We start from the raw sequence: 72,089 nt of genomic DNA, 5'->3' as shown, positions 1-72,089 counted from the left end.
TTCAAACTGCAAATTAGCTCCAAGACACTTAAGTCCATCACTGCTGGGTGCAATCTTTTCCAGATTTTATTGGGCAGTATATTGCAAAAACTGGGCGTGTATAGCTTAACATGGCTTCTGCAAGATATATTTCATCATTTTTCTTGGCCCATTTCCATTTTGCCTGAGAAATGGGGGTGGGGTGGGGTGGGATGGTGAGGGAGGGCGAGTGACATACATTCAAAGATTGTTTCTGCTGATAAAGGAATGCTAAGATGATCAGAGTGTGGGCATGGTCTGAGGTTTTGATGGAGTAATATCAAATAACGGACAAGGCATATTATAGTAAGTGAACAAATTTAAATATAAATGTCTCCATCACAAAGAAAAAAATTAATAAGATAAATAAATGAATCTGATCTAGATGACAAGGAGTTTTTTGAATCTAGATATCTGTGAATGCAAAATGATCCAGACTTCTTCCTTGATTGTATTAGATGCCCATTTATACTAAATGAAATTATCACCAAGGATTTCCCTTCATAATTCAGATAATTAAGTATTTAGTATTGATATAAGAGCCATGGTGGCACAATGGCTAGAATGCAGTATTGCAGGCTAATTCTGCCAGGAGTTCGATTCTCACCAGCTCAAGGTTGATTCAGCCTTCCATCCTTTTGAGGTCAGTAAAATGAAGATCCAGATTGTTGGAGCAACATGCTGGCATTTGTAAATTGCTTAGAGAATGCTGTAAAGCACTGTGAACTGGTATATAAGTCTAAGTGCTATTGCTAAGTGCTATTGCTAAGCTATATACTACCTAGAGCCCACCTGAATTGCAATAGCAGATGAATTGTACAAATAAATACATTAGTAAATTAGCCAGCTAAACATTTTGGAAAAGGAAACCAAACTCAAAATCAAAACCAAAACCAAACCAAAAATTACTGCATATATGTCATCTCTCCTTTGACTGAACTATCGCAGACACCAGAGGCCAGCTTACAATGTACAGCCCATCCTAAATTAATGCAATTACATATTTGGTGGAAAATACTGCTTTTTCAGTATATGTTATATTGCAATGTAGGAGAATATATTTGGAGTGCAGTTTATTTCTGCTTTCTACATATTTGATAAGCATTTCTTTCACATTATTTAATAACATTTTTGAAGAGTGCCAGGACAACGACTAAATTCTGAAGTACTGTACTTGGTCTCTCCAATTTGATGAGACACTGTTAATACTGTATGATTTTGGAACTTCCAGCTGTGTATCTATTATCAGTGACGGTTTTTCTCCATGCGTCTTAATATATTATGTGAAAACAAGGGAAAAGTCTTTTCTATTAATACAGCCCAATTATTGAGTAAAATTCCCATAGAGGAGAGACTAGTGCCAACTTTGCAATCTTTTGGACATCCATTCAAATACCTTTTGGTTTCACAGACTTTTAAATTGAGTAATAAACTTATTTTTTTTTCTTTTCTTATGCTATTTTCTAATTTTTGTTAGATACTGTAAGATTGCCCTCATCATGTCTTTTCAAGAAGGAAGGAGAATTTTTAAATATGTAAAACAAATAAATGCAATTAATAATATACATAATACATCAGTATGTCTGGTGTTTTGGAGGTCAAGGTCCCTTAAGTGGAGTCCACTACTGTTGTTTTCCTTGTACTCACTTGATTTTTCCTTTCTCTCTGTCACTGAGAGATAGAAGGCAGTAGAACCCAGCTCCGTGTACCTTCGCTCATAATTGATACCATGCTGGGACATTTGAAGAAGTTCAGAGTGAGACTAGATTCAGTTATGCTTCAAGCATTGCCAACACCGTTACCAATACACACCTGATAGAAGAGAGGCCATCCCCCCCTCTCTCACACACACACACCTCTGTTTTGTGGGGTATCTCTCTCTCTCTCTCTCTCTCTCTCTCTCTCTCTCTCTCTCTGGCCTTATACTGGTGTTTGCATTTATATATTCATATTAAAAATAAATGATTTAGACTTTATAAGATTAAGCAGCGAGACTGCTTTTATTATACTTAGATTTCAGAAACAAGGGATCTGCCTAAACCCATGACATTTCCAATGTGAAAATATCCAAAGATGCTGTAGTTGCTGACATCAACTTTGGATATTCTTTTCTTGTTTCTATTTACATGTATTTTTTTTAAAATCTTAACTTTCCTTTAGAGCTTAAGATGGTAAACTTTTCTTCCATTCCATTCCCTTTTCTTCCATTCCCCACTCACCCCAAGTCTGTAAGGCAACTGGGATTGCAAGAGTGACTGGCTAAAAATCACTCAGAGAATTTCTATTGCTGAGAATGAATCTCTCTCTCTGGTCCTAGTTTAACACCTTAAGCACTGTAGTATAGGGAAAGTGGTCTTTCCCTCTCCCACAGGTGAAATCCAGCCGGTTCTCACTGGTTGGCCCAAACCGTTAGTAAATTGCTTTAAATTGGTTAAAAATAAAGTGCGAGAGAGGGTTTTTTCCTCTCTCTCTCCCTTCAGTTAATAGCTCCACTTAAAAGTTGCAGCTGGAATGCAGCCGATACACTCTGAATCAAGTCAATAAGCAACAGAAACTGACAGGATTAGGGCAGGGAAACCCATCAATCACCCATGTAGGGATGGGATTAACCTCTTCCCTTCAGGAAGAAGGACAAGATTACAAACATTTTCATTATAAAGAGTATTAAGTAACACTTCTGTGATCAGCTGATACTCCCTGGAGTTTCCCAAGACCTTTTATAGCTGCTGCAGTGTTGGCTACTTCTTGTTTCTTCCTGGGGGGAAAAGATACAGGAAGGGACAATGATGCAGCTTGATCATACAGGCCGTGAATTTAATGCATGTGTGATCCAGCCAGCTATATTGCTTCTGCTATGAAGCACCCAATTTAGAACATAGAGAATATAGGGTTAATGGCTTTTGGCAGCACTCCCAGGCTTTCAATTAGCCTGAGCAGCTGCTCTTAGTTTCCCTCTCAGCTGCTGCGTTTGCTTTGGGGTTGACCTTTTTTAAAACGGGGAATGGCTGTTTTAAGTTTTCTGCATCGTTTTAGTGGTTCCTGGCACTATCCTTTTGGGATGTGCTTCCCTCACTCTTTTTGAAAACCTTTAGTGATGGCAAGCTATTCCACTGGTTGATTGGTCTCACCCTTAGGAAATTTCTCCTTAGTTCTAGGTTGTTTCTCTCTTTGGTTAGTTCCCATCCATTGTTTCTTGTGCCTTTTGGTGCTTTGGAAAATAGATTGACTCCCTCATTTTTGTAAGAGCTCCTCAAATTTCCTGACAGAACAATTCATCAGTGGAATAACTACTTGCCTCCAGAAGTTGTAAATGCTCCAACACTGGATGTTTTTAAGAAGAGATTGGATAAGCATTTGTCTGAAGTGGTGTAGGGTTTCCTACCTAAGCAGGGGGTTGGACAAGAAGACCTCCAAGGTCCTTTCCAACTCTGTTATTTATTCTATTTTAAATATTGGAACAGTGCTATTTTATTGTGTTATTTTATTGTGAGTTGGACTATTGTGAGTTGGACTAAAAAACACCTTCTGCGCATGTCCAAAATGGCACTTCGTCGCTAGGTTGCTGAGCTTCAGGGTGATGTCCTGGTCTAGGGGGCTTCAGGGGGACCAGTCTGATCATCTATGGCCCCCTGCCCAGGAAAAGAAGTGTCCACGGAGCATTTTGAGAGCTTTCTCAGCTCTCCAGGACATCCAGGCTCTGAGGAGAATGGCATTTGGTAAAGATGGCAGGAGATGGCGCAAAACGGTGGGCTCAGCCTATGGGGCAGCTGTGGCTGTTTTCTGCTCTTACTGGCGGCTGGCGGGGCGATGGCGGCGACGTCTGATGATGGCGGCATTGAGGCACTCCCACGGAGTTTCCCATGCCCCTGGATGCCTCGGGAAAGATCTGTGGAGGCTAGGGGAGGCTGGGGATGACGGCGAGAGGGCCAGCGGTGGCGGTGTCAGTGGCGGCGATGGTGGCCACGACGGCAGTCGCGGGGACGGTGGTTGGAGCCAGGGTGGCTACCTAAAGACCTTGTAGACCCTGAACGAGATGGCATGGGATACTTGGCAGCAGTCTTTAAACTGGATTTTCCTGGATGGCTGAAGGGTGTTTGGCCCTTGGGGGAAGGGTTGCCCCCATGTGGACCTGGAGAGCTCCATGGTGAGCTGGAGGGGGCAGAGTTGGGGAGCATTGTCATCAGCTGGAAGTTCTGAGGGGCTTAAGGGGGGCTGGAAAATGACTATGGACACTTTGCTGCCTGTACTCTCCCCCCCTTCTTTTCTTTTGATCAAGTTTAGGCCTTATTAGGCCTTATTATGGTCATAGCTACCCCTGCCTATCCTGGCCTGCTGAGTTACTCCTACTTCCCCTATTTCCATCATGTCCTCTCTGAATTTCCACCGCTGCAAGACTCTTCCTGAACTAAATCCTGCCCATGAGCCAGAGGATTGGGCTTTATTGACTTCTCCTAACCCGTATGGGGAACGGGATCTGGGGACACAAGTCCGGAGGGAGTCGGTGTATGGCTGCCCTTCACTACCAGTTTCCATCAATCCTAGGATTATTTCAACTGGTCGGCCTTCGTGAGAGGACAGTTGGGCCAAAAAATTTCCGGGTGTCGAATGACATGTATCTCCCCTCCACTGTTGTGAGAGGGCAGTGGAGTCTGGTTGCTTGTGCCATGGATTGGAACTTTTCCCCTGTGGACTTATAACACCATGGTGGTCTTCCGACCACGGACTATTTTCACCCCTAATGATCGGATGTACTCGGTGTCTGAGCTCCTTGCCCTGCGAGACTCCCCCATCTCGCAGGTTTGGCCCTCCACTCTATCAAGGGCCTATCTTGATGACGGATTTTGGAATCCTGAGAGATGGCATGTTGCAAGGAGGGGGCTGTGGGGTTTTTTGGGGAAGTTTTTTAACAAGATTTTAAAGGGGGGTGGGTTGTGTGGGAGGGGGGTGGGTTGTGTGGGTATGGGGGTGGGTTGTGTGGGTATGGGGGAGAACCCACGGGGGAGGGTGCCTGGTCCGGCTGAGGAGCACAGCATGGGAGGTGTGGGACTTGGGGTCAAGGAGGGGGTTAGAGCTTGTGTTGTTGATGGACATTATATCAGTACTGTGGGTGGGTGGGGCAGACATGGTGGGAGCAGGGGGCCATATCATGTTGTGGGAATGCGCACTTGCTATCTTCGAGCAGTGGCGCACTCCGGCCTCCAATGCTCCTCTCGTTCCTCAGGTTGCACAGACCCTCAGGCCCTGGGCCTTCGGCTGATGCTATGCAACACCAGGTCTGTGGTAAATAAAGCCCCCCTCATTTGCAATCTTGTTCAGGAGGGGGGAGCGGATCTGGCGGGTATTACGGAGACCTGGTTGGGCCAGGAGGGGGGTCCCCCTCGTTGAAATGTGCCCACTCGGTTTTCACGCATTTCATCAGCCGAGGTCACAGGGGAGGGGCGGGGGGGGTGGCAGTTGTCATTAAAGAAGGTCTTGGTCCAAGGGAGGCCACTGTTCCTCAGATGGCCGGATGTGAGTCAGTCCTTGTGAAGTGGGGTCATGGGATGCAGATGGGCCTGCTGGTTACGTACTTGGCTTCCTGCCACATGGCGGTGGTCCTGCCTGACCTTCTCAATGTTACAGCCATGGTGGCGGTTGACACCCCCAAGCTTATGGTCATGGGGGATTTTACCCTGCCATCCATCGGTGAGGTGTCTGAGGTGGCTCGGGAGTTCATGGCTTCCATGACGGCCATGGACCTGACCCAGTTAGTTCATGGCCCTACTCACACGGGGGGAAACATGCTGGACTTGGTTTTTGTCTCTGGTCAGTGGCTGAGTGGTCTTGAGATATAGTGATCGAGCCCTTGTCACGGTCGGATCACTCCCTCCTTCGCTTTGACCTTCGAACCGCCACACCCACCGCAGGGAGGCGGAACCGATGAGGTGGTTCCGCCCCAGGTGCCTGATGGATCCGGATAGGTTCCAGACAGAGCTTGGGCCATTCCCTGAGGCTCTGGCTCACGGCTCGACTGAAGACCTAGTGGCCGCCTGGGATAGGGTGGCCACTGGAGCTTTGGACCGGGTCGTGCCTTTGCGGCCTCTGACCCGGTGCCAGTCTCACCTGGCTCCTTGGTTCACCAAAGAGCTGAGGGAGATGAAGTGCCAGAAAAGACACCTGGAGAGCAGTTGGAGGGCCAGTCGTTCTGAATCCAACCGAACACTGGTAAGGTCTCATATATTAAGTCCTACCTGGTGGCGATAAAAGCGGCAAAATGTAATTATTTTTCCACTCTTATTGCATCATCAGATAATCGCCCGGCCATCCTGTTTAGGGTGACCCACTCCCTGCTTCACCAGGGAGCGCGGGAGGATCCCTTGGAGGGTAGAGCCGAGGACTTTGTACAGTATCTGTATGACAAAATCGCTCAGAATTGGGAACACTTGGACTCTGACTGGGTAGATTCAGGAGGGATGATGGAGGCAGGTCTTCAGAATATTATCTGGGAAGAGTTTGATCCTGTGACTCCTGAAGACGACAGGATACTGGGCAGATTGAGTGTGGCCACATGTTTATTGGACCCGTGTCCCTCCTGGTTGGTGCTGGCCTCCCGGGAGGTTACACGAGGCTGGCTCCAGGGGATTATTAATGCTTCCTTGAGTGAGGGTGTCTTCCCCACCACCTTGAAGGAGGTGGTGGTGAGGCCTCTCCTCAAGAAGCCTTCCCTGGACCCGGCAGTGTTGGCTAATTATTGTCCAGTCTCCAACCTTCGCTTTGTTGCAAAGGTTGTTGAGAGTGTGGTAGCGCGACAGCTCCCTCAGTACCTGGATGAATCGGATTATCTAGATCTGTTCCAGTCGGGCTTCAGGCCTGGATACAGCACGGAAATGGCATTGGTCACATTAGTTGATGATCTCTGGAGGGCTCGGGACAGGGGTTGCTCCTCTGTCCTGGTCCTATTAGACCTCTCAGTGGCTTTTGATACCATCGACCATGGTATAATGCTGCACCGGTTGGAAGAGTTAGGGGTGGGGGACACCGTGTTGCGGTGGTTCTCCTCCTGTCTCTCCGACCGGTTGCAATCTGTGTTGACAGGGGAGCAGAGGTCGACCCCGAGGCCCCTTGTATGTGGGATGCCACAGGGGCCGGTCCTCTCGCTCCTTCTGTTCAACATTTATGTGAAGCCACTGGGTGAGATCATCCATGGTTTCGGGGTGAAGTAACATCAGTACACTGATGACACTCAGCTGTACATCTCCACCCTGGATCATCCCAATGATGCCCTTGAAGTGATGTCCCGGTGCCTGGAGGCTGTACGGATCTGGATGGGGAGAAACAGACTCAGGCTCAACCCATCCAAGAGCGAGTGGCTGTGGTTTCTGACGTCCCGATATAGTCAGTTGGTGCCATCACTGACTATTGGAGGCGAGTTGTTGGCCCCCATGGAGAGGGCTCGCAACTTGGATGTCCTCCTGGACTCACGACTGTCTTTAGAAGAGCATTTGACAGCTGTGGCCGGGAGGACTTTTTATCAGGTTCCCCTGATTCGCCAGTTGCGTCCCTTTCTGGATCGGGACTTGTTACGTACAGTCACTCATGCCCTCGTCACTTCCTACCTGGACTACTGTAATGCTTTCTACATGGGGCTCCCCTTGAGGAGCACCCGGAGGCTCCAGCTGGTCCAGAATGCAGCTGCGCAGGTGGTTACAGGAGCGACGTGGCGCTCCCATGTGACTCCCCTGCTGTGCGAGCTGCACTGGCTCCCAGTGGTCTTCCAGGTGCGCTTCAAGGTTTTGGTTACTACCTTTAGAGTGCTCCATTGCTTAGGACCAGGGTACCTATGAGACCGCCTTCTGCCACCAGTAACCTCTCACCGACCAGTACACTCCCATAGAGAGGGTCTTCTCAGGGTGCCGTTGGTCAAACAATGTCAACTGGCAGCCCCCAGGGGGAGAGCCTTCTCTGTGGGGGCACCTGCCATCTGGAACGAGCTCCCCCTGGAGATATGGAGGAACCCTGATTTGCGCACTTTCCACCGTGCCCTCAAAACATTCTTATTCCAGCAGGCTGGTCTGGCTAACCTCCCTTTTAATTGCTTTTAAATTTGTTTTATAAATTGGGGTGTTTTAAATTTGTTTTGGGCCAAAGTATTTAATGTATTTTTAAATGGTTTTTTAACGTTTGTACTATGTGTATTTTATCTTTTGGCTGTTCACCGCCCTGAGTCCTTCGGGAGTAGGGCGGTATATAAATTTAATAAATAAATAAATAAATAAGGAGAAATTTCCTAAGGGTGAGATCAATTAAGTTGGCCATCCCCACTCAGTCACATGACCCATTTCCTACAGAAAACACCAGGAGCCACAAAACCTGGATAGGTGTGGCTGGGGGGGGGGTGTTATGTGACTGGGTGGGAGTGACATTGAGTTGGCCATGCCCAGCCACTCACATGATCAGCCAGCCACGCCCAGCCACTCACATGACCACCAAGTCACGCCCACAGAACCAGTAGTAAAAAAAATTGAATTTAACCACTGCCCTGTCCCCTCCCCCCCTCCTCTCCCTCTTCATCTCCCTCTCCCTCCTATAGTTGGGAGTCTCTATTTATGGCTTACGACATTCAAATCATAATGCCACAATTTTAACCCATGATTTGCTATTGGGTTGCTGAACTTGCTCATTTAAAATCATGTCCAGATTCAGGCATTTGCTTCTGGTTTCTTGTCCTACAGCACTCAAGATGCTCACTGAGAAACACACAGAAGAGCTAGAATGGGAAATATGACATTTTAGTTTGAGGGATCTTTTTCAGTAGTTTCTCTCAAACTTTGTTCTCCAGACATAGGTCAATCAGTAATTTATCCCACAAGGTGCTGTTTCATACCCCATTTTTTCTATTTCCTAGCCTAACACATATGTGTTAATGAAGCTCATCTCTCAACCTCCTGCTATTTTCTTTTATTTCTTCCTCTGGCCTTACATTATAATTTTGTCCTTTCTTTCTCATCTTTACTTCTCCTTGGTGAATTTATTTGTAGTAGCATACAAAATTTCATTCTATTGATACATGCAAGGCAGTTGTGTAGTATGCCTAGTGGAAGAGGTTAGAAAAATAGTACCAACACTGTTTTGTTTCATCTTGTACAAATTTCAGGCAAACACATTTATTGTATTTAAACCTTTCATAATTTAAGCATTTTTACTCTATTTTTACATTATTAGTGAACTCATTTTCCAGATGCCAATTCTTATGTAATAAAAGTAGCACTATCTTTGCATATGAGAGACATACTAGTCAGCTTGGAAGTATAGTATAAATAACATACTTTTGGAGGGAACAATATTTTCCTCTAAATATCTCAGGTGGAGGGGAGGGGAACAGAAAAGTCATAGTTCATTTGCTTGAACAGGGAATAATGTTCCTACTCATATTCTTTTGTAACATATCCTACTTATCTGTATATCAACGGACTTCAGAAAAGTCAAGATGGCAGTCACAACTGTGTACTTAAAGCTTTGACCCTCTGTACATGCATATGATTTTCGCATCTCTGTATATAGCAATAGCACGTAGACTAGGGGTGAAATGCTACTGGTTCAGGCTGGTTCGCCCAAACCAGTAGTAAAAAATGCTATTGGTTCACCAAACCAGCAGTAAAAAAATGTAAAAAAAAAAAAAGTTCCGATGATCAGCTGAGTGACACACAATTGTTGGAAGGTTTTTTTTTTTTTTTTTTTTACTTTTTAAGCAGTTTTTTACTACCAGTTCTCTGGAACCGGTAGTTAAAAATGCTTTAAACAGAAAAAAAAGTTTTTTTAAAAAAAAGACGATCGTGTGTCACTCAGCTGATCGTCGGAACTTTTTTTCTTTTACTTTTTAAGCATTTTTTTACTACCGGTTAGGGCAAATAGGTAGTAAAAAATGCTTTAAAAAAGTGTTTTAAAAAAAGGCTTGGATGATCGCGGAGCACAGCTGTGATCGTCCGAGCCTTTTTTTTACTTTTTTAAAGCATTTTTTTACTACCTATTCACCCAAACCGGTATTGAAAAAATGCTTAAAAAGTAAAAACAAAGGTTCCCAAGATCACAGCTGTGCCATGCAATTGTCGGAAACTTTTTTTTTTTTTTTTTTACTTTTTAAAGCATTTTTTCAATACCAGTTTGGGCGAATAGGTAGTAAAAAATGCTTTAAAAAAGTTTTTAAAAAGGTTCCCAAGATCGCGCGCCACAGCTGATTCCCCCCCCCGCTGTTCTACTTACCTTCCCAAGCCTCCTTCTGGTGTGTGGTGTGCATGCGCGTGCAGCACGTGTTTGGTGCAAACTGCGCATACACATCACACGCTTGGTGCGCAGCGCACATGCACGGCCAGCAAACCGGTAGCAAACCGGTTCAGATTTCACCACTGACTTAGACGTATATATTGCTTCATCGTGCTTTACAGCCCTCTCTAAGCAGTTTACAGAATCAGCATATTGCCCCCAACTATCTGGATCCTCATTTTACCGACCTCGGAAGGATGGAAGGAGTCAACCCTGAGCCAGTCAGAATTGAATTCCTGGCAATGAACAGTGAGTTAGTATGCAATACTACATTCTAACCATTGCACAACCACAGCTCATACATAGATACATACGTATCTTCAGATACACAGAATTTCAATTATATATGCAGTTGATGCCTCATGAAATGTTTCTGTTTTTGCATACATTTTTCAAATATGCTTGGAAATTTTGCAATCCCGGCACAGTTTATTATTCTTTTTTTACTCAGTGATTGTTCTGCCCCAGCTACGGACCCCAAAGAACGCAGCACACACAAAGTCTGTACAAACCTTAGTTTACTAAATTAAATCAGTCTTTTTCAAACAAAGGCTATTAATTAACTTTCTTTCCAGAACTGATAAGAGAATTAAGATCAGGACACGAAGGAGAGTGAACAAAATTGTTCCCTGAAAATTGCCTCAGTCGTCATACTTCCTTAAATAGGCTAAAGGAATGGCCAATTAGCCCCAAGCCTTACTCTCGAGGAGACCTCCTCCTGAGGAACGACTCCTGCCTTTTGCCCATGCATCGAGAAGAGGCTCCTCCTCTTCTTCCTCTTCACTTATGGGAGCTTCTGGAGGTTCTGAAGGCCCTGGCTGAATCCCCGCCTCTGGCACCACATCTTCTCCAGCCTCCTCATTGTCCGACTCGAGTGCCAGCTGCACAGGCTGCTGGTGCAGCACCACACCAGCCTCCTTGCTGTCGGAATCAGCTACTAGCTGCACAGGCCGCTGACGGGCCATAACACTGATATGAATCTGAAGCTGCATGTAGTAATTGGAGCATTAAATCAGAAAAATCTCTGATCTTAATGATATGCAAGATAAATATTATCACAAACAAATAGCTCCTTCTGGGTTTCTTTCTTTTGAAATCACACAAGAATGGTGCAACAGGAAGAGAACAAATGTATATCAAAATATAAGACCAGGGGATATTTGCTATTTGTTCTAGCTACACCTTGTGTTAGCCCTCCCAGATAGACTAGACAGGAAACGTGACCAGATAAGTCAATTATACATCACTGTAAAGCAGGGGTCCCCAAACTTGCCAGCTTTAAGACTTGTGGACTTCAACTTCCAGAATTCTGCCAAGTTTGAAGACCTCTGCTGTGAAGCCACATTAACAGAATCTTGCTAGTCTGAAAGTAAAATTCTCCTGCCCTCCCCTTTACAACCCAAGAACCCACAGAGGGTCCCTTCTGAGCCACTCTACAACTTCAGGCTATGCCGTCTCTTGTCTGACGGTTCCCTAGGCAGCATCTCTTCACCCCATCTCCCAAGGTCATCCCCCAACACACACACACCATTAGACCTTGACAGGTAGAGAAATCAAGCAAGTAGTATTTTCTTCTTTACAGACCCATCCAACCCCAGAACATCTGTCTCTTTCCTCCAGATGCTTCATACATTTAGGGTTTGAGAAATACAAAGCGATAGTGGCTGAATATTAGAAATCAGATTTCCTGCACCCAACACATTTTTTTTTCTTATTGCAGTAAACGGGTTGGGAACTTGGTTCTTGTACCATAGATTTAAAAAAACCAACCCTATTCCTATATAAAAACCTATATGACTGTATGAATAGAAGTTGTAAAACATGTATTTCTCTTTTATCTGCTGTGACACCAATCCTGAGGCTTCTTTTGCAAACCTGCAGAGAATCATTCTCCCCACACCCTTTTTTTTTTCTTTTTCACTCCACCAGTGTTAGTAAGGCATTTTAATTATTGCATAGAACATTTTTCCTGTTCAATCTTCCAGACATTTTCAATAAATAGGAATATTTTATCCAACCTTGATGAATGCTTAACTTGCATGGTTTTTCATACAAATGCAAACTTCCTTTCTCCTGGCCTCTGGTGACTATGCATCTAATGCCGGAGTGGCATCATTCAGCTCTAGTTGCTATAGCATTTTCAAGAACCTCTCTCTTCTTGTCATAAATTATCTTTAAGTGACAAAAGCTGAGAGGAGGTCTGCAGCAAACTGTATCCAATAATGAATTTGTAAGCTGCGGCAGAGAACACTTATCTTACTTATACTCTTCTACCATTGATTGTCTAGTGACCCTTCTTTTGGATACAGATGAGCATAACCCTGAAAAATGTTTGTGTTGTCTTTCTCTCCCTGGCAGCCTGCTGGCTGCATGATCTAATAAATATTGGCAGGGCCAAATGAAATAATGTAGAAGAGCTTCCCTTCTTTAAAGTCCATAGACCAAGAGACTCTTGTTACTTGTTAATATCTCCATCAAACACTGAAGTGCTAACATATGTGATACGACCATGCAATCAAGTAAGGACCGATTTGTTGTCTAATTAAACTAACACAACAAGCTCTTTAGCACCTACAAGTGACAAGTTTAGAGCAGGCAAGTGGAAACTCTCAATTGAGTCCCTTTTTATGAGACTATCACGACAAATTCAATTCTGACTGAGTAGTGTTTGAATGTACTTGACTTCCACAATGTGCTGACATGCTTACAATAATTCATCACGTGCAACAATACCCCAATATTAGAGATTTTACACACACACACACACACACACACACACACACACACACACAGAGAGAGAGAGAGAGAGAGAGAGAGAGAGAGAGAGAGACAGAGACAGAGACAGAGACAGAGACAGAGACAGAGAGACAGAGACAGAGACAGAGACAGAGACAGAGACAGAGACAGAGACAGAGACAGAGACACACATATACTTATTATAAATGAAATGTCTTAACTTGTGTCTGCATTAGTTATCTATTGATGCTATAAGGAATCATCAATTACTTAGGATGTGTATGGATGTGTATGTGTAATAATGGTATAACTGAAAATAATAATTACTTTTCAGAGTTATCAACATCTATTTTTAATAGCAAATTTCAGAAATCAATAAATTCATTTTTTTAATGCTTGATATTTCTGTGAGTCTAATAACATAAAAAATTGTGCATTCCGTGAATAAGGAGACCATTCCGTATCTCTTTCTTTAAGTTCCTGATGTGAAATTTGAATTCAATTTATCTTAACATACACAGGATGCAGTTACTATTGTCATTATGACAATATGAGCCATGGTGGCGCAGTGGTTAGAGTGCAGTACTGCACTCTACTACTGCTGACTGCTAACTGCCTGCAATTTGGCAGTTCAAATCTCACCAGGCTCAAGGTTGACTCAGCCTTCCATCCTTCCAAGGTGGGTAAAATGAGGACCCAAATTCTTGGGGGCAATATGCTGACTCTGTAAACCACTTAAAAAGGGCTGTAAAGCACTGTAAAGCGGTATATAAGTCTAAGTGCTATTGTTAAATGCTATTATTTTAGTAGAAATTTTGTGAACAATTCAGTGAATTACTCTGTTCAATGTTCAGAAGGCTATATATGTGCTTATTATATACTGAGCTATAATACCAGGTGCTAAGACTTTTCTTAGAATGTGAGATTTCAGAAGAAGGTAGGTAAGTAACTGTTAAATTAAAAATTGCCTACAGGTAAAAAAGCACATCAGGTTGAAACTTCAGCTTCACATTCCCCACAACATGCTAGGGAGATTACCTGTAATGAATAAATAATAATCTTATTCTTTTTTACTAAAAATGTATAAAAATGAAAATATCAAATTGCTGACTTTTCCGATATACTTTATTAATTATTCCTAAAATGGATAAGCAATCTTTTGGTTGGAACTGTTTGCTCCATATACTGAGAGATTCTCATTTCAAATCTGTAATGTACAAGTAATTCTCTATAATCTAATAGAACCAATTGTTGGTTGAGCCAATGCAATGCAGTAGAATAGAAATAGATAAACCACAGTGAGCCAGAGAAACAAAACAGAATTTATACCCTTTGAAAGAAAAAAGTTTTGAGCCCATTCCTGTGTAGCTCGGCAGAACACAATTTATTGGCCATCTATATACGCATCTCAAGTCAGAGAGGCCATCATACCCTTTAGCATGTTCCTCAGCATTGACCTCATAAGGAAACGAAGTTGCAGTGTTGATGTCCAGAAGTAAGAGAAAAGTCCTTGAATTTAGAAAGTGCTTCCATTGCACAATTTCCTGCATCACAGGGCCCCCAGTTTGATTTGCGATTTGACTCAAATGAAACTTTGTTGAACTGAAGGATCCTTTCAAACCTATTGCATAGCTCTAAAAATAACCAGTCATATTTGTTTTGAAGATAAAACAACCATGGGGTAGAACCCCTCTACCTGGGGTCCCAAACTTTCTATTGTTTGATTAGGAACACAAGCAATGAAGTAGTAGGGAATGTGCTTTAATAAGCAGAAAGGTGGGAGTTATTAGATTGATATCGGTTCCATGTGACTAATGCAACCTTTGGAGCTTGGTTTTTGGGATTGATAATTTGACTGACTATCAATAGCGTTGATAAAAAAAGCCTGCCTCTGAATCCCTCTCTAAACACATTCCAGTTGGAATGGGACCTAGAGATAGTTGACTCTATGAGATTTGATTGGATGTGTAAATAAATGCCAGAGTGTGCAGTCTCTCAGAACTTCTAATATTGTGCCAATATTGTGATATTTGAAATGTTAATTAGACATAGTACAGTAAATAAAATATTGAATGCTGCAAGCACAGAACCTGTTCTACAACTGCATCTGTACTTTAATGTCATTGAATTCCAAGAGCTTGCTGATATTCTTCCTTCTCTGTTGAACGAACCATAACATTAATTTTGAATAATGACAGCAATTTATTTCCTGAATATACCATTATGCATAGTGTATTATTGGACATTCTTCCACAGGTTATTCAGTGAACAGACACTTAAATCCTTGCTACAGATATCCAACAGTTTGATCTGAATTTATGTAAGGAAAGAGTATCTCCTAAGAGATTTACTGTATATCATACAGTATCATACTTCATTTAGTATATTTTAAAATAGAAGAAATGAGATTTGGTTTTGGATTTCTGATGGACAATTCAAAACTCTGTAGTACTGTTTTCATATATTTGGCCACACAAACCCTGATGTACATAAAACAAATATTATGCAAAGATTGAAAAATATGGCAGGCTCAGTCTTGCATAAACAGCATACTTGTGCTTCCATAGAATATTGCAGGGGATATAATGGCTTGTACAATTATGATTTTTGTAGGTATAGACATGCTGTGGAATTTGAATATCTTTTCCAAGCCTGTCATGGTTGCTCTACCAAATGCCAGTCCATAGCATATTTCTTGACTGCATGTGCCTTTACTATTGATGATTGATTCAAAAAGGCAAGAAGCTACCTATCACTTTGATATCTTCACTGTCAACATCAAGTCTTCAAAGAGCCATATCCTCATTTTGACATTAAGATTAGACTAGAGATTAGATTAGATGATTAGAGTAGAATAAGATTAAGATTAGAGACAAACTGTTGGGCAAGATCCTGCTGTCTTCTTCTTACTCTCAGTCAGCATGAATGTGAAAATAAGGATATGGCTCACCGGGCCTTAGAAGAACCAAATCTTCATTTTCAATCCATGCTAACTAAGCAGATAAAGAGAACAGGATCAAGAATTTGTGTCTAATTTTAATATGTTCTTTTTAAAAATATGAACAGGTTATTAAGGCTGTACGTGCATACCTAGAAGATTAATATCTTCTAAGATATTAATGGAAGATATCAATATCAATGTAAGATATCAATATCTTCCATTGAATGTGCAGAAGTTAGGACTGGGTCATCCAGCATAGATTCATAGGTTTTATGCCTTCTGTTGAGAATAATTAAAGAGTAAATGAGTGGGGAGGGCAGTTTAGATCCAGTCACTAAATTTAATCAAACTATTGTGCTGAAACCAAACAGCATCTTTTTACTTGAAACAAGTAACATATTGTGTTTGTCATTCAAATATTTTGGGAATGGTGCTCCCAAAATTGTCATGACAGTTAGGGATTATATCAAATAATCCCCCAATTATTTGGGGGATTATAATGCAACTACATTTGGAGGATATTTAGATTAGGAAAGGCTTTCCAACATCATTAAGAGGGACTGTATTTTATATATACTATAGACATGTCTATGGAGATTCTCAATCATCCAGGTCATGGTTTTGAAAAGCACCATTGGGTGTACTGTAGATATGGTTAATTCTGATCCTTCAACCAAAACAATGGTCAGGGGTGTCTACAAAAAGTCAAGACAGTGGCCACAACCATCTGTTTAAAGCCACACCTCTTTTTTAGCATGTCACAATATGCATAAACAAAGACAGGACTTCCATTGCATGGTTCTGGCTGTCGTCTTAACTTTTTTGACCCCCTTATGAGGCAACAGTTTCCCCGTGACAAGAATTCTGCCAAAAAGGCAATCTGGGTAAAGAGTTCCTCATTGATTTTTAGGCAGAATTAAATACATGGATATGATTCTGGGCAGAGGGCCAAGGTCACACATAATATCATGTTTCCAGGGAGTGAAAATAATAGAAACTTCACTGTTTTACTTGAACACTAATTTCTGCCAAGGCTAAAAACAATGACTGGACAGAGCGTTCTGGATTTATATTTATTCATAGGTGGATTTTGATCTCTGCATACAGTTGAGGATCGTATAATTTACAGAAGTAAATAAACAAGTAAGTAAACTGGGGAAGACTTCTTCAATAATTCTGTACATTAGTACTTACTGTATACTCGGCTTTCTATATATCACTGAGACAAATTTTTAAATTTGGAGAAACTTGCTTTTGTGACTGTTTGGGCTCCTTATTAAAAAAAGGTTAACATTTCAGCTAGATATTATTTTAGTATTTACCCGCTGGTATTGTCTTCGATGTCATCTTGGCAAAGGGCTTCTAAACAACCGGCACTTTTAGCATTGCTGCCAAAGACCTCCTCTCACAATAAAGCATGCTGTGCTTTGGCAGGAAATCAATACAGTGAAAATCTGTTCTCATCATCCATACATTTACCATCACAATCAACAATCAAAGGCAAGACCTGGGTTCTTTATCCACAGGCTCCAGCCTCCCAATTTTCTGCTATGAAAGGCAGCATAAATTAGAACCCTTGGTTCCTGTTAGCTGGGCTTAATGGGTATGATTTATGAACCCATTAAATGAGGTTATGTAAATTGATCCTTAAGCAGAATGCTAGCACACAGGTGACAGGTGCAGTACAGTTGAATGAGGAGTCCACGAGGGTTCTGCACACATCAAATTTCAGAGATATTCACTTTTAAGAAGGAGAAATATGTTGACAACAAGGAAGTGATTTAAATATTGCCCTGGGCTTGTCGGCAATTATGCTTTTTATATGAATTGCAGAAAACCATATTAATACTCATCAGAAATAAATTAGTCGTTTGCCCATTAATGACAAGGGGTAAAGATAAGAATGCCTGCAATCCTTTGGGGGAAAAAAAAAACATTTTGGGGGGAAAATTCTTCTAGCAGGAATCTTCAAAAGGCACACATATACAAACTTTCACTGGAAAAGAGCAGGCACAACCAGATTATAGTAGAGTTAAAGAAAAATGGATTTGGTAATAGAGGTATTTCTTTAAAAAAGGTTAAGATAACATAGTTCTAAACAAGAAAGAATATTTCTGATAATTTCACTTCATTCTTTTTTTCCCATTGGAAAATAAACTGTTATAAAAGTATAAGGGCAAATATTGTCAGAATAGCAAGAATATTTGTTTAACAACTGTATGCCCTGTCTTCCCACCCCCAAAAGAAACTAAAAAATGTAGCTTATATTGGTTTTTATAGCATAAAATCAAGAATTGTGTGTTTAAACACTTGTACAGTAACATTAGGATAACATCTGTTTAACAATGCAAATCATGCAAATTAATTAAGCACTAAAGTATCTCCATCATATAGGTGATAGAATAGCATGACTTTAAAATTGTTACCTATATTTTCATAACAGTGCCACTTTTCCATTAAATTAAATGCTCCAGTCTCTGAAACCATCACACATTCATCCGTCAATAATATACAATAAAATTAGCATTTGTATGGAAATAGATGCAATAGATAGACCCAGAAACATAGCCAGTTTCTTTTTTTTTTTTTTAAATAACCTGATTTAAATTTCTATAGGGAAAGTTCTAAATATCCCTGGGACTTTTTCATCACATATAAATATTGGGAATATTTATACACAATAAATGCAGACATGAGCCCGGTTGGATCTGGATGCTGCGTTTGATTGTGTAAGATGGCTTTCATAGCTCTGAAAAGCAAACCCTGCACCTGCGGGAATAACGTTAGGAAGATGATGATGATGATAAATATTGGGAATAAATATTGTCTATAATTGAAAAAGACTTAATTCTGTTTTCTCTCCAGAACCTTACTGAATATTCAAAGCTACTGTACTTGCTATCCTCTCTGGCTGTGCTGCTAAGATATTTAAAAATCAGTAACTCCAGGAAGAAATAAAGAAAATTGCTCTTCCAAATTTCTCAGTCAGACTCAAAAAGAACAGGATCAATAAAAAAACAAACAAACCATCTCTGCATTTATCAGGTGCATCAATCGTTAACTCAAGAACAGGCACACGACAAAGAAATTTAGGATGGAGGACTCAAATGCTAAGCCCATTTCTGATTTGGAGGTCAAATGTTTGACACATGGAAAATGCTGTGCAATTCTTTACTTCTTTAGTAGCTCTTTTAAAGTAGAAAATCAGGAGAAAGTTGGGATGATGTTGGGCTGCTTTTGGAGAGCTCTGGAGAATTAAAACATTTTTAAGGGGATTCACAACTTGGTGGTTTATTTTTTTAATCTCAGAAGTTCCCCCCCTCCCCATTTTAATGCATTTGATATGTTTCTTTCTTTTTCCTGTTTGCCACCAGAGTTCCATTAATTAAAGAGTAGCCATATAAATATGATCAATATTTAAAAAGACGGCATCAGGGCACTATTCTACCTTTAGCACCTCAGCTGTCTGAACTTGCTTTAGAAGAGTATGAAAGATGATGCCAAAAGGAACTGATTTGGGAGACCATGTGGTGCTGTCTGGGAACAATGCTTGGAGGTGAAGAAATAATTGTGTTTGCTTACTAATTATAAAATGGGAAGATAGTTACAAAATCTTGATTAGGAATGACTATAACTCAGAAGCTAAAGTAAGGACAAAGGTATTGGGAAGTGTATGCTTGTATTGAATTGTAACCCAGCTGTATGGAGGACACTGAAAATTAAAATAGAAATGAAATATATACTTCCAGAATAGTAAAATAAACACATGATTAGACATTAATTCATACATGCTTGATTTTGAGAGTAAAGTTAATAATAATAAAAGTACCAAGCTGACCATATATTTTTAATATTGAGTTTCTTGTTTTAAGGATTATATCAGTTTGGAGATACAGCAGGTGCTTTGTTTCTTTTTTAAATTACAAGCATTTTATGTGTATAGAATTGAAGAAGAAGAAAGATTCTCTTGCCTGCTATCTTTTCAGCATTTGCTTCCTCTGTGGTGTAACGTCCTATCTGTCCCAGCACTCAAGATAGATATTCTTCAGTTCATGATACTTTGCTAGTTACAAGAGGTACTACCCTTAATTGAAGAATTTCACTGTATCCTTAATAATGGAAGACCAGACTGTGAATGAGAACCCTGGGCATTTCATTTACAGCTTAAAAGAAGTTCTTGTGGGACCTTATAGTAGTCTTTCCCAGTTGGCATTCTCAAAATCTTTATAATTCACTCACATCATAGTTTACAACTATGGCTTCTATGGGCTGCAGTCTTGACATATCGGGAAGGCATCAAGTTGGGATGGTGGCTGATTGAGCAGGATTAACAATCCATTATACGGGTGAAACAATGGAGCTCCATAAACAAGAAAGTCATATTTTATGTCTCCAAGATAGCTACATAATGCAGAAAACTGCAAGCACACCTCACAGCCACACATATACTAAGCCCTCTTCCTGCTACTTCATTTGTTTTGAAGACTGAAAAAGGAATTTGTGAGTTCTGGATCTCTTCCTGATGGTGGATTTTTATGCATAACATATATTCAGATATTTCAAGGTATTTTGCTTTGTACTACATAAAACAAAATTATTTTACAAGCCTTTGAGTTATGCTCATAGACAATGCTGTTCACATAAAAGTTTGCTTCCTTAGGTAGAAATGGAGGAGCAACCTAGCAGGACAACCTTAAGTATAAGGCCCATAAGAGTTCAGTGGGGTGTGCTCCCACACAAGGTAGGTATAAAATTACAGCCTATGTCTAAAGAGCCTTGAAATAACTTGACACAATAACTGCCTAATAAGAATTTAGATAGCTAAGTTAAATCATCTTTAGTTACTGCTTGGTTTTTGTAACTTTTTTGGAGAGGGGGGTTTATACTGTACCGGTTAAAACTTTGTATATTGTCAACCTACTCAGTGGTTTTTAATGTCTTACTCTTGCAAAAATGCTGCTTAAACTTGTTCAAGGGACATGCATCAATTGCTAATTGAATTAGCCACCCCTATTGTAGTTCTACTCAATAGAGATTCCCTTCAAGGTTCAGCTCCTTATTCATGGCATTGTTCTCCCATGTAGCTCACTGCAATTCTGCCTCCTTTGCTGGAGCTGTCATTTTTATTTTTAGGGAGAGGATCAACAACAGAAGGTCCTGGAGTGCCCCTGCTCTGGAATAGAAGGAGTAGGAATGCAAATAAGAGTCAGCAGGCCTGAAGATGGGAGGTTGCTTATGAAGGAATTCTGTTTTGGGCAGGGAAGGGAAGGAAGAAGTTGCATGACCTATTATTCAACACAATGAACAGTGTGATATCAATTTACTAGTGGAAGAAAAATAGCTTGCAATTTACTGCATGTGCGTTGTTGAAGAAATAAATTATTCTTGTCTATTGAGAGAAAATGAAAACTTCTGAAGGGATGAAAGGTTTGGAGGAACAAGAATAAATTTAAATAAGAAGATCAAGGTCAAACTAGTCATGACATAAGCAGAAGAATAGGTTTATAGGACAGACTTTTAACCTGGTACTCTCAAGGCTTGAGGGGCTACATCATCCATCATTCTTATGTTGGAAAGTACTCAGTAGATTTTGATAGGAATCCCTTGTCATTTACATGGGAGTAAATTCCTTTGAATGTACCAAAAACTATTGTTTATTATTTTAGCTTCAGAGCAATTTTGGTAACAGGAGTTTTAACACAGATTATGAGAGAACAGTTTTTCAAATCATCCATTGAACTGGATTTCCGACAACCAAGACAATTTTTCTATCAAAAATGGTCTTACCTGATCTGATTGCCTCCTAAATCCATGAACTCCACTGCTGATCCAACTGTCAGATCTGCCTCTGCAAAGCACACATTCCATTTAAGTGTAATTTCTCCTCCTTGTTATCCCTCTTCCAGAAATAGTCAACCCTAGGAGAGGTTCATAATGTGAATTTATAATATTGACACCATGGCATGTTTACTGTAGTTACATTGCAATGACAAAACATATAATGCTGCTTTCCTCTTCATAACATTTTAGGAAAGAAAGTTTTGATACTATCACCACCATAGTTTAAGACTGAATTAGGCATGGAAAGAGGTAGTCCTTTATCACCTCAAACAGTAGAATAATTTCTAGAGCTAAATCAGCATCTTAAATTGTGCCTAGAAAAAAGTTGGGGTTCGAGAAAGTTGTCACAAAAATCTTTACATTAACTGTAGTGTTTGAATACAATTCAAGGATAACTTGACATAATACATATATGAACAGCCTTGTTCAACTTGGTTGTCTTGATATGTATTGGAAATCAGCTCCAACAAATCTAAAGTCAGCATGAAAAATAGTTTTTATGGTTGAAAAATCAAACTCATCATACTTGGGGAGTATGCTGCCCAGGCCTTGCTGATGCTCTCAGACATGCAGACCAGATTATATCCTAAATATCCTAAATGATATTACTTACACATGCTCTATCAGTTTCAAATGTTTCAGGGATTAGGTGACTAAAAATCTAAAAAATCATAAATATCAAAGTGGAAATGAACATTAATATATTGACATCTTCAGTTTAGGTTTATCAAGAATTGGCTTTTCTTTCTACTAGATCCTTACTTTAGAAAATCCAGTTTCCCCCCCCTCTTCTTATCTTGTATTTACATGTACTTCATATCTGCAGCTGAAAAACCCATAATGGATTAGGTTATCATAGCATAAATCCAAGGATTAATACCAGGTTTGAACTAAATGGTATAAGCCCTGTGCTTTTTGAAGTAAATGAAGTAAGCATTTATATTTAAAACTTACCTTCCTACTGCACCATGTTAAATAAAACATTCCCCAGCTGCAATGTATCTTTATCTTTAGAGCTGAGTGCACTCCTGTAGTTTAAAATTAAATGATTTTTATTAAGCTTTTTTTCTGAATATCCACATGCTCCATAATTCTACTGATTAAGGAATGCAACTTCTGGTAAAATAGGACCACCAAATATTAGGGCAGCATTAGCAAAATGTTCCTAACACTTTTTCTTCTGGACAGAAAGATATGATACGATACGATACGATATATGCTATGCTATGCTATGCTATGCTATGCTATGCTATGCTATGCTATGCTATGCTATGCTATGCTATGCTATGCTATGCTATGCTATGATGTTGTTCCTGGGATCTGTTGCAACCACTCTCCCAGCATCACAGGAGTCACAGTCGCAAGGGCTCCTACCACCACTAGGGACCACTTTGGCCTTTACTTCCCACACCCTCGAGTTCCTCCTTCAGGCCCTGGTACTTCTTCAGCTTCTCATGGTCCTTCTTCCTGATGTTGCTGTTACTTGGCCCTATCACATCTATCACCACTGCTATCCTCTAGTCCTACGGCCACAGTATCTGGCTGATTGGCTAGTACCTTAGCTAGTTATCATCAGGTTATCCTTATTCTTCAACATCTGATTCTCCAACATCTGATTTACACCCTGTTGATCTGAGCGACATTAGAGCCAACATGATTCTCCTAGTTCATATCACTTTCATATTTTGAGGTTGGCAGATGAAGTGTTAGAGGGGTTTTGTCCAGGGACCCTTCTGGTAAGATAGGTACCCACCAGGATTTGAACCCCAATTTCCAGCATCAAAGACGGCATTCCAACCATTATGCTACCTAGCTGCTATAATTTTTTATTAAGACATTTTACATAGATAAAATACAAATATAAAATAATAATATCTAAAGAAAAGAAAGAAAACCAAAAAGTATAAAATGAGGGAGGGAGGGAGGAACGAAATTAAAGGAACAAGAACTAGAAAATATAAGTGACTTCCCACTTTTTTTTAAACAGTAATAAATTCATTGTCCTGCCTTCCTCTAATATTACAAAAAAACCCTTCAGCCCTTTATTTAATTCTTTTTTAGTCATCAAATCCAGAAATCATTATTTCACTTTTTTCCATTTTCAGCAAAAAATCCATGTAAGATTGCCATAAAAGTATTTCTTAAAAGGATTTATTGTTTTGTCTCTGGCCAAGTAGGTCAGTTTTGCCATTTTTGCTAGTTTCACAATCCATTCTATACAAACTATTCTGATGCCCAGAAATGTACAAATACACATGGTTACTGGACACATAGTTTCCTATCCATTTTTCTGCTAGAGGAAGATGGAGAGGGAGGAAGCAGGTTTAAGATGTAAAAAGAATGGGCTCTTGGGCTCCTGCACTAAGAAGGATGGAACAGAGAAAGAACAAAATAAAAAGAAATGGAGATGAGGGAAGGGCAAGAGATAACTGGATGGGAAAGGAAGGGAAAAAAGAGAAATTATATTTAGGGATTGCAAAATTTGTTAAATTCACCTAGGCAAACTGCTTCTCCTAAGCACCAATTAATGTTCAAAAGTATCCACTCTTTAAAGCAACTTTATGCTGATTCCTTTGTTTTCCACCTTCTCTTCTTCACTAGGACCGAAAACACCTCATATTCCTATCAGTTACAGGCAATGCAGTCCTTCATTTTTTTTTCTCCAAATCAAATTAAAACTTTCATTTGTTTTTCTTGTCATTTAGAATGGAAAGTTTCAGGATTAAAAAATATATATCTGTAAATGCAAAATAAATCATTACAGAAATCTATTCAGTCGATTTAAATGTCTGGTCTGTATTAAATTTAGACAATTTTAATCTCAAATTCTCTGTGGCAGTTGAAATGATAAGAACTTGAGAAGGAAGAAATTGGAAATAGAGAGAAAGTACAGTTACGTATGTTTAGGGTTGCCACAAACCATTACTTTTTAAAAGGGGAGTTTAGGTTATATTTGTGCAGATCTTAATAACACTATCTGCACAAAACTAATATACGTATCAATCAGAAATACTGATGACTCTTGAATTACTTACCACACACAGAAGTCCAGTTTCCAGGACTAAATAATGTTATCAATTAAAATGCTAAGAATGTACTACATAGATTACTTCAGAGGGAACTGAGAATTCTTGACAACTTCTCTGAAATAAAGAGATCTATAAAGAGATTTACACTTCCTGGGAGAGTTGCTAAAGAGGGCAGCCCACCCACTGAAGCCTCTCTTGATAGCAATGCATTTTTCCACTTCTGTGACTGACTGTTCTTTCAGTCATGCTTCATAAATAGTAGGCTCAAATGTAGGACAATGAGAGGAGGTTGGTACTGTATTAGTTGAGGTTCCGCAGAGTCTAGGCCTTTTTGTTTCTGTGACATATCCTAAACAGAGAAACCACACCGGAGCAAGAGATAGCATGGAGCCTATTTTCCTGCTGCCATAATTGGTGCAAGTAAGCAGGTTTTAAATAGTCATGCTTCTTTCTTCATAAAGTCTCCTTCAATGTTTTTTTTTATCTTAAGCTAAAGAATAGGTATGTATCAGGGTGAAATCCAGCAGGTTCTGACAGGTTCTGGAGAACCGGTAGCGGAAATTTTGAGTAGTTTGGAGAACTAGCAAATACCACCTCTGGCTGGCCCCAGAGTGGGGTGGGAATGGAGATTTTGCAGTATCCTTCCCCTGCCACATCCAAGCCACACCCACTAAGCCACACCACGCCCACCAAGGCACACCCACACAACCGATATTAAAAAAAATTGGATTTCACCATTGGTATGCATTAATTATTCATTAATATCCTACCCTTCCTTAAGGAGCTTAGGGTAGTTTATATTTTCTCTAAGTATTTTGTTCTTGTCGGGTGTTTGCTGAGATCCCAAATCATTGTGTTGGCATTATGTTTGACATCCCAGTATCTGCAACCTACTGCAGATTCCATCTGGCCATTCACCATACTAATAAGCCCCCACATTTTCATATTTCCCCCAACACACATCTATAAAATGAGGTGACATTTCTTTGTTTGCCTCTCCAAACTGCTCTGAAAATTAATTAGATAATGACTATTGAGAACTTCAAACTCAAAAAGTGCTAACATTGTTATGATCAACTGATGAGAAAGAGTGAGCTATTTTCTGTTTCCCCTTCAAATAAATTAATAATAATAATAATAATAATAATAATAATAATAATAATAATAATCCACACATTTCTCTTTGGAAAGAAGAGGTGATAAATAAAGAGCAATAATATCTGCTGTTGTTGTTCGTAGAGTACTGAATAATCATTGCAAAAAGAAACTGATCTTCAGAAAGGAGCTGAAGTGTAATGTAATGGTTCTAAGGTTATTGACAGGTCTAGCTATAAGTGCAGGTTCCATTTAGACACATCAGCTGCAATGTATTCACAGTAGATCTCACTGATGATGGCCCACCTGCAGAGACAGTGATAAGGCAAACTATGATTGTAGCAAAATGTAAACAGTTTCAAAGAGGTGGGGGGAAAACCAGCATAAAAGGAGTTTATCCAGACGATCAGTTTTTTAAGAAAAGGTCTTGAAGTCACATTTTAGGTTTACCAGATAGTTCTTGTAAAGTCCCATTCACAACCTGGAGGTAAAATGTTTGAAATGGTAAAATGGAGAGATTGTATTTGGTGATTTTAAAAAAACAGAAAGAAAAAGAATTATGAGACGGGTGCAATAATTCACCAAAAGAAACAAGGCAGATACATCTATCATATTAAAAAGGAAGAAACAAAATAATGCCCAGAATAGTAAGGTACTGTTGCAGAGAGTAAGAAGAGTTTGAAGAGAATAGGTTTCCTTGTGTTTACCAAATTCTTACAAGCTGTTGGAAAAATGGCATGAAGGGTGTTATCTTTGAGAGGGTGGGAAGCCCCACCCTCCTAGAAGAATGGAATATTTTGGGAAATATTTTAAAAAGGCAGGATAAAATATTTCCCCTAAAAGAGAAATAAAAATCTTAAGGGAGGCAGAAACCACCACCAGTTTCTCTGCCCCAAGCAGAAACTGAGGAGGCCAGCTTTTAGAAATGCAGATTTGGTAATCCATTCAGAAATACTGGGAAAAGACAGAAACTCAGATAAGCAACAAACAAAAGGTTGACAAAATGTCTGTTATAAATACAATCAGGAGAATCATTTATGAGGTGGGTTTTGAATTCCCACCCCCCATTGAAATTACCCTGTCTATGTTGTTCAAAAGTATATTTATATGTATGTATTGTATGAGATATAATGGATCACCTAATTCCAGGTGCTCTACATACTGAAAAAACAAAGCACTATATCAAAAGCAAAATAAAAAGCAATTCAACAGTAATTTTAATTGCTCCAAAATTCAGACAAATGTTCAGTTTTGAGAGCAAGGACTTAATTTTTTCAGCAGCTAATTGTTTGAATGATGACTAACAACCTCTTTGCTACTTTTAGAAAAAAAGAACTCTATAAATTTGATTTTTTTTAATAGCTCTATGAATTGGCTGTCTAGAAAGCCCTTCAATTAACCATGATTCTCAGTCAGGATAAGGAAAGAACAATGGTATATTATTGCTCTGTGGAACAATGCAGCAATAATAGAATAGTACTGTGTAATATATTCATAATGCTACAATAAGGTATGGTCTGCATAGAAATTAAAGATGAATCATTATTAAAGGTTTTACATTGTTTGAATTTTACATTTGTAGACTGAAGCAAATGAGCTTTCTAAGATGAACTCAATGTTTAATTCAATTCTGTTACAGGCAATAAGACATGCATATGTATCTCGTTTTCAACAATCTCAGAGTAACTGATTGTGACTTCCATAGACTTCTATAGGTTTGTCACTGGTGTTTCTATGTAAACATGGCTTTCCCAAGCTGGTGCTCCTCATTTATATTGGATTGCCACAGCCAAGGTCAGGGAATGCTGATTTCAACAAACAACATCAACATCTCCACAGTTATTTTCCCCTGCAACTTGTATTATAAGCATTTTCTCTCTCAGCCCAATTCTCTTCACAGGGTTGTTGTTATGGGGAAAATAGGAGAAGAAAGGAGTAGCAGGTGTATTAACTGCCTTGAATTAATAATCAAAATAATAAAGACAGGAAATAAATCATATAATATTATAGATTTATTCATTCATTCATTATTTGTGTTGCATAACTGGTATAGGAGACTGAAATGGATGTTTGATTGAACAAAGCAGGGCATTTTAAAATAAAATATACTTTAAGAAAATCCAAAGCATAAATCTTAAATTATGGAAATGCTGGCTGAACAGAAACAGAAGACCACATAAAAAGGCCATAAAAATTTAATTTTTTACTTTATACAATTCTCTCTCTCTCCCCCCCCCCTCTCCCTCTCCCTCTCCCTCCCCCTCTCCCCCTCTCTCCCTCTCCCCCCCTCTCTCCCTAATTTAGAGGCCTGGGTTTTGATTATGATCTTGCTGATGATTTTTCACCCATATTTCCATTTGGAATTATTGTGTGGTAATCGTAATGCGTACAAAGCTGTATATGCTCTATATTAAACTTTATTATGAATGCATGAACTGAAATTATTGGAAAGCCTGTATGGAATAAAGAAAGTTCCTCTTTTCCTACTAATAGTTCATGGTCATGCGATGATCTTGAAGTAGGAAAACATGCAATTCCCACTAGTACAGCAATTAGTGATTATCTTATCCCATTAAAGCAGAAGCAAACTTTATTTATCATACAATAGCCTTCCTAATTGGTGATCCCTAGGCTGACCATGCTCATCTTAAGGGTGAAAAGATTTCCTACTGTGCTGCCCCATTCTATCTTAATAATGTCTGATAGCAGCAGATTGTGACTAAAATAAATCCCAACAAGATAATTAATTTACAGAGTTCAACAATCAGTACAAAGGAGTCAATAATGTTCATTTATTATCAGAATGGGTCACCTAATTAGTTAATTGGAAAAGGACCTTTCTGCTAGTCTTTTGCACAAGATTTGTGACCAGGGCTGAATAATGAATAAATACAGACGAATACAATTAACTCATATGGAAAGAGGACAGTCCAGATTTAGTGATGCTGTATATTCGGTGGATTTGCCAAGTAGCCTCAAAATGTCCAGGCAGGCAATCTTTTATACTTGGAGAAAGCTGCCATAGAATCAAGGAAGCATTGTGGTGTTTTATTCTAACCTCCACCATTGTTCCCAAACTGTACAACTTCAATGATAGAATTTTATCTTCCAATCCATCAGAATCTATTACTGTGTCTCAAAGGATTATGCCAGGACATTTTATCCTCACCTATGGATTTGTGAAACTTGCAGAATGAGATAAATCCATTATATAGCACGTTCTAATGTAGTATATTTCTAAGAAGAGCATTTTTATGATAAAGGAAACCTAACTTCTTGTATACAGTCTGGAGTATTATACATTTGTAAAAAGAAACAATGTTTTTATTTTTATTTCTATACTGCCCATCACACTTGCCTTTGGGTAGTTTGCAGATAAAACAATAAAATGATATGTAAGCTAAAATAAGTTTAAAAAACAGATTAAAACAAAGTTAAAGTGAACAATTGCAAAATTAAAAGGCAGAAGAAGTGCTTCAGCCACCAATCATCTCAGGGTTACCTGGCATTCTTGGACCCCAAAGCAAGTTGGTGTAGCCAAGTCTTAATGCTTTTCCGGAAGGCCAGGAGTGTGTTGGCTTGCCTTGCTCCAGGGGCAAGATGTTCCATAAGGCAGGAGTAACAGCAGAGAAGGCTTTCTTCCTAGTCCTCACCAGTTGAAATTCTTCAGCTGATGGGGCCTGTAACATGCCCTCCCTGCCTTCCCGGGTGAGAGGGATTGATGAAATCAAGATGAGATAGTTTGTAGATAATCTGGTTCTATACCGTTAAGGGCTTTAAAGGTATGTAATAAACATTAAAATTGGACCCAGAAGCAAAATGGCATCCAATGAAGCTCACATAGCAGATTCTAATTCTAATTCATTTGAACATTTTTCTTGAATTATATATATATAATATATATATACATAATACATTATATATACATAATAAATTCATAAAACCAATGGTGCCCCATAAAAAGCACACCCTGCTGTGACTCTTTATTTTTCGTGATTTGTTTAATTACTTTTTGATCATTACTTATATTCATGTTTATAGCACTTTATTCTTCTAAGATATATGTTTTTAGAGGAACCCTAAATGGAAAGGAACATCAGTGTCACACACAAAAGTTAATATTTAGTTCATTGCACACAATTTCCATCTATAATATAGACCTCTTTATTTAATGCCTAATCAATCTATAGTGTAGGCATGAAAATAAGATTTTTGCTGCCACAATCAAGTACTCTTGCCTTAGCTTCATATGTAAACATCTATATGTTGAGGTGGAAAAAATTAAATAAAGGTGATAACTGGAGAGGATCCCAAATGATCCTTTCTTTCTAAGACAGCATATTAAGATATCAAGTACCAATTTAGTCCAGTCATTAAGGCACCAGTCTATAAAACAGGAAAACTTGAGTTCAAGTCCAGTTCTAGCATGAAAACCACCTTGGTGACCAGTCATTCTCTTTCAGCCCAACCCACCTCATAGGGTTGTTTTTTTGTGGGAAAATAGGAGGAGGAAGCTATGTAGGATACGTTCACCACTTTGAGTTATGTGTAAAGTTAATAAAGGTGGGAAATAAATAAATAGCACCAGATGTGTAACTGGAAGGAAAAAACTGCATCTCACTTATTTTGGCCATGTCATGCAGGGGAATTCACTGGAGAAAGCAATTATGTTTGGAAGAGTTAGCAATAAAAGGAAACCAGGTACCCAAAGAACATGATGGCTGGACACCATCAAAGCTGACACCAATCAGGACATGGAAAAACCCAAAGAAGTAGTGCAAGATCAGCTTGTTCATATTGGTATTAGTTTATCAATATATAAAATACAGAAATACTAAGAAAAATGAAAATGGGAAAATAGGGGAGGAATAGGAAAAGAGGAAAAAGGGTAGGGTAAAGAGGAGAAGAAAGAGAAAAGCAGTGATTTCCAATTCTTTTGGGCACAGTGGAATAAGGTAAATAACGTACAACCGCAGCATTTTACTTTTACATAATAATATATACCAGCCATTTCAATAACAACAAACTCATCTAATCAGCAAAACCTTAATGCCTTAATGACTGGACTAAACTGGTTCTTGATATCTCAATATGCTAGCTTAGAAAGAAAGGATCATTTGGGATCCTCTCCAGTTATCACCTTTATTTAATTTTTTATCAAAATCAAAATTTCATTTTTTTTCACCTCAAGCACAAAATCCAAAAGCAATTTCCAAGAAGAAACAAAATTAATGGCATTCCTTTCTTTAATCAAAGCAGTCAATTTAGCCATCTCTGCTAAATCAACTTTTGCAGAAAAGTAGTGCAAGACCGGAAGATGTGGAGAGACCTGGCCCATAAAATTGCCAGGAGTCAGACCTGACTAAATGGATAAAATCATCATCATCATCGTCTAAAAATAAATACAAATGAATTACAGTGCGTCACTCATTTCTTGCATCCAGGATTGCTGATAAGAAAAGCCGACAGTCTTATATCAACTTTATGTATAATGTTGATCGAAAACAGTTTGACACGCATATACATCAGCAGACCTCACAAACTGATAAGGATACAAGGTAACACAAAAGGAGATGCAGGTATCTTTCATGATGGGAGAATATTTCCAACACTTTCCTTCAAAGAAGCACAGTTGCTTTAATATAGAAGATATTTCAAGGAACTAATTGTTATTCTAATAGGCACTGATTGGCACAATAATAAAAATCCCATTTTCAAAGTTTTGTAATAGATGTTACATCAGAGATACAGAAATTGAATTATATGGAGGTTGAAAGAAAAGTAGCGCCTCTACCTCTGTAACTTTGTTTTAAACAGGGATATTTTAATAAATGAAACAAAAAACAATAACACATTTTATTTATTTTTATTTTATTTTATTTCAAATTTATATACCGCACCTTCTCCCGAGGGACTCAGGGCGGTGTAAAAATATACAATACCAACATTAAAAGCAATTAAAAGAATATATATTAATTTGGCCCCAATTTAAAATGACAAAACCAATTAAATATATTTTAAAAAAATGTTAAGCCAGCCCGGCTTGCTGAAAAAAAAAGTTTTAAGGGCATGGTGGAAGGCACCGAGGTCTTGGATTCTCCTTATCTCTGGGGGCAGCTGGTTCCATAGGGTAGGTGCCCCCACAGAGAAGCCCCCCCCTGGAGGTCACCAGCCTACATTGTTAGGTTGATGCCATCCAGAGGAGGCCCTCTCTGTGGGAGCGCACGGGTCAATGGGAGGTTGTCAGTAGCAGCAGGTGGTCTCGAAGATAACTAGGTCCTATGCCATGGAGCGCTTTAAAGGTGGTAACCAACACCTTGAAGCGCACTCGGAAGATCACTGGGAGCCAGTGCAGCTCGCACAGGAGCGGTGTTATGTCGGAGCACCATGCAGCTCCCGTAATTACCCGCGCGGCCGCATTCTGGACCAGGTACTCTTCAAGGGGAGCCCCATGTAGAGATTTGCTGCTATTACAGAATGTCTATTTATTGTCCACAAAAATAAGCCTTTCCCAATTCATATCTGTAAATTTTAGGGCCCAGAAAAACATATTTCTCATGCCAGCACAGTCATCACCATAGACAACCTGTAACTGATGGTGAATTCCATTTGGAGGGACTCCTTCAGAAAGTCAAAACTTCAGACTAGAGTTTTGTTGGCTAGAGCAGAGACTGATAAGTATTCACTACAGATAGTCTTCAACTTATAACAGTTCATCTAGTGACCATTCAAAGTTACAAATGCACTGAAAAAAGTGACTTATGGCCATTTTTCACAGCTCATGACTTTTGTAGCATCCCTATGATCATGTGATCAAAATTCAGATGCTTGGCAAGTGACTCATACCTATAACCATTGCTGTGTGTCCCAAGATCATGTGATCACCTTTTGCAACCTTTTGAGAAGCGAAGTCAATGGGAAAGCCAGATTCACTTAACAACCGTTTTACTAACTTATCAATTGCAGTGATTCACTTAACAACTGTGGCAAGGAAGGTCATAAAATGGGGCCAACCTCATTTAACAAATATCTCACTTAACAACATAAAGTTTGAGCTGAATTGTGGTCATAAGTCGAGGACTATCTGTATAGCCTTCCATTTCACAAATACTATTAGTAGAACCTTTTATTACAACTGAAGTGAAAGAACAAATACTAAAGAACATGTCAAAGTTTCAAGCACATTGCTACTACCATCTGTTGGTATCGATAACATTGGCAGTATTACTTTTCACCCAATATTTTATGTTAGTATAAGCAGGAATATGATTTCTTTATTGGTTCACAAAATTAATTCAACTGAATCCTTATTCCAATACTCCATGCATAGCTAAGTCCGCAAATCAAAATTAGATTTTTAGATGATATCATGTGAAAGTTAACATAATAGGAATTTTATATTTATCTTCAAACTATAATAGGAAAAATGCTTTAAAATCATGTTTAGATTCTATAAACAATATCCAGATGGAATTTTGAAACCTTTGGAGGAACACAGAAAGGAATTGCTAAAATGACTATAAAGGTGCTTATTTTAAAAAAAAATACTTCTAATTTCATAAAGTTCATTCATATCCTGCTAAATTGTTGAAGTTATTGGTAGAAAAATAAAATTGGAATTAGAAAAGAAAAGAATATTGCATTAAAGAACACAGCAGAGTTAAGAGGGGCATTCCATGGAATACATGTTGTCAATCAATCTTCATCCAGATTGTAAGAGACAGTGGGGGAGAGTTTATCCAAGATTCAGCAGAGGTTTTACAAAGTCACTGCATTCAGGAACAACCTGATGGCTGGAAAGTGGCCAACCTAATGTCATTATTTAAGATAGGATCTGGGAACACTTCAGGAAATTACAGACCATTTAGTTTTGATTCCTTTGTGGCAGGGGGGAGAGGTCTTAAAAAGCATTTTAGGAGATTAAATGGAGACATTTAGAAAAGCACAGCTTGATTAAGGATAGCCACTGCGGTCTCAGGAATGAAGAGTCATGCTTCACTAACTTCTGGATTCTTTAAGGGTAAGAATAACAAGGGAAATGAAGTAGATGCCACAGACATTTAAAACACAAGTTTAGGGGAACATAAAAAAAAACACAAAAAACCCAGAAATTTGTACATGTGGAAGTTATGTATATTGAATAGAGACATGTGAAGAGAATATTTTTTAAAAGAATAATGTAGGTATTTTTCACCCCCGCCCCTGAAAACCACATTATTATATTTTAAAATGGCAAGATAATAAAAAGAAGCAGAAGTAATAGAAGAAGGTGGTTTTGAGCAGTAATAATTGCACTATTAAATTAATGTTGAGATTAAAGATGTAAAACATTTTATAATAAGTCCATATCTTACTCAATCTTGGAATGGTTTTTTTAAGTATGTCATTGCTATATTATTTATCCAAGGTCACCAAACAGCTTAGTTAGGATTTGAACTGGTGTATAGTTCCATTCAATATAATAGACAATCCCTTCTGAAAGAATTAGGCCGCATATGAGCCAACTAAATAAATTTTACAGCATTTTATGTAAATTTTAGAATCACTTTTCTAAAATTGTATTGGCTTTCTAAAACATTGCCCTGTCTTTCTGCACTCTTCATCAATATCTCTTGGCTTCAGGGCAATAATACACCAAGAAATAATAGTTTGCTCCTGTTTAAGATCACTGGCATCTGCTGCTGAGATGGCCTCCTCAGTCGGTGGTCCATGTGGGGTACCTCAAAAGTACCACATCTAGAAGCTGCATGAGGTACATATTATGAAAACTATACCTTTAGGATTTGAGATAACATAATGGTAGAGGAAGGAAGGAAGGAAGGAAGGAAGGAAGGAAGGAAGGAAGGAAGGAAGGAAGGAAGGAAAGAAAGAAGGAAGGAAGGAAGGGCAAAATAATGGTATAGATTGTGCTTGAGAGGGACACTGTCATGGCCCTATTTCTTTTCTGAAATGTTGGTAACTGACAATTCTAGAAACACATATGGACACATGTTGTTTTAGTGTTTGTTTTTAAACATAATTGGTTTATAAAAGTTGCATGAATTAAAAATATTTCTGGGTCATATTTTTCCTTACTTCACATGCAAATTTCAGCTATATTTATTCCTCTAAAATAAAAGCTTTATTTTGGTTACTCTCTGGTTTCTGGTTTCACGTTCTGTTTTCATCTCGTTTCTCTTCAGATTTATAAATCTTCTGCTTTTTACTAAAGATTTCCATGGAGAGGAACATTTATGAAGATGTGGTTTTGTCAGTGGGCCTGGGGACCAGTGGTGAGTTGCTCCCGGTTCTGTCTGGTTGTTTAGAACCGGTAGTAAAAGCAGCAGGAGGCTCCGCCCACCTGCCTGGACGTCATAGTTGATGATCTGTGCATACACGCACGCTCCCGTTGCGAACCGGTAGTAAAGGTAAGTAGAACCCACCCCTGCTGGGCACCCCAAATGGAGATGGAGCTGATCAAGTGATTGGTTTGATTAGGTTGCTGCTGCCATGGGATTGGCTGAAGTAGGATGGAGTTTTTATATTATGGATTTTTAATGTTGTAAGCCACCCAAAGTTACCCGTGTGTGAGTTGGACACCATATAAATTTGTTGATAAATTAATAAATAAATAAATCTATCTTTTGCTCATTACTAAGAAATGGCTGGGATTTCCTCTGAATTGGATTTATTAGGGTTTGAAAAATATACCCCTCTATGTGGTCAAAATCAAAATATTCATTCAAAAGCAATATATTAACCAACTACATTAAGGAGCTCCAAGTAGACTATAGATTTTCACCTGCTGAATTTTCACCTGCTAAATGGAAATCAAAGAAAGAGAAAGCAATGTCTGAAAATATACTGTAACTGAGCTTATTGTACATATGAAGCTTTTAAAATGATCATAAGTCTGTACATGATTGTGCTCTTGATCAAAGCAAGTCTGAGTTTGTACTTTTACACTGCTCACTTAATGGAAATTATTATGTATTAGGCAGGCAGATATAATTTGTTCAGCAATATGTTCTGACCGATTCTTAAACGTCCCTTCACCTAACACATGGAGGTAGTTTCAATATGAGTTGAATGAAGGAGAAAATACAAGTACTTCCATGTTATCATAGAAACAGCCTTAAAATTATGGTTCAGTCCAGATTCTTTTTGATAGATATACATATATTATTATAAAATATTACAGTTATTGATTTTTAAGACCTTAATATGTAACATTATTTCAGTCTACAAGTTATTCCCTGTCCTTAACTGGTGCTCATGTAGCATTGCCAGCAAAGTCTACATTTCTAAGACTTTGTCCGTTCCAAGGACTTAAAGTACTACAGCAAATTCATGGAGAAACAATTGTTTTACATTAACCATACAACATACCCAGAGACGTACATATCAATGTAATTATGCATATTATTATTCTTACATGCCATTATGTAACTACACAGTAACTACATTTTGGGATTCAATATGAAGATTTTAATAATAATAGAGGAGAGGGAATTACATTTTTAGGTTGGTATTTCAAGGCATCTGATAACATTTGAGAAAGAGAATTTTGCAGGCTTCCCATAGGTATGTTTACAAAATGACTAACATGGTGGCATGCATGCATAATACATTCATTTAAAAGATAAATTGCTGATGCCTTTCAATTCCAACCCATCCTCAAATTTCGGGATTTGCCACATCACTTTAGCACACCATTGACTTAACTTTTTTTTTTTTTTTTGACAAATAACCATACTTCTGGACAATATTTGGAGCTACAACCATCTACCATATTTCTAAAGAATGCCAATTAAGCCTTTATAGTGCCCCATAGAGTATTTTTTTATTTTGAAAATAAAAGATTATGTAGGCTATGCCTACTATTTTGCGGCATGCCAGCTTCCCATTAAAAAAAGAACAAAGTATTTTGTTTATTAGAGTTTTGTTCCATCTTTTTACTTTATAAGGAACTCAAGGTGGCAAACATACCTAATATGCCTTCCTCCTCCAATTTTCCTCACAACAACAATCTTGTGAGGTGAGTTGTGCTGCGAAAGAGTGACTGGCCCAGTGTTACCTAGCTGACTTTTATGTCTATGGTAGGACTGGAACTCAACAGTCCTCTGGTTTCTAAGCCAGCACCTTAACCACTACATCAAACTGGCTCTCAATTAAATTAAATAACTTATAAACTTTTAAATTGTCCAGTGAGACAAGAAACTTGTTGGGCATTAAGGGATGGGGCCCTCATGCACCTGGTTGCCTATCCTGGCCTGTTCTACACAATGAGAACGTTCTTTGCCTCCAGCTTAGAGATTTTATTCAAACTGCCTGACAGGTAGCTGGATGACTGGCTCATTCGTATGGGTGGTATAGAAGAGAGGGAATCTGAGAACTGTAAAGGCCATGAAATTGCTCACTTTCATCAGGAACTCACATATCCAGTAAATACATTTTCTTACAGGTCTGAAAGCCTATTGCTGCTGACTTTAATACCAGGAAAGTAGCAAATAGAAAGAAAGAGGCAGCATTCAGTAGTTCTGTCATTTGAGGGATGATGGATTGAGTTGGGTGCAAAACCTTCAAACAGCAACAATCTAGGTAATTGAAGAACCTAATAGACTGATTACAAAACACAACACTGCCCTGTCAACAGTTTGCCCTGGAATTGAGCCTAAGATTGGTCCATGAATTGCTTTATGCTCAGTTTATTTTGGCTGTAGGTAGAAATGGCACAACAGAGTGGGAGATAGTATGATTCCCTTTCTTCTATGCCTTACTACATATACTTCTAGATAACCCAGATTAAAAAAATTTTTTATAGAAGTGTATCACAGGTTGTCCCCAAGTGCTTCCAATACAGTTCTACACTTTAATCACTCATTTTTAATGACATCTGTTACTTTAAGGTAAAGGAAATTCAACTTTAAAAAAAATACATCACAGTGTTATTATAAGGCTAACATTTGTCTATATTATTTCTATAACCCTGAATAATTCTAGTCATTGAATCCCAAAATCAATATTTCATTTCTTTCAATTTCTCTCAAAAATTCCAAAAGTGGTTTCCAAGTAGAAGTAAAATTATTCAGAGTCTGTTCTTTAATGAAAGCTATCAATTTCGCCATCTCTGTCAAATCAATAATTAATTGGCACATTTTCAATAGGCTTACAGTAAATACTGATCCATTTAGTCCAAATTCTCAAAATAATTTCTCAAACCTAAAAGGGATAGTTAGTTCTCTTTTTGTTTACAGAAACACCCACCCACAATATCAAGATCAATATCTACAGTAGATAGATAGATAGATAGATAGATAGATAGATAGATAGATAGGGGGGGAAATAATATTACATTCACTTTTAATGTAACAAGCACCAATTAGAGAAGAAACCAAGATTATTATGTGCACAATTGCTATTACCAAAACTTGTCAGGAGTGTATAATCAGCATGTAATGGGTTGTACTCAGAAAAGGAAATGTGATCAAGACAAAAGTTAAATTTGATTTCATTTAATTTAAATTTTTCTTCCCAGGTGTCTGAGAACAGGCTCAGAGGGTAAGCAGAGCAAATTTATTTAGTATTGCCCTAGATAGGAGACAACTGGAAATATGGAGGGTGTTGGCTAGATTGCACATCAACATGCCTATCGTCCCTGTCCTAATGTCCCCTTTTATTTGTATCCATTTCATGTATTCATAATCATGTTGATAGTTATATCTGTTATCTAATACATGCTTGACAAATAAATACATAAAATAAAAATAAAGAATATAATGGCAGCCTAGAGGGCTTCTGCATAGCATCAAATTATCTAGAGTTAAATTTCACTTGAAAATGCTACTTTTTTATTTAAATATACTTCACTTTAATTACTATGAGTTACATATAATGAATTTTATTATTTAACATTATTCGATATTTTTGTGTCAACTTTGTGTGTGGGGGTTAGGAAAGAGTGCATGAACTCATAGAGCCTCTCTAGAGCAATACAGAATTTTGTATTTGCATTTACATTCTCTCATTTTCTTTACTTTGATAGAAAATTCCTAGATCAATTTTTTTTTTAAATTTGATTTATATGCCGCCCTTCTCCGGAGACTCAGGGCTGGCTTACAATGCGTTAAGCAATAGCCTTCATACTTTTGTATATTTATACAAAGTCAGCTTATTGCCCCCACAACTGGGTCCTCATTTAACCTACCTTAGAATGGATGGAAGGCTGAGTCAACCTTGAGCCTGGTAAGATTCGAACCTGCAATAATTGCAGGCAGCTGTGTTAATAACAGGGTGCTTTAGACCACTGTAGTACCAAGGCTCTTCAAAATCTTTACTTGTATCCTGTTTAACAAGTTTAAAGCTATTAGGTTAAGATTATGCTGCTGATATTTACAATTTTTACATATTTACTTCTTTATCATTAAAACTTTAATGCATGGTTTATATCTGACTAAAATCAGAATAATTAGATGTTGATGATTAAAGCTGAAGTTCATCCAAGACATGTGCTGCTGCTTGATAGACCTTGATAGCCAATGGTATGGCAGTGATTGGCAACCATCACAGAAAGTTATCTTAGTGTTCTCATTCACAACTTTAAATCTTGTTTAATGTATATCATTTGCACTCAAGCTACAGCTCCATCTCACTGGGTATTGAGACATTGATATTATTCTTTTTCTTTTTTTCACAAACAAAGACACATTTCAACCAGGGAAATGGTGCAGAAGAAGAGTTTTTAAAACTATTGTTTTCTCACCAGCTTATTGGCTTCCTACAGCTATTTTAAATAAAAGGATATTGGGTGTATTAAACTTATTTTTCATTTATCAGCTCTAACATGTCCCTAAAAACATTGCTTGGGTTGCTTTTTAATAATATTTTCTACCAAAATACCTTATGCTAATTAAGAAAACTAAGACAACATTTCCCACATGGACTACTACCACTAACTCCATAGCATCTTCACCAAGTCAGTTTTGAGTGAGATCAGTGCTTCCTTCCCCTCACTGACCTTCTAAGAAAATATATGAGTATGTGCATTTTGGTGTGTGTGTGGGGACAGTAATATTTTCAAATCAAAATTTTTTGTCATGCCAATGAATGAGTAAAGAAAACAAGGAGACATAAGCCAGATATGATGCTGAAACCTAGGTACTAGGTGTAATAGAGAGGTAGCATCAGGTGTCTTATTCCAGATATGTCATCATGGAGATTTGGTCCATGAGAATATTGTTCACTTGTTCTTTGTGTGGAAAGCCACAGAGCAGTGAGATAGAAAAGTGCTTGATTATGGATTGAAACAATATGATGGGATAGAAACTTTTCAATACAAAATATAGCAATGGAATAGGATCACAAATTATAAACCAAAGTTCCAAAAAGCATTTGGTTCATTGTCCTTTCTTGTACAGCATATGACAGCATTAGGTTAGCCTTGACAGTGACCTGAAATTTCCTGGGTGATATTTAGTTAAATTTAATTTATTATTAAATTTATATATCAGCAGACTCCTGGCAACGAAGCTGTAGTTGCCATCACTTACCTTGAGTTAAATCTCAATGTGAGGAAAAAATGATGAGGGAGAAGGACATGTCAATGCAATAAATATATAATTTCTAAAATCATTCTAGAAACCGTGGTTCTTAATTTCAAATACTGTGAGGATAGAAAAGAAACGTTGCTCTTTCCATAAACAATGAAATTATTTTATTTATTCAACTTTTCATCCTGTCTTTATTATTTGATAAATAACTCAAGGTAGCAAACATACATAATACTCCTTTCTCTGCTTATTTTCCTCAAAACAACAAACCTATAAATTGGGATAAATAATAGAAAGAATTGTGCTACATGGATATGGCTAAGCAACCAAGTTAAGGTTCAAAGGCAAATCACCAATTTACACTGTTTTTAGACCTTTTATTTTTTTGAATAATCCTCTATCTCCAAACTGCTGTAAAACAAATTAAGTGAAAGTATGATAAGTCATAGCTTTTCATCTGAGCCAAACATATTTGCCAAGATGTTCTTTAGAGAGGCTGCCCCAAGACAGCTGCAGTTGCGAAGCACAGCCAGCTGCAGTGCTTGCTTCTGCCAAGCTACAGCGAATATAGAAATCAGAAGAGGTGCCGTAGGTTGTATAGCAAGTATTTGCCAAGTCTCTCACAGTGGTCCTCAACATTTGCCCCAGCGGTGTGGAAGGTCTTCTGTAAATAGAGAAAAATATGAAGCAAATGAAGATCTTCTCCTCCAGTTTCTTTAGATTTTTTTTTTTAATGAGCTGAAACAGCACTTGGATTTCTCTAAACCTGTCCATCATCTAAAAGTATTTGTATAAGACTCTCTGCATTATATTGTAACCTCTGCAATGCTGGCATTAACTACTGACATCTGCCAAGTCTGACTAGCAAGTGCTTTATAGCATCAATTCATCCCCCAGCAAAATGCATTTCTGAGTGCTGCAAAGTCCTTGTTATTGCTAAGGGGAAGTATCAGTGCTCATATGACACCTAGCAGAAATTAGTATCCACATTTGAAGAAAAGCTTTTGTCATTTTCTTTCTTCCCTGAGGATTATGTAGACTTTATTGAGATGACTGCATCTGACACCTGCTGTAATATAAATGCGGCTATAATTAGCCAACTGATGCTCACTGCAGTTTAGGTCGAATCCCTTCTGTGGGAATTATGCTTTAAAATATTCAGAACTCCAAGTGGCTCTCATTACATTTAATTTTTACTTAGAATGAGGTGGTCTAGGAAAAAAAAATAGCATTGTAATAGCCCCCTGCTGAATGCCACACAGCAAAGTGAAAACCCATAGATTCTTCCTCCCCCCCCCCAACCCCAACACACACACACACACAAATAAAAAAAATGAGAACAGCAGACTACACTACAGCCTTCCATTGAAGTCTGGTTTGGCTTAATTGTACTTTTTGCACTCATCAGTCTCTCCTCTTCAGAACAAGCTACAAAAATTGCCTGAATAGCCAAAGAAAAGTTTCCCACAGTCACTGGTCACAGAAAAACACCATTGTCCTTCCTCACAGTTTGATGGACAACATTTCTATAAATGGGTCGTCAGTCCATCAATGGCACCCTTGCTGAAAAGGCAAAAGAAGAGAACAGATTCTGCCAATATCTGACAAAGCATGTTAACACATAATCAGGCATTCAGTAGCCAGGCAGCTGCCCCCGAGACCTTCATAACACAGGTGCCTTTAAGCCATTTCCTATTCACTGATAAAGGAAACAAGCAGGCAATACCTGGGAAAGGAGCAGTCTATAATAGCCTGTCAGATGTCCATCTTTTTGCCCGCATGCATAAAACACGAAAGGATATAAAAGAAACTTCAGATTGAACAGTGAAGCTATAAAAGAAGGGTAGCATTCACAACTACACCATACCTTCAACTTATTCTTCTTACCACACTAGGTTCTTATTGATGGGTTAATTCACACACTTCTTAAATGTGAAGTGATAATATGATATCTGAAGATAATCCAGTGACTGAATTTGCATGACATGCTTACTCATGAGTACTTTTACTCAACCAATTTTCCTGGTTTTGCAGGACATACTGGATTGTGAACAAATCATACAGGCTGGATTCAGCATCATAGTGGATTATTAGTGTTATTGACCAGCTAGTCAATTCCATCCAACCACAACTTTCTCAGTCTTGCACTTCCTTTATTATTTATTATTTATTATATTCACTTTGATAGAAGCTTCTTATTCAGCCTTCTTCATCCCCCTTCCATAACAGTTTTTTAAATTTTTCATCAAAATTATCTGTCTTTTCTAAGATTTAATCTTCATTCTTGCTGAATTTTTGCAGCTGTCTTTTTCTCTATGGATATTGCATGTTTCTTATATGCATTTTCCCTTCCCTCATAATCTCTTTCAGATTGTTCTTCCAAGTACTGTACTGTTTTTCATACTTATTACCACAACTCCACATCTTTCTGTCATTAAGTAGAAAAAGAGTCATGTCCAAGCAACGTCCACATCATCTTTCTTTATATCATTTTGCACTCTCACAATTTTGAAATACATCTGCTAATAATTTTTCATATAGGTAAAATTTATTTCTTTTAATGCAATCATTTCTTTTGTTTTCAATCCTTCCTTTCTTCTATATCTTTTTCCCAAGATTCTTTTTTGAAGCTACCAAAAAATAAAATTTAGAGTATTCATCATGTTTATTCATTACCCCTGTAGCCTTCACTAAGTCTTCTATCATCAGACAAAAAACTAAACACTATTTTTAGATTCCTATTCATTCCTTTGCCATGTGTATATAAAAAAGAGCTATGTATTCAAAACAATCCTTTTTCTAAGCAATCTCTTACCAGTCACCGTTCTCCTTCACTGTTGATTCTCCAAACTGAATTCTCCAAATTCTATTTTTTAAAGGAAACTCATCTTGTTTCTATGCATTCATCTTTATCACCTAGCATGATATTTCTCTCCACTGAATCACATCATTCAAAACATTATAACTTTTCTCCAAAACTCATATCTGGTTCTTTCCCTATGCCACCATCTAGTAGAGTGCAAATGTGGAGTAGTTCCACTCAAATGAGTGTTTTTCCTTTCTTTTGGTTTTATAGACACACAACCAGGGGTGAAATCCAGCAGGTTCTGACAGGTTCTGGAGAACCGGTAGCGGAAATTTTGAGTAGTTTGGAGAATTGGCAACCACTTCTGGCTGGCCCCAGAATGGGGTGGGAATGGTGATTTTTCAGTATCCTTCCCCTGAAGTAAGGTGGGAGTGGAGATTTTGCAGTATCCTTCCCTTGCCATGCCCACCAAGCCACACCCACCAAGCCACACCATGCCCATCAAGCCACGGCCACAGAACCAGTAGTAAAAAAAATTGGATTTCAACACTGCACACAACATACCATTATTTAATTCATGTTTTGTACCATTTATTCTTCTTACATTGAATTCACCATCCCTCATATGCCATAGTTGTCCCTAGATAGACCCAAAGATGTTCTACTCAGTATGCTACTCATGATGATTTTGGTCAATTAAGGCTTTCACAATTCCTAAAGAGAGAAAGAGTGAGGTTTCCAACCTTGGTAGTTCCTGTGTCACATGCATCATTTTTTAAAGGATAAAAGCAGTACCAATCAGTTTTGCAGGCATGGCACTGTGACAGAGCAAACTGCCCAGAAAATTGCCAGCATCTGTGCTGCTTTCTTCCCTTCTCTTTAAGCCCTATCCCTAGTATCCACACAACAAAGTTGACCACAAAAGCTTTGCTGTGAAACAGATGAAGGTGTGTGAAAGAAGCCAGAAAGGAATATTTTTCTTTATCAGTACTCACAAGGAGTAGTAGAAATAGTAATAGCAGCAGGGAAGAGTGAAGAAGAGTAGTAGTAAGTAGTAATAATGTCTTGAACCCATCCAATTTGGTATAGTTTAAAAAAAAACATGAAGTGGTGGTAACAGTGGAATATCCATAAAATGTGGAATATCCAAAACAACACCTATTGTTTTGATGCCTATACATGTGAAATTGGCTCAAATATGTGAAATACATGTGTTTTGTCTAGGGATTTAAGTTGTTCACTCTTCTGTGTTTTGAACCCATCAGGTTAGGTAAAGTATAAAAGAACCCGACAGCACAAGCCATTTTTTTTTACCCCAAACATACTCAAATTATTTAATGCCAGCTATGAAGGCATTTTAAGCCAAAATATTGTTACCACATCACTTCATCCAAGTAGAATGTATAGTTATGCAGTGTACTAACACTAAAATATTAGGTTACTAAAGATGGTTTTGTTAATTGTTAAGAATGAAAAAGAATGCCCCCCCCAAAAAGATGTCTCAAGAGATTTTGAAAATAATGTTATTCATTTATTTAAAATACGTATTACAATACAGAGTATTAGGAAAAAGGTGACGTAGGGACAGATGTTCCCCTCTTTATTGATAAAGAGGACCTACCTGCAAGGGTACATCAGCCTGAGGTCCTTGAGATATGCCCACAGTAGTCTCATGCTGAACAACTTTGGTGGGTTGTTTACATTACCAGCAGTAAACATTAAATCAAAGTGTTTATTATCATAGTCACATGGTTTATGACTATTTCTGCAGGCTTTATCTTTGTGCGTGCAATACATAATGCACCAGTGATTAATAATGTATACAATGTACTTTCTGGACAGGAAGACTAAACATGAATGTTTATGTTATGTATTGTATATAGTGTATACTGTAGTTGTCAGTTGAAGTTGTCATTTGGGTCCTCTGTTGGAGCGGGAAAATACTCTCTACTAATTGGTTGTTTGGCTGATCAGTTTCATATAAAAGGAGCTCTCTCAGCCAGGGAGAGAGATTGCCTCACAGGCAGTATTGAATAAAGAACTGTTAGAAATCACTCTGGCCTTGCCTCCATTAACACTGGTAACGAAGGTGGGATCGAATGGAAACTGAGGCTGCAAGCTGAATCACCGGAACTGATCCACAGTTGCTGCCTCTTCATTGACCATAGACTCATCGGTCTCTTGGGAAATGGCTGCACTACTGCCTTTTGCCCATACAACCCAGTCTCTGAGACATGGGACTCCTACCTTGCTCGTTTCGACTGCTTCCTCAAAGCCAATGACTTTGCTGAGATTACTGATAACAGGAAAATGGTGCTTTTCCTAAACTTCTGTGGCCCAGAGATCTTTGAGACGGCCAGGACTCTCCTTGCTCCACTGGCCGCTCAGTCTGTGCCATGGGACGTGCTGCAGAGCAAGCTAGGGACTCACTATGCGCCCAAACCTTCATGAATTGCACAATGGCATGCCTTCCATCATTTAAATCAGGCTGAAGGTGAATCCATCAACAAATACATTGCCACCCTTCAAAAAGCAGTCCTGTTTTGTGAATTCAGGGACTGTTGTGGTCCGCCAGCAGCCTGCAGACCTGGCAGTGGAGTTGGACAGTGAGGAGGCTGGGGAGGATAATGGGCCAGTCCTGGAGTCAGGGGAAGGCCCGAACGAGGGCTCTTCGTCGGAGGCAGAGATGGGGTCAGGGCCATCTGGAAGCAATGCGCAGACTCCAAAGCCTCCAGAGGCAGACAGCAGAGAGGCAGAGGAACAGGAGGAGCCTGTTCCTAGTGCACGCATGTGAAGAGCTGCCAGAAGGCAAGAGCAGCTGAAGCAAAAAGGACGACTCGGGAGTAAGGCCAGAAGATGATTGGCCACTCCCACAAGGCTTAAAAGAGCAGCAATGAGCCGTTGGGTTCTTTGTAGAAAAGCAACGTTGATTCTAGTGCTTCTTATCAGTGTCTCTTGAACTTTGTGGGGGTTTTGCCAAGAAAAGCCTTTGGTAGGTTGCCAAAGACATCAAAGGTTGATGATAAGGCCGAAGAATTTGTTTTGGACTAAAGCTGAGAATGAATTAATTCTCAGCTGTTTTAATAAGTTTGTTCAGGACTGAATTGTGTTTGGTAATCACTACGTGGGCCTCGGTCACAACAGGGACTTAGATGCCGCTTTCTTGGACAGAGTGGTCTGTGTTGTGAGGGACATTAATCTACAGCAGCGTCTCCTTGCAAAAACAGACCTCACCCTGCAGAGGGTGCTCGACGAGGCACAAGCAGCCAAGATGTCCAATCAGTCAACGGCTGAGATTCAAAAATCAAACAGCCCACCAACATTGCGGAAACCAGACACTGTGCACCATGAAGATGGTAACCACGGTGAATCAGCAGATTAGGATGATGATGTCTATTGCCTCAAATCCTCCAAGGGGAGGAATGTGGCCACAGAAAAGAGGCAACCAGCATGTGTTGTTGTGGTGGCAATCACCCGTGAATGGCGTGTAAGTTCAAGACTGTGAGGCCAGAAACTTGCCCCCCAAAAATGCTGAAAAGACAACAGAGTCATTGAGAGGACTGCTTCACTGTCTCCAGAGGCACCTGAAAGGCAGAAGCAATCATCAGTCAAGCCAGCCTCTTCTCTTGCAAGAAGGTCCATGTCACCGTCCAGATTGAGGGCTCCCCTTGCCTCATGGAGGTGGACACGGGATCTTCAATCATCATCATTTCCTGGAACACCCTAAAGAGAGCAGTGCCAAAAATATCAAAAACACAGTTGGACTTTAACCATATTCACCTCCGAGACTACCAGGGGAATAGCATTCCTGTCATTGTAACTGGCACTTTTAGAACAACTTTCAAGGACTTCTCGGGCCCACTGCAATTGCTCTTAGTGGACGGCTCCCTACTGAGTCTTCTAGGACTAGATTGGTTCTCCTCCTGGGTCTGGGAATCACTGGCATCAACTCCGTCAGTGATTCTGATATTGAGGTCTTAATCTCTGATTTTGCAGATGTCTGACGGAAAACTGAGCAGGTATACGAGCACACCCATCTCATTCAACCTTGACCCCTAGGTTTCTCCGATCCAAATGAAACTGCGAAGAGTACTGTTTGCCTTGCGCGCAAAGGATGATGAGCAACTTGACAAGCTCATCAGCCAAGGAAACCTGGAACCTATCGACCATGCAAAATGGGAGACTACAATTGTGACCCCTGTGAAGCCACAGTTCTATCATGAGCAGATGATAAATGTATATTAAATAAAGCATTACAGCAAAATGCCCCTGACACATCTGGCCTGTGGGCTGCGAGTTTGACATCCCTACTCTATAGGCAAAAGGGGAAATGCAAATCCTAGGTGTTTGCCTGAGCTAATTTTGTCAACCCTTTGTTGCTTATCTCAGTTTCTGTCTTGAACCAGTCTTTCTGAATGGATTATCAAATCTGCATTTCTAAAAGCTGGCCTCCTCAGTTTCTGCTTGGGGCAGGGAAACTGGGGCTGGTTTCTGTCTCCCTTAAGATTTTTATTTCTCCTTTAGGGAAAATATTTTATCCTACCTTTTTAATATTTCCCAAAATATTCCATTCTTTGGGGGGGGGTTTCCTACAATAGCTTTTGATTTTACACGTGCTTAGCCCCATTAGGACATGATATTCTCAACTCAGGTGTCACTTTTCAAGGCTCCCTGCCTCCATCAGCAACGAAACCCTATTTTTCTCCCATCTCCCTCGCTTTTCTCCGTGGGCTTTTCTCCAGCGAACTGAGATTTTAATTCCTAGAGACAAAGCAGGATGACTAAACTACCAAGGGCCATGCGCAGAGGACTGACCCCAAACAACCACCAAATACTGTATTCCCCAGCTGCAGTATTTGATCATTCGGTTCTTTTCCAGAACAGCAGGACATTATTTGCACTCCTTGAATGCAAGTTGCAGATCGCTGTTCCAAGCAATCTGTTTTCCTACGCACACGGCTCGCAACATCCGCAGAAGGCTAAGCGCCCCACTTCTGCAAGAAGAGAAGACGAGAGTACAGTAACGCCCCTAAAAAAGGAGGCAGCCCCGAAGAAGCGACACAGCCCGGTCTTTTCCCTTTACGGCAGTTCGGCTGCGTCTCGTTCTCAGGCGGATTAAGGACTCCTAAAGTGGGAGCGTGGTGGGGAAGGGGGAGAGAGAGAGAGAGAGAGAGAGAGAGAGAGAGAGAGAGAGAGAGAGAGGAAGCTTATGCCGTCATCTCTGTGCGACACGAGGCAGGAGCCGAGGGAGAGACGCGCAATCCCCTACGCGACCAATAGCGTTTGTTTTCATCGGCTGTCATGGCCTCCGCGGAAGGAGAGGTACGCTTGAATCCGCCCCAGGATCCCTCTCCGCCGAGGGATTTCTTCGAAGAGACGGTCGGAGAGGTCTTGAGGTCTTCCCTGCGTTCGCTGCCTCGGTTGATTGGGCAGGTAAGTAAGGAGGGGGAATGAAGCCATACCTCCACTGGGCAAAGGGACGGGTGTCTATAGATAGCGGTCTTCCCTATCGCCAATCGCCTCTGCTTTCCCAATGCCCGGGCGGGGTGTGTGTGTGTCTGTGTGTGGAAGACTCCGGAGATAGCGGAGTTGAAATGAAGCTTGCTTGAAGGGATGAGAACAAGAAAGGTGGCCCAGAGTTGCTGTAGGAGTCAAAGGATGAACTAGCAGAGCCTCTGATTTCGGCTTGGCTTCGGGGAGGAACCGAGCTAAAAGTAGCGAGCGCGCTTCTTCCCACGTTTTCTCCTACACGCCTTGAGATGCTTTTCAAAACCGTCTCTGAGGTTGAGGTGCATCGCCAGATTATTGCAGCTGTTCTGAATGGGCCACAAGGAAGGAATTCAGGTCGCCTTCTTTGGAGGAAATCACGGAGACGCAGGGAATTCCTTTTGAGATGTAATTGCTTAGGCATTCAAGATTTGGGAGCCTTTTGAAAGGTTTTCTTTCAAAACCTTCCAAAAGGTTTTGATTTAGTTTTGAAATGATATCTTTCTTTGATGATGTGTCTGGTGCCTTGTTCTCTTTCACTGTTTCACAGAATTACCAATGGATAAAGGAAGCTTTCAGAATGGCAAATATAGTCTTGGGATAACCAAAGGTGCTTTTTTTCCCCCAAGAGGCAACTGGACTTTCTGTTTTTTTTTTTCTTTGAAGACATTTCACTTCTCATCCAAGAAGCTTCTTCTGCTGAAGAAAGTCCAGTTGCTTCTTGAAAAATGCACCTTTAGGACAACCATGACCTGGATGGCTGAGAATCTCCATAGACATTTAAATATAGTCTACCTTTCACAGCAGAGAGAAACAGATGTGACAGTATGTTGTGTTCCCACGTATGAGGGGTTACATGACTTTCACACACACATATACACACACTTGTTTTATCTTCTTTTCATTTCTTTGTTCTGTTTTTAAACAATTTCCTTGCTTGCTAATTGTGTAGCTGATATCTAATAGTCTGTCAGCCATGAATAACAAATGGCTTTGATTCAAAATGGATGATGTCCACTTTATCTCAAGGAGAGGGGGTGGGAAAACACATGGATTTCAAAATGTTTACAATATGTTAACATATGGTTTTAAATAACTGACTACCTAGGCACATCTATCTGTAAGTTTGAAATGTTATAGCCTAGACTTTGGGGGATAAGGTTTTAAACTTTAATCTGGTTTTAAACTTTAATTTGTGTTCTCAAAGAACATGTACTCTTGAGTTAGGTGAAATGTAACAAATGCAGTCCCATTCTCAAAATCTTCTTTTGCATCCTTTTTTTTTTTTAATTTGATTTATATGCCGCCCTTCTCTGGAGACTCAGGGCAGCTTACAATGCGCTAAGCAATAGCCTTCATTCTTTTGTATATTTATACAAAGTCAGCTTATTGCCCCCACAACTGGGTCCTCAATTTACCTACCTTAGAAAGGATGGAAGGCTGAGTCAACCTTGAGCCTTGGCGAGATTCGAACCTGCAGTAATTGCAGGCAGCTGTTCTTAATAACAGGGTGCTTTAGACCACTGTACTACCAAGGCTCGAAGTTTTCTGCCTATTTTGGTTAAAAATAAGCACCTATTTATACAGATGCCATACTTCTAGTTACATTGCTACCATAGTAAATGATGTAGTATGTTATTTTGATTGTAAACTTTAAAAAGTATACTGAAAAGTTTAAAAAGTTGAAGAGAGAAGCCATAAGAATCTATAAGAATGCTAGAAGCATTTGTTATAATGAGGAAGAAGCAAGAGAACTGTGAACTATAATTTCAAAACTTGTAATACAGTATGTCTTTGCCACAATCCATCTAGTAGTGGATGGAAACGAGGGTGGGAATTAGTTGACTGCCTACTTAAAGTGACATTTTTTCCTTTAGATGAACAGGTGGATTTAGATCCGGAAAACAAAAAATCAATTTATTTTGTGGCCTTGGCTATTTTTCAGAGCTATTATACTTCCATGATCTGTTAACATTATTAAAAATCTACTTCATTTTAAATGGTTGAAAATAGTTTTTACAATTGAATACTATAGTGCTCTGAGTACATACTCAAAAGTAAGCCATTAAACTAAATTTGAATTTCTTCATATAGAATTGCAACCAAAAAATTACATGAAGATTGGAACAAATAGAAATATTTTGGATTTTTTTTCTAATTAAAAATTGCTCTCTTGCACTCTGTTTACCATATGAATTTTACAACTAAGTGAACTGGAAGACAATCACCAAAATCATTGGAGCATGAAATACAGAACTAATTATACCAAAATATAGGGCTGAGACCATATGTATTTGTAATATCCAACAACATTATATATCTTTACATCTCATAATATCTTTTACTAAAATTATGATTAAATGAAGATATATCTTAAAAGATTTAAAATGTATGTTTTATAAATCACCAGAAAAAAAAATCCTCTGGATTTAGGAATACCTAAAATATTCTTACTTAATAGGAACTTCTCATGCTGTGTAGCAGTTGCTGATGACATGAATAGGGGAAAGGCATTGGTAGCAACCAGAAATAGTATTATGATGATTGAGTTAAGCCAGAATCTAGCTATATGCCCTCTACTTATTTAAACATTGGTGAAATAGGAACTGTCCAAATTCTGAGAAAGATGGATATATTTGCAAATCTATCTATTTTAACTATCGTGTTTAGAATGATGACATTTTGTTATGTCCAACTTCTACCAGCAGAATAAATACTAAAATGTTGTTTATCATAATTTTTAACTGCTTGTTAGATTTATAATCTGTTTCCCTTTAGAACAGGCATATCCTATGTGCTGCAAGCAGTTAGTAATGCAGCCCCACAAGATCATAAACTTTTAATATTTTAAATATTTAATATTTTGTGATGTTTCGTGACAGTTACTGTAATATATATTTTATATGTGACCCAAGACAATTCCTCTTCATTCAATGTGGCCCAGGCAAGCCAAAAGATTGGGCATGCCTACTTTAAAAGTTTAATATAACATACACAGCACTTTCTTCAATTCTACAGTAATAACCCTGTGAAGTAGATTGAGCTGAGGGATGTAGGTGGCCTTAACTTGCCTATCCATTTCCATAGTTGAATCTGGACTTCAATTTGTGTGGAAGTAACCACTATACCACAATTTTACCAAATATGTTGGGGATCATTTGAAACAATTTTAGATGGAATATAGACAGAAGAGATTAAAACATATTCCATATTTTCAGATCCTCTACTCTCTCTACTCATACAGAAATCTGTTTATCTTAGATTAGATATATTAATTAATTTATTTCATTTGTATCTCATCACATTCCCATAGAATTCTCAGCAGTTTTACAAGAATGCAAACATTAAATCATATATAATCCAGTAAAATCCAAAAGCCTAAGGCACAAACTAGAAAAACCTGAGTCCCAAAACAGGAAACTGCTAGAAAATAATCTAGAGAAGACAGGTTTCAAGCCCCAAACGCTGTTCAGAAGAGGTCCATCTTCAACTGAGAGCAAGGCATATTATTATGTCTCTTGAAGCTTGTGATTATAAATATAATTTCTAATCATTATGAATACCTCAATTTACCAACAAATTGAAATTTGACAGCTACAGAATTTAGTGAGCCAGGATTTCTGGAAAAGGAAGAGTAATTTATTTTCAATGATTAAAACAAAGTTAATTGGTCTCCATTAAGATGTTGTTAACACCAAACTTGGCAAAGCTGAAATGAACTGTAATAGGGTTCAAGAGGCAACTGGACTTTCTGGTTTTTCTTTGAAGACATTTCGTTTCAGAAGATAGATAACAAAGCCAGATTTTTATCCATAAATATGATCTTGAACAATATAAAATATATTAATCTGCAATTACATGCAACATATTGCAATAAAAACCCAATGTTTACAATAATAAGTATATAAGAGTAAGGCATCTCTAAGTTAAATAATATTCTACTTGATCTAGATACAGGTATCTGATTCCTCTCTCTAATTTTTTTTTATCTTTAATTTATTTCAGGTTTTTCAGTTTGTAATTTTTAAGGAAACTTCAAAAAGTTTTTTCCTGATAACGTGTTTTTACACCTTCCCTTATTTATTTTGCAAGCTGTTTTCTTTAAGACAATACATTTTAAAGACACTTTTTAAAAACTGACATATTTGCACATTTTTACATTTGAAATAAACTTGTGGAGACATCCAGGAGAAGCTTCCAAATCAGTATTGCAAGCCTACCTGTTAAAAATGAAGCAGTTTTAATAGTTTGAAAAGAAGGGCTTTGTATTTAGTCAGATGGATTCTGAATATTTAATTTCAAAGAATTTGTGCAGCAATAATTATTGTCTTTAAAGTCTGTTATTGAATCTTCTGATTGCCTGTATGGAAAGCAAGCTGTCAGACTAGGTGGGCCATTGATCTAATCTTGCATGGCAGTTCTTGGGTCACATTTTATTCAGATATTACCTTCTAGTATAATTGCTAATGTTTTACATTGTAACTTTTTGATGTTATTTGTTTGGATTTTAAAGTTTAACCTGGAGGAAGATGTGGTGAAAATTAACATAAACTGGGAGAAATTTCGAGGCATGTCACTACCCCAGCCTAAATTGCTCTTTACTGCTCTTCAGCAGCATATTTCCTCTTTACAGGTAAATGTTTCTTATTAAGCACTTTTCCAAAACCTAATTGCACAATTCAAACCTTAAATCCTCTACACTACTGTTAAAACTGTTGTATTTGCAATAGTTGCAGCTAACTATGTGAAACACCAGAAATTCTTCACTTCTTAAAGGTCCTAACTGTTTTAAGATAACAGGTTTATTGGAAGTATTGTGGAAATAATATTGCAAGCTGTTCCGGTTAAGTAGATTGAGAAAATGCATTCCTGTTGATTTCTGCACTTCCACTGTAAATGCAGTACATTTGTATCTGGGGTGGTTATAATTAAGCAATAACACGGCAGGTGTATGTCACGCTAGGATAATGATTCCATGCGTTGGGTGAGTTCTGCCGTTTGTGGAGTGCTTTCAGTGGATCAAGAAGTGGCATTATCCCAGCATGATGCATCCTGGTGTATGTGCGTATCAGCAATTAACCTTAGTGCCAGCACAGATCTTTTTAAAGTAACTTTTTTTCTGTGCCTAGTGTTTCATCTTATCAAGTAAATAGTTTCAGTGTTACATCATTTTCATTTGATGCTTTTTAAATTTTTATTAAAGTTAAGTTGCATTGTTTGTATCTTGGATCAATTACTAGTGCGAATCTTATGGCCTCGGCCTAGTACTCAATGAGAATATATCCATAAGTGGTTTGCTTTCCTGTCGAATTAGAATGTAGTGTGTCAGCAGCATCTTCTATGAATACTCCATTGGGAAAAAATTACCACATTATTGGCACCATTTCAGTTGGTTCATGTAGCACCGTAATAGTGGAAATTTTCAGCTGAATATTTCATCACTCTAAATGTACACATTAGAAGTAAATAAGATTGACTGGAGATTGAGCAAAACCTAGTTCTTGTGTTGTTCTTTAATGATAATGTTTACTTCTATAGAATCATCAATTTTATTATTTTCAAAATAAATAATAATGCTTACTAAAATTTCTGTAGATAGGCATAGCATCTATGCCTATCTACAGCAAATCCTGTTTTCAGAATTTCCTGACAGTGGGAACAAGAAACAAATTGAAATAGTAATTGTTGCACAGCTCTTCCTTGTTTGTATTGTTTGAAAGTACTTTTCAGGATTGTGTCATTATTCAGTCTTTTTAAAACACAGAGGCATTAAAGAATTGTGGAGCTTTCATTTTTCCTGTATTTTATGATTTAGTGGTAAACATTTTTTAAAAAAGCAAATATAGTTTTTAAATTAAAATAAAAGAAGGTATAGTAATAAAGAGCATTTGTTTTTCAAATATTGGCTGCACTGGGATAGGTATGAGTCTGGAACAGGATATTTACTTTCTCTCCTGTGTTTTCGGTAGCTGCCCTTTCAAGTGGAGATGCTGTCAGTGATGTAATGCTAAAGCAAAACCTTTAACAGAATGAGAGTCTTGGCTCTCATATTAAGGAGGAAAAATACTTAAGCCTTAATGTTCTGAGTAAGCATTTGAATGACATGTAAATTAAGTGGTATTGGTGCCAAAAGCTGCTGCTTTGATTTGGTACAAAATAGATGAGTAACAGACAGATTTGCTCTGATAGTCTGGGCTCTCTAGAGGTTTTTTTTTTAATACACAGATTAGTAAAAGGCAGTGATCAAAAGGGCAGTGACACTTTGAGATGCGGTATTTCAATTCTTATTTGATTAGATTATGTACACAATAATGAGAACATATGGTCTCTGAAATTATTTTAAGGAGTTTTAGAAATCCCAGGCTTTTTAAAAAAAACATGTTCTGTTGCTTTAAATCAGTTCTTTTTCTCTCCTATTACCTAGCTTTTTATGGAAAAACTTCAGCCTTTGATTAAAGAAGAAAATACTACATCCATTTATAATTTTAGCAAGACAGAACATGAACATTTTGAAAGTAGTTCAGATGTAATAGATAAAGACCTGCAGAAGGAAATGAAACATACAGCCAGTGAGACTGCAAATCTGAAAGAAGCTCCTTTTGGTTTTGACCCAGAAGTAGTTCAGATAAAAGCTGGGAAAGCTGAAGTAAGTGAATGTAGGACCATTTCTTCCTATCAAGTCAAAATCCTTTCAATCTGAATGGCAATAATGAACACTAAATACAAGTTGTTTCTTACCTACAGATTGAAAGACGAATATTGGCCTTCATTGAAAGGAAACAAGCTGAGATCAATGAAAACAATGTCAGAGAATTTTGCAATGTTATGGATTGTAATCAAGGTAGCTATGCAGCCAAACTTTTTCTTACGACATCACCATTTTTTCTTCCCCTCCTTCCCAATAAAGACTCCTCCTAAAAAGGGAGCTAGATTGCCTATTAACAGTGAGAAAAGTACAGATTAAACAAAAATTAGATGTTTTTATTTCTCATTTACCCTTATAATAAATCTATACCATTTATAATAAAATTGCACTGACCCCCAAGTTATTTCTTTTCAAGTATATTCTATGGAAAAAGTACTTTTGGGATTTCCTAGTATATGTAGTCTTTTAGCCAGTTTTCTAGAGTACAATGCAGCTGATATATATATTTATATTTATATAGGACTTGGATTGTAACTTATATGGGAGTAAATCCCACTGTGGAACCAAACTGTGGAATAAAACAAAAAATACTGATGATTTATTCACATTTCAAGAAATGTATTAATGCAGTGAATAAGAATAAAATATTTCCAAACTGAAATTTTGTTAAAAATAGAAAAGCTTGTTAAAAATAAGAGAAACCAAATTCCATTTAGCCTATTTCTTAATAGCATTCCAAATTACTCTAAATTACTTTTGCTTAAATGTGGAATTTGTTAATTTGACCTTTTTTTTTTTAAATGACTACCATTTATTTAGACCAAACTTCTAGCAAGAGTGGTAGTTGTGGTTCTCTTAATGAATTTCCTAACCAAACATTTATATGATGGGTTGTCATTACACAAAAGTGTCTTTTTAGAGTTACATTTCATTCATGCTGTACGAATGAGCTCAGATCTTATTACTAACCTGTCATATTTCTAGATTAAGAATCTTATTTGCTCGATATTAAAAATTGGGTTCTTAAATAAAAGACAGAAATTTGATATCCACATTATGACTATTAAATGGGTTAAATAAAATCCAGTTATCAAATTGTATACACAATTTGCTAGTTATAAATAAAACCAAAAACAAATAGTGACTCATGTATGATGCAAGCCATTTTCTTCTTAGAAACAAAACAAGACTCAATAGTTTTCAAGAGAACATATATTCCTGTTCCTATCATAAGTGATTTTCATTTGAGAAAATAAATATATTTGTTTCCAAACTAAAAATATCTGCTGAAATAATTTATTAATCATGAAGTACTTTAGGTAATATATAACTTAACAGAAATGAGCACTATGTTTCTTGCTAAAACCTTTAAGTAGAGAAAAATAGCCTGCTTCAAAATAAAAATTTGATCCAAATTATTATGATAGTGATTTTCAATTATGAAAATTATCATTTTTTAAAATCTCCACCTATTGTATATAAAATATATTTGTCTCAATTAAATTGATGATTTAATAATGCATATTTTATTGTATATTCTAATGTATATTTGGTAATGTTGCATTTTAGAAATATGCAGTTTTTTGTAAATATAAAAAAGTTTAAGATTGTTTACATTTTCACCAGTATACAATCCTGTGCCTATATATTTGGGCTAAACCTTACAGACTTCAGTATGATTTTCTTTGGGCAAAGATATATTACCAGGGTTTGCAAAATTATTTCAATCCAGTCTATAAATGAAAAGTAGTAAAAAACACTTTTCAGATTAGAATCCTAGTAAAAATATAACACTAGACATGCCAGAATTATTCTTGTTATCCTCTGTATCTGACAGACTAAGAATGTAGTTAAAGTAAGGTAAGTTTGATCAGACAACATATCAAGCCATAATAATTTATATCCTTATAATTTTAGCAAATTTAGTGAATTAAGCCAGGATGTCCTGTAGTTTAGGCATAATTTCTGAATTCAAACAATATTTCTCACTTAGTTGAACATTTGGAATGAATTCTGAGCTCCGTAAGTGGTTGAAATAATGATTTTTTTTTGTTCAAAACATCTTTAGAAAACAGCTGTGCTAGAACTGATGCGGTGTTTACACCTTATCCTGGTTTCAAAAGTCACGTGAAGGGTAAGTACTATTATATCTTTCTCTGACTACTTTTCTAAGAGCTAATTAATAAAAGGCAAGAGAAGCCTCTTCAGTTTCATTAAATATATTTTTGAACTAATTTCACTGTATTCTATAAATGTTCATGTTCCTTTCTTTATGTATTTCAAAACAAATCACTATTGTTAAGTGTTTATCTTAGAATTCTGTTAATTTGATAAGCCAATAGCAAGCCATTTTTCCGCTTCAATAGACTTATATCTTCATAATAAATGTGTGCAGAAAGAAATACTGGAAAAATTCATGGAGGGAAGTGTTGAAGAGATTCTAAGATTGCAGATTTAAGTACAGCAACTAACTTTTGCTGAATTTAAATTCTTGCTTTAGAACAAATTTAACAAATAAATAATCAAGCTGTGAGCATTTTAGCTAATGATCATGGGTCATATAAATTGTTTGGGAAAGAGTCAAAACTCTCCTCCATTTCTATTGATTAGTTCAAATTTTCCATTTTGAGACTATCCTTTTTTAAAAAAATCTTCGTTATTTTTAAAATCTTTCTTTCTATATTGTAACTGTTTTATTGTATTTGACCTTTATTGTATATTGTGGTCATGATATTTGACTAGCTCATTTAATTCCTGTTAATAAACAGTAACAGTAACATTAAATCAACCATCTTAAACTCACAGAAGAAAAATGAGATAGAAAATTTTAATTAAATAATGTAGTGGCTTGCTGTTTTAAATAAAGGATATGAAAAATTCAGACAGTAACATTTTTATTACTAATCTACCATGAAGAAATTGTCCAGACAGTGTCAAGTAAAACTGCCCTTTAATTTTTGTGAGTTATCTGCTGTAGCATCTGCTATTTATGTCTCAGAGGTGCTTTTTCAAAAGGCAACTGGACTTCCTTTGTTTTTCCTTCAAGACATTTTGCTTCTCATCCAAGAAGCTTTTTCAGTTCTGAAGCTGCTTTGAGAGTTGACATGTAATTCAAAACACCTAGGTTGGATTCACATTTTGCTAAGCCATGGTATATATCTATTTTATTTTGGTTTAGCATCTTGGTGAATCTAACAACTGTCATGTATAAATGATACCTTATCATTTAGCAAATGTAAATTTGTAAATTATGATAAAACAAAGTTTCCATTAGCCTTATTCCTAAATAGTTGTTACTTTATCATACTGAAAATACATTTCTACATACTGGCTATAATTAGGATATAGAAAAATGTATAGTATAACTGATATTTTGACAAACTTATTTTTTGAAATGTAGCAATATTTCTGAGCATGAATTATACAAGAAACAGGAATGTTTAATTTTTTAAAAAAGAAAATAGACAATCTGGATAAAATACCTCTCACTGACCATTGTAAAAAAAATAGTCACATATACTTTAAGCAGGAGATAGCTATGCCTAAGGTTGATAGCTTCTGTCAGGATATAATATTGGGAATAATTCCATTTAATCTAATGGGCCTTTCAGCTAAAAGGCTATGAACAGATGGACTTGCTCAGTCCTGTTATTTGGCAAAATATTAACTTTGTACTTTTAAAAATCCTAGTTTCTCGAGTTATAAATACTTATGGACCTCAAACTAGAAATCAAGATGCCCAGGTTTCCAATCATAATTCCAACACTCATTCTCATGATTGTGGAAATCAAGCAATAGAAGAGAGGCTACAGAACATTGAAGCACATTTAAGGTTACAAACAGGTTAGTAGAATGAGTTTATAGCTGAATTCTAAACTGTAATGTTTTTCAGCAACAGCCAGCAAAAATGTAATTCTGTGCTGTGTCTCTTACTTTGTACCATATAATTTTTACTGAAGACAAAAATTGAAATGGATTAGAGTTGTAAAATCTGAGTAGACATAAATGTATTGATGTACAGCATCGTATCATACATTTCTTCTCTATTTTGATCAACATTTTCCCCACCATGAGTTTCAGCAATTATTCAGAGTTTTCATAGTAAGCATAACGTCCAATTCATCACACTGCTTTCTAGCTGGTGGCCTGGTAGTGGTAAATAGGTTAATATCTTGAACTAAATGACCTTTAAATTATTGAATATAGTAAATATTATCTTGTTTTTTCTTCCCTATTTTAATCTTGTAAAAAGTGACTTTTTTTAGCTAGTTATTGGAATAGTTTCACTGTATGGACACAAAGATTTCTAAGACCTTGTTTCCCCCCATCCCTTGTTTGACCTTCCATTATGTTCTTCACTACTTTGCTGAGGGACAGCCTGGTCTGGTTATAGTGCATTTGACTCCTTTTTTTTTGGCTGAATGGATAACATTGCTATTGAGCTGTTTTAATGAAATATGAAAATATTTAATTCATAAACTTATTATAGAAATAATAAGTTAAGTCCAAATTGAAATTTGGAGATAATCTATAAAATTTAATCGATGTATTTTGGCAAATTATGATTATCAATACAGCATTTGTATAAAATATTAAGGTACTGTTGTTAGTTGCGAAGTCATGTCCGACCCATTGCGACCCCATGGACACCGTTCCTCCAGGCCTTCCTGTCCTCTACCATCCTCTGGAGTCCATTTAAGCTCACGCCGACTGCTTCAATGACTCCATCCAGCCACCTCGTTCTCTGTCGTCCCCTTCTTCTTTTGCCCTCAATCTTTCCCAGCATTAGGCTTTAAGGTACTTTATATATATATATATATACAAATACACAATATAGCAATAAGCTTGTCACAAAGAAGACCATAATCAAAATAAAATAAAATTCCTGCATTTAAAGTCATTGTGCAAGAACCTCCAGCGATCTAGCCACTTTAATATTTCTGCTTTGTTGAACAGAAAGTGGAAAATTATATCTTTAGAAAATAACATGAAGAAATTAGACCTTTTTAATTTTCAGGTTGGGTTCACAGCTATATTTGGAACCTGTCATCCATGTATGTAAAGAATTGTCAAGAAATCTTTATGATGTCCCAGCAATTTATTGCATTAGAATATTATTGTTTTGGGCCCTGTCTCTCTCCTTTATTCACTCTTTTATCATCATATCTTGGTTGGAAAGTTAATCCTCCTCTGAAACCTCCCGTTTTTATTTTTAAAATTGTCCTAGTCATGATATATTTTTTATGGTTTTCCTTTATAATGCTTCACTGTAGGTGGACCAGTGCCAAAAGATATTTATCAGAGGATAAAAAAGCTTGAAGATAAAATTCTTGAATTGGAAGGGATGTCTCCTGAATATTTTCAGTCTGTGGTAAGTAGAGTTATTAAGTCTTGGTACCTTGTTCTAAATGTCTTGAATGGGGACGTGTATATTTGGATCCAGAGTTTTCGAAACAGCCTTGTTCAGTTCATCTGAAGTGATAGCTCTGCATGGTGATTTCCATCAAGGTCAATTGGGCTATTAGCAGACACAGGAATTCTGTGTACACACTGGGAAATTCATGGGGTGTTGTTTCAATAAGATTGATTAGCTTTTTAAAAGTGTTCATAGTGTTTTCCTCTTATATAACTGTGAAGATTTTCTCTTAAGAGCTGATCTATCAAATGGCTACACATGTACCACACATGTAATACAGAGTTCCTATTTGAGTCCTCTTTCTAGTTAAAAACCAACACTCCAGTTCAGTTAAAGGGAGTTAGCAGTTAAAAAAATTAACACATTAAACAGAAATCTTTTTCTCGATTTTGCTTTTTTTTTTTTTACAGAGAAGTGGGGAAGGGGGAAGAGAGAGAAAGAGAGAGAAGACTGAGCAATCCTTTCAGAAAGATTAGAATAACAATGATAACTTGCATAGTAGAAGCACTTTGCTCCTTATCTGATGGGAGATGAACATGCACCCTAGAAAAACTTAGAGGGCTTACATGAGAGAGAAAAAAGTTTCTGCTCAGTAATTCTCATTCATAAAAATGTAGGTCTTTCTAAATGAAAAGGATAGTTACTTTTTATTAAAATTATGGTACAATTGGTAATAATATATAATATATTTGAATTAACAGAATTTGTCTGTGAAAAAAAGAAAAATTCAACAAAATCAAGTGAGTCTACTTGTTACATTTATATGTGCTTACAGTTACAAATTTAAGATGCTTCCCTAATCCATGAAATGGAGGGTGTACCTTTAATTTATTCAGAATGTTTTTTCTGTCTATTACCCAAAGGGTTACATGCTTATTCTAGTTTGTCTTCCTGCAAAATTAACATCAGAGTAAAATTTGCTTGACTGGCATAGCAATTCTAAGCTTTGCACAGCAATGTGGCCAGAGTTATATCTTTCTTGTCAGAGATATTTAAATTTGGTTCTCAGATTGGTGATTTAATTAAACAGCAGTTGTACCAATTTTCCAGGTGCCATTAGTGCTGATAGGGACAGTTCTCATGCCAACTCACAACCAACTTACATAAAAAGCAACATTTTGCAATTGCCTATTTGTGTGAAAAACTTACCAGAAGGATTCGGTGATTCAGTGAAGGTGAAAAGGTGTTTTAGATCATGCAGCATTACAGGAAAGGTGAAACTGCTTTAAAGAGCAACAGATGGGATTATGTGGATGTTCCCATATACCCTGAAGAACTTTTTCCATGTTATTTCTGAAGCATTTATTAGCAGTTTCATGGATTCCACACAAATCTGAATCTGACTAAAGCAGTTTATATTGAAATAATGTTCTTCGAACTACTCTTTTTCTAAGATTGGCTTTCAATTTATAAAGTCAGCATTTTGTTTAACAGCTCATTAATAATTTGAAAAATTTTAATTGATGAAGTCTTTTTCTCTCTGTGTTCTAATACTAAACATTTTAAATTATCATGGAGATTTTCCTGCTATAGCCATTCGTATTTAAGTCAGGAATTAACTTTGTATTCATTAGAGCTATGCAATATTTCAGAAATAATTTGGAAAATTATTGCAATATAAAGAAGCAGGGATGTAATGCCTGTACCTTTTAAAGCTGTTTTCCCTGCTTCAGGATTTGCAGCTGCTTTCTTTAACTGCCATGTAATACTGACAAAATGTGGCTACTTTAAAAAGTTGTGGGCAGGTGCTAAGTTTCTATTCAGATGCACCCTTTTGTAATTGAATCCAAAGTTTTGACAGATTTGACACCCATGTGACTCTCACACATATATCTAATGGTAGCTTCAGTGCTATTGTTACTTTGAATTGCAGCTCACTTTTTAAAAATTAGATTTAATGTTAGCTGAAGACCACTATATAAAATCAGGATTCATATTATGGTTTGAAATCTAAGTTTAAATTACTGTTGCCACCAAAGTAATCTTAGATTCCAGACCATGATATTCTTTAAATTAAGGAAGCTTTGAAACTGGTGTGGAAGATTGTAAATATGTTGTTCATCCTTTCTCCAGAATATTAACTCCATGCTTGCTCTCAAATTATTTCTTAATTTAAATGTTTTTGTTACTAATTCATAATACTAAGCTCCTGTCTTTTTCTGAATGGCAGAACTATACTCTGGCTGAACTTGATGAGAAGATCAATGCACTCAAACAAACATTGCTGAGAAAAACAAATGAAGGGAGGCCCAAAGTGGTAAATCAGTTTCTTTGATTATGGCAATGAGACTTCATTATGCTTTCATGCATATTTAACCTTTTTAGACTGAGTACTCTTTATCTAGCTTTTATGGTGGAAACTAAATATGTACATGAATTTATCTAATTCTTATTGGAAACTTTGATTAAGTAAACTATTACTTATCTAGACTGAAAAATGAAGTATGTTTTGGAAATAGAATTATAAATATCTCTTTTCCATTAATGGGAAGGTAGATCTGTGGAATTTTTAGTAGAAAAAAATAAAATATTTTGTTTTTATGTTTTGGGTGCTATGCTGATGGAACAAACAAATTTCTGTTGAAATATAATTCTGGCAAGGAGTGTTACTGAAAATGTGACTGTTTATTTCACAAAGCTACAAAATAAATGAAGAAAAACAAAGACTTGTAACTATGAAATGTTCATGGAACCCTTAAAGAGATGAGGATTCTCCTAGTGGAGAGGAAGAGACCATCTGTAAGAAATTTCTTCATTCTTCATTCACTAATACCCTATTCTGTATGAAATTCATACATCATTTTAAGAGAAGCAGTACTCACCAAGGTATACTCAACCCTGCTCAATCAAATGATGCCAATAGTCATCCCAGCCAATGATTGCTCACACTGACTGTTGTTGTTTTTTTTTGAAATCTTAAAACTGAGTGCTCTCAGTTTGTTGTAAGGTTTCTACAGGTAAGGTATACACTTGTCTGGGAGGCCAGTATTGAAAGAAGGAAAAGGGACAGTTACATTCTGAGGTCTTCATAAAGAGCCAGAATATAAATTTCGCCATTACCTACTTAATCCCTCACCTTCCTGCCAGTAGAATTTGTGCTTAGTCTTTGGCCTATTGTTTTCATATCACATTTCTCAATACGTAATGGAACAATATTCCTTTCCTCCTCTATGGAATGCTATGATAGGTATTATATCAAACTTAGAGTAAGTACCATATTTTTCAGAGTACAAGAAGCTCCGGAGTATAAGATGCACATTAGTTTTTGGGGAGGAAAACAAGAAAGAAAAATTCTGCCTCTGCCTACCAGCATCCATTGGTATTCATCTGGCTAGCTTTGTTCAGCAAGCAGCAAACAGCCTGGTCAGCTTCAGCACGTTATTGCAGCCTGATTCAGCACTAGCAGCTGATTGGCACTTGGATCGGCCTCCAGGAATACCACCAATCAGCTGTTCCAGACTGCGGGGATCGCCACAGCCCATCGCCGCCTCTACACGTCATGTTTTTGGCCTCCACGTGTTGCATTTTTGCACGCTCCATTTTAAATCCATTCCAGGCTGCGGGGCTGCCTTCGCACGTTGCATTTTTGGCCTCCGCACACCCTGTTTATGGCCTCTGCATGTCGCGTTTTCAGCCCATTCCAGGCACCGATCCCCACCACCTGGAACCAGCCAAAAACACAATGCATGGAGGCCCAAAATGCGTTGTGCAAGGCTGAAAATGTGACATGCAGAGGCTGAAAACGAGATGCGCTGAGGCCGAAAATATGATGCACGGAGGCCCAAAACGGGGTGTTCAGAGGCTGAAAATGTGATGCATGGATGTGGCGATTGATGGCAATGTGCTGTGGTGATACCTGCAGCCTGGAATGGGTCTAAAATGGAGCATGCAGAGGCTGAAAATGTGACACACAGAGTCCAAAAATGGCCGAAGGGTGGGGGCCGGCGGGTGGGCCGGGCTTCGGCAACATTTGCTGTATAAGACGCACAGACATTTCCACCCACTTTTAGGGGAGGAAAATGTCCATTTTATACTCCAAAAAATACGATAAGTAAAAAATGTTAAGTGCTTTTCCAAAAAAATTGTTTATCCCAAAGCACTGGAGGATTTTGAGTAAATTCTTTTCCCGTCTTTCCTGCAGGTGGACCTGATTGAGGGGAATGAGATTGATCCCAAAACATCTTTGAAGGACTAATGTTGAAATTACCGCATTCAAACTTCAATGAAAACTACTTTCATTATGATCTGCCATGTAAAATGTCTTCAACAATTGATTACAGAGTGGAGCATTGACACATCTGCCATCTCCAGAATGTGCCTTTTATTCTTCTTGCAGATTTCAGTAAAATAAAGCATGCCATATATCAGTGGCTTGTAACTAGTGCATTCAGGTATGTCACAATTATACAAGATTGAAAAAAAAATCCCTCCCCATCCGAAACACCAAGTTTCTCTTTGTCATTAGTATTTTCCATTTAGAGAGAAAAAGGGCAAATAATTATTTGCACAAAGGGAAATAATTCAACTGGGAGAGTTTCTGAGGCAAGCATGCTTGTAGTTGTGGCATCTCTTTTGTTATTTCCATCTGATCTCCATAGGATCGAATGGATAATAATCACGGCTAGTATAGCAGCTCTTTAATCAACTTACTTCCAGGCTAAGTTCAAGGTGCTGCTTTTTACGCTTAAAGCCTTAGACTTTTTGGGTGCAATATATCCAAGGTGATACCTCATCCTCTTATGTATTTCTCTAATTACTGAATTCCCCCTCCCCCACAGCTTTTGTTGCAAGTTTGGAGGCTAAATGCCATTCATAGATATAACAAGTTAACTGATTAAGCTCCCTATCAATAAATAATCAGAGATGAATCTTTACAGGAGATTATGAGGACATGTCAGGACTATATGGAGCCTTGGTAGTACAGTGGTTTAATGCACCCTGTTATTAACACAGCTGCCTGCAATTTCTGCAGGTTCAAATCTTACCAGGCTCAAGGTTGACTCAGCCTTCCATCCTTTCTAAGGTAGGTTAAATGAGAACCCAGATTGTGGGGGCAATAAGCTGACTTTGTATAAATATACAAAAGTATGAAGGCTGTTGCTTAACGCATTGTAAGCCGCCCTGAGTCTCCGGAGAAGGGCGGCATATAAATCAAAATTTAAAAAAAAAAATGCTAGATTAGTAAGTTAAGAAAAGGAAAATATGACACCTGGAATCAAACTCAACTGGAGTGTGTCGTTGCAGACGATAATTATTGCTGTTTCATTCTCTTGGAATTATTTACTGCTTGTGGTATTCACTGTCCAAAAGCTTGACATCTATCTGCATTTTAGGACAGTCTTTATATGATAACAAACATTTCTAGCCCAAATCAGTGGTGCTTAGATGTTTTACCGTTGCACATGTTATCTTTTTGACTGAATAGCTGTGACTATAGTAGAAAAATATAGCTGATCTTATTAATTCTTGGTCTGGCAAACTCCAGGTTAAACATGTTATAAATGTGTTACAGGCAGTCCTCGAGTTATGAGCATAATTGAGCCCAAAATTTATGCTGCTAAGTGAAATTTGTTAAGTGAGTTTTGCTCCATTTTACAACTTTTCATGCCACAGTTGTTAAAGTGAATCATTGTGTTTGTTGAGTTAGTCACATGGTTGTTAAGTGAATGTGGATTCCATGTTGACTGTCAGAAGGGAGCAGAAGCTAATTACATGACCCCAGGAAACTGCAATTGTCATAAATGTGAACCAGTTGCCAAGCATCTGAATTTTGATCATGGGGATGCTACAATGTGAAAAACAGTGATAAGTCACTTTTTTCAGTGCCATTGTAACTTTGAATGGTCACTAAATGAACTGTTGTAAGTCAAGGACTACCTGTATATGGTTGTAATTGAAGAGAATTCCAATTAATTTGAAATACAAGTAATTGGTTTAAATAAGCCCGGGTTTTAGGATAACGTTAAACCTCTGCTTTTCTGATGCATATTATCAGTTACGATCAAAATATCTGAAGGAGTATTGAATTCCACTTATCTGGCCAGTAGACTAAAATCGGTAAAACAGCTGCTACTTTGGATGCCATAACATTTGGAGGAATAGTCCATTTTTATAAGGAGCTAATTTACACGTAGGGCTACCCCAGGCATGGAATGTTGTCCCCAAGGAGCTATGAGAGTTTCCATTGGCTTACATTCTCTCTTGATTAAATAATGCTACTGTTTCTTTGGAAGTTTTGATACAATTATGATTCTCTAATGCAATTCAGTTTAATCGAAATACATTATAAAGCACTAAATAAAAATATTGAAGAACAAAACTGAATAGAAAAAAAGAGAAAACAAAATGTTACACAGATGTGTCAGGTTTTAATGGAATTCAGAGAAAGCACACAGTGATAGCGATTAATCACAGTTGACTCAGAGCCAATCAGCTAATGTATTTCAAATTTTAAATGATAATTTGGATAATAAATTTGGAGGAAAGAAGAAAATGAAACTTGTAGTCTGCAGAGGGATGGGAGTGAAGGATGTCTCAACTATCAGATCTTTTTTTAAAAAATATGTCTTTTGCCTGACCTCTTAGGTCAAGGGTGTCAAACTCATGTCGTCATGGTGGTGTCACGTGACATATAGGGACTTCCCCCTTTTGCTAAACCAGGCAGGGCCGGGGCCAGCACATGATGCATCCGGCCTGCAAGTTTGACACCCTTTTTCTAGGTGGTCATGAATGACTAATATATTCTGTGGCTCCCTTAATATATAGAAAATATATAGAATTTTATATTTGGATCAAAAACTCCCATATCATCCATGCTCCACTCCTGAAGATGATGGATACATATGAAAATTATATTTCTCAAAACATAATTGGGTTCTCAGCAGTAGATCCACATATATACATTGCCATTAGAGCTTTTGTCTAGTAGCAAAATCCCACAAAGAGCCATCTAAAAGGTTTAGTGTTACTCTTTTTATTCTTCTGTGTAAATTCAAGCAGTTGTAACATATATTGAGCAATAATTTTTTAACACACAAAGGGATTCTGCCTGGCATGATTTAAGATATATACCTCCTCCACACTTCATATTATTTCAAACCATAGAGCTGTAGTTTTTTTTTTCTATGTCGTAATCTCACGAGCCTGTGAATTAGATGCTGTGAATTATAACTGGAGTGTATTAGAACGTTCTTCATTTTACACACAATAGTAGCACCCTTTATTTGAATCTATACAAGTGATTCAATGCTTATAAAATCAGTATCCAAGGGAAGAGGATAATTATTCTTGCCCTCTTCAAGTGTGTGCTTTGATGCCTGAGAATGGAAGGGGTGGTCCTCATCTGTATTAACAGAATAGGAAGAACACTAGAATTTCACAGCCTAAACTATAGGACAGGACATTTTTACAAAGGAGTAAAATCAGCTTTCTTCCATGTTTTGCAGTTACCTGTGTGTACAGCTTCAAAGAGCCATCAGTACTGGTTTGGTTGTTGTTAATGTCTGTTTTTATAACATCTTTCATTCCTAATAGAATAATTGTCCATAACTCTATATAAATCTGTCTGGCTTGCATTCTTGTTCTTTGTTCTATTTTGTAAACTGCCCACAGTACTGGTGGATCAGGATGGCCTATACATTTCATAAACAAACAAATAAATAAATGACCACATTGTCTCATTTTGTAAAAGCCATTTGAATTCTTAACAATTTGTGCTGTTTAAAAATAGTATTTTTAAAAATTCTGTTTGAATACTGAAGCATTCTCGATGGGTAATCTAACATACTGATTGGTCTTATGTTGTTGTCTAATTCTGGAATATCTGCTTTGCAGTCAGTTCTTCAGGGAAAGGAGTGGTTCATCTCTAGGAGACTAATTTTCTATAGCTGAGTGCAGGATTTTAATAAATAAACCCAAAAGTGAAGTGCCTATTTGAACAGCCCTCATATCAGCAGGAAATATGAGTGGCTTGGGAAATTTGAACCATTCAGTATTCTGTCTAACATTGTTAAGAACAGTAATAGATTTTTTTTCCTCAATAAACATAAGTGATCTCTTTGTTTGATTTTAATTAAGGAACTGTACTACCACTGAGTAGTTTTCACTCCTAAATGCTAAGCAAATAATTTAGAATAAAAACTTAAGAGGTAAGCAGATTTTAAATAAATAAATAAAATTATGCTTGTCAAAGAGAGAACACACACATACAGAGCTCCCACTGGACCAACCCTACCATTAGTCAGAGTGAGCCGGTTCTTAAGCAGCACATGCAGCATGAAGGGGACATATAATAGAAAGCTTTTTTTTTTTTTGGTAGAATTAGGGTTGCTAGAAGTGGGCTGCAAAAATCTAGACAACCATGAGATGGCAGCAAACATTTCTGCTCCCATTTAGAGATCATCTGGAATATTACAGTCCAGGTGTAGTAGGACTACAGAATTGCAAGCGTGACTGAGCTTGACCTATACAATTCTAAGAATGTGCTTACCTCAAGTATGGTACAAGTTGATGTTTCCCTTTTGCGATTTTAATTAAAATTAAGTTGTTTTTGAATAAGGGAGATTTCAAATTGTTACCACCACTATGGGCATAAACTTGTCAGCTTTGAAGGAGAATGCAGTCAAGTAACACATTTCCAAAAAATGATGTGTTCATATAGTTAGATTATATAAAACAAAAGAAACAGAGTTTGTTATTTTTGTGCTGTGAACTCTGCATGGTGTGAGGAAGGGCATCCAGCCAGTAAATGCTCAACTCCATCCAGTTGTTACCAGCTCTACCCCGAATTAAGGGATTACAGGGTTGTAAAAAAAAAAGAGAGAGGAAATTGGGAGAGATTATAAACTGAATGACACCTACAATATACTTTGTTGAATTGATACTGACAGGAGTCTGATCACATCAGTTGGGTCATTAGCCCAGCCCAGAATTTAGACATTGCTTGGGGATGGGTGGGTTTCTCATAATTTCTCTCCCAAATGTATACATATACAGAGTTTTCACCCATACAAGTATATCACATTAAGTGCATAACATATGGAGATCTTAGAAAAGCACCTTTGGTAGCAGGATGAAGATACCATCATGAACAGTAGGTGAAAAAGGAACTATTTATTTGCATTCATATCTGGGCAGGTGCTAAGAATGGTGTCACAATGGCTTTAGCAAGAATTGAGCCGCTCAGAGTCGGTATTGACAAACTCCATCAGTCCATTGCAAAAGGCAGCTTTACTCAGAACAGCTTATATCCTGCGACAATACCTTTTAACATTTCCGCATTGGCCTATCCCAGTGCTTGGGAAGACTTAATAGCTGGACAAAATGCTAAATCCAGTCTGAACATCTGGCTAACTGCGATGAACAATAATCAAATGACACAAGGGACCAATGTGTTTTTATTTGATTTATTATGGGCACATCACCATACTCCAGAAATTTCAGATTCTATTGCTACAAGTTCTATATAGTAACATATACAGTGAGCTGCCTACTAAGTTTTTTGGGACATGTCGATGAAAATGTCATAAAATGGTGACATGTACTAATGGAAATGAATACATAAACCTGAAACATAAATGATTAATTGTGATATTCTGCAGAATTGCAAAATTAAATCTTGAATTAGACTTGTTAATTCAATGTTAATGAATTAACGTCTATGTTAATACGTGGAGTTCTTGGTGCTCTGAGGTTGGTGGTTTACTTGCAGACATTTCATTATCCACCTAAGTAATATTAGCACTGTGTTAATGCTATTTGGAGCAATTAAATTAAAACATGTAACCTGATCACATTTTCTTGTAGTATTAGAATGAAACAGTAGTTTCAAGTGATAGATCCTGGAAAAGTAGAACCACAACCAGTTGATACACGCCTCTGGCCTGCAGTATATCACCTAATCCAGGGGTGAAATGCTCCGGTTCGGACCGGATCGCCCAATCCGGTAGCGATGGAGGCGGGTGGTTTGGAGAACCGGTAGCAAAAATCCCTGCCTCTGACGATCCAAGCTGAGTTGCTTGATCGGCAGAGGCTTTTTTTCTTTTAAAAGCCTCTGATAATCCAAGCTGAGTTGCCTGATTGGCAGAGGCTTTTAAAAGAAAAAAAGCTGGGATCATCAGAGCCTTTTGAAAGCATTTTTTAACAACCTCTTCGCTGAAGAGGTTGTAGAAAAAATGGTTTTAAAAATAAAAAAAAAATTGACTACACCCACCCAGTCACATTACCTCCCCACCACCAAGCCACACCCACAGAACTGGTAGTAACAAATTTTAGATTTCACCACTGACCTAATCCAATTGGCTATCTTCAGACATGACAAACATCTAGGAATATTACTTAGCTGTGGGTTTTGACCTGCTGAGAGATGTCTACAGGGTATGGTCAAAAGATCAAGAAGGTATCTGTAACAGTGCTATGGAAACTGCTGTTCTTTATGCATATCATGTCTGCAGCATACATAAGCAGGTGGAGTTTTAATTGCACCATTTGGTCTACCATCTTGGTTTTTTTTTTCTTTTTAGCTGTACCATGTACACAACCCTGTCAGCTTCCAAACCTTGGCTGGTAGAGCAGATCTTATTCTTCACTTCAATAGCAAAACCTTCAGCCAGGCCTGGGTGTCTACTACTATGCAGAACTACAAATCGCAAATTCTTCACAATTTGAATAATCAATAGATTATTCAAAAAATCCTACTTCTGTTTTTAGAATATTTTTTTAATATTTACAAGTTGATTCCTGAACTCTTAAAAGCCATAAAAACAGTGCTATGCACATTATCAAATATGATATGGGGAAATTATATGATTTATAATACTAATATATAATACTATTGTAATATATGGTTATAATTAATTACTTAGGGCTGTACAAGCCTCAGAGACAAGGTTTTCAGCCACTGAAAGCTTGACACAAATGCCATTTGGAGTTGTTCCATAAAATGGCATCCGATACTTAGAGAAACAGCATAGGCATGATAGGTAGGTAAGTACACCATAAGATATGAAGAACTTCCTCTAAAGAGAATCCCATTTTAACACGACTGCAGGCATTGAGGCAGAATGCTATGTTCACAAGCTCAGCCACTGCCTTTCACTGAATCTCTCCTTAGTCTAAGTAGAAATGGAGAAATGCAATGTTGTACAGGGATTATCTGCTTAAACATATTACAAATTGAGATATGCTCGATGCTCAGCCATTACACACAAAAAAGCTTCATCAACAAAGCTTCCATTTTATAAGACGTTC

General features: G+C 37.6%; 1 protein-coding gene and 1 non-coding gene across 3 annotated transcripts; both read left to right on the top strand.

The window, feature by feature from the left end:
• Positions 1–35,121: 35,121 nt before the first annotated feature.
• Positions 35,122–35,231, top strand: LOC139309182 (U5 spliceosomal RNA). The gene has a single exon (XR_011599831.1). It is a non-coding gene; the product is annotated as a U5 spliceosomal RNA (small nuclear RNA).
• Positions 35,232–48,545: 13,314 nt separating this feature from the next.
• MBIP (MAP3K12 binding inhibitory protein 1) lies at positions 48,546–65,209 on the top strand. 2 transcript variants are annotated; one of them, XM_070940546.1, is made up of 10 exons: positions 48,546–48,726; positions 53,294–53,413; positions 55,205–55,426; positions 55,525–55,621; positions 57,495–57,560; positions 59,117–59,269; positions 60,700–60,797; positions 61,544–61,582; positions 63,013–63,099; positions 64,984–65,209. In XM_070940546.1, exons 1-10 carry the CDS (start codon positions 48,595–48,597, stop codon positions 65,035–65,037), a joined length of 1,068 nt encoding a protein of 355 aa, XP_070796647.1. In that variant the 5' UTR covers positions 48,546–48,594; the 3' UTR covers positions 65,038–65,209. The 2 variants fall into 2 exon arrangements, with proteins under 2 accessions (XP_070796647.1, XP_070796657.1); XM_070940556.1 differs by lacking the exon at positions 59,117–59,269.
• Positions 65,210–72,089: the final 6,880 nt, after the last annotated feature.

This window comes from Pituophis catenifer, unplaced genomic scaffold (genome assembly GCF_029215685.1).
Source record: "Pituophis catenifer annectens isolate HBS135680 unplaced genomic scaffold, rPitCat1.0.hap2 SCAF_1, whole genome shotgun sequence".
NCBI lineage: Eukaryota > Metazoa > Chordata > Lepidosauria > Squamata > Colubridae > Pituophis > Pituophis catenifer.
The sequence above is the reverse complement of the archived record's forward strand: the minus strand, read 5'-3'. Positions and strand labels throughout refer to the sequence as shown.

What these genes read in the sequence shown, in the direction of transcription:
- MBIP (XM_070940546.1), top strand. Translation starts at nt 48,595, where the DNA reads ATGGCCTCCGCGGAAGGAGAGGTACGCTTGAATCCGCCCCAGGATCCC. An exon ending in TGCCTCGGTTGATTGGGCAG is followed by an intron (nt 48,727 to 53,293) that starts GTAAGTAAGGAG and finishes TGGATTTTAAAG; the next exon opens with TTTAACCTGGAGGAAGATGT. An exon ending in ATGAAGGGAGGCCCAAAGTG is followed by an intron (nt 63,100 to 64,983) that starts GTAAATCAGTTT and finishes TCTTTCCTGCAG; the next exon opens with GTGGACCTGATTGAGGGGAA.